We start from the raw sequence: 70557 nt of genomic DNA, 5'->3' as shown, positions 1-70557 counted from the left end.
CTTGAAATCACACCCTCCTTATTCACCTACTTTTCTCAACATTCGTCCTCTGTTGGCTTTCTGGCTCTGCCTCCTCCCACTGCCCTCTAAATGTATTTTTCTTGAATTTCAGTCCCTCTCTGGCTCCCTCTGCTTTTCTCATTCATGTTTTGTCTTTCTAGTCTCCACACAGCAGGTCAGTGGCCTGCAAGCTCTCAAGCCCAGTCAAGAGCCCTTGCAATGGACTGAGTTTGTTTGTATATATTTTTTAAGTGATGTGTTTTTTTTTGTTTGTTTGTTTTTGAGACAGGGTCTCGCTCTGTCACCCAGGCTGGAGTGCAGTGGCACAATCTCGGCTCACTGCAGCCTCCACCTCCTGGGTTCAAGTGATTCTCGTGCCTCAGCCTCTGGAGTAGCTGGGATTACAGCCACATGCCATTGTGCCTGGCTAATTTTTGTGTTTTTTGGTAAAGATGGGGTTTCACCTTGTTGGCCAGGCTGATCTCGAACTCCTGACCTCAAGTGATCCGCCCACCTTGGCCTCCCAAAGTGCTAGAATTACAGGTGTGAGCCACCCGCCAGGCCATAAGCAAAGTAGTTTTTAAGGAGGGTGGGCAGACCTGTCATTTGCATGAATAACCAGAGCATTTCCCATTTGGGCTACTCCCAAAGTCAGCATGTCAAAGCTTTTGAACTGTGTTAACCATTTTGTTTGCAACTTATGCCCTTGAGTAAGGGCACCTGCTTGTCTTATAGTAGGTGCTATTGTCAAGGCTGATGCAGAGAAGGCAAGAGGAGGCAGAGAGGTGGGTAACTATTCTTTGAAGTTCTGTGACAAGAAACAGGGTAAAGAGACTCTGGACAAGTCCTGGTATGATGAGAAGAGGGAGCCATTATGCTCAGGGCTTTATTTTTAGACTGTTTTGATAAATACCATAAATCTCATTTGTTTACAGATCCATTACAAGACTTTTAGGAAAGTATAAAACCTGTGAAAATGATATACAAGAACGTCTGCTGATGGCCTGTGTTTTGGATTCAGTTGATCTACAAACTAAATCAATGAAAAAATAGTTTCTGGCTTTACAGGTTAAAGTTTTAAAATGTGGCTCTAAGAGGAGAAGAGGAGGTAAGGGGTCTGTGAGAGGAAAACATAGGGCAGGGAAAGGTGAGGAGAGAAGGAGGAGAAGGAACCTGACCTGTCATAGTCATTACTGTGGGATCAGCACTTTAAAAATGTCTTCTCTTTAATATTCATAAAATCTCTGTAAGGGTAGAATATTATGCCCATTTTACAGATAAGGAAATAGGAGCTCAGAACAGATAAAAACCCATCCTAAGCCACACTCAGGATGGTCTGATTCCAAAGCCTGTGTTCTTAACATCCCACCTCGCTGGAGGAGCTTGCGGTCATAGGATGCCATAACTTTATCTGTAATCAGCTTCAGTTTCCATCATCACCTTTGTGACATGGAGGGACATTGCTACAAGGTCATAACTAAACAAGATGTTCCAGAGTAACCTGGATTTGTTTATAACACAAGCCAATGGAAGTTTTACAGTAAATTCATAACTCCCCATCCCCTAATTCGCAACCATCTCCCCCTACCACACACACACCAGCCACACACTCCCAGTTCAGAAAACTTTCAGAGAGCTTCAGTTCTGTTGATTTTCATATTACCTATGGTTCAGCCCATTGTGGTCAAATGAATTGCACTTACATTCAATCTACCTTCTTAACTTAGAAAATTCCAAAGGTTGGGTCCGGGTTATAATATTTGGGTGCTAAGATAAAGCCTTGTGTTGGCCAACTTGTGGTATCCTTTAATCACATCTGCGTGAAAAATTCTTGCTTCCATGAACAGCCATATGAAATGATTTTTTTTAAATGCCTGATATGGTTTGGATCTGTGTCCCCACCCAAATCTTCTGTCGAATTGTAATCCCCAGTGTTGGAGGTGGGGCCTGGTGGGAGATGATTGGATCATTGTTGGGGGAAGGCCACAGTTCTCATGGCTTAACACCATCCCCCCTTGGTGCTGTTGTGATAGTTCTCACGAGATCTGATTGTTTAAAAGTGTATATCACTTCCCCCTTCTTTCTCTTCCTCCTGTTCCAACCATGTGACATGCCTGCTTTCCTTTCGCCTTCTGCCATGATTGTAAGTTTCCTGAGGCCTCCCCAGAAGCCAAGCAGATGCTGCCATGCTTCCTATAAAGCCTGCAGAATCGTGAGCCAATTCAACCTCTTTTCTTTACACGTTACCCAGTCTCAGGTATTTATTTATGGCAGTCAGAGAATGGACTAATAAAATGCCCTTTTATGATCACTGCAAAGATAGAAAAAGGGGAAATTATTTTGAACAATAGAGTTTAGAAAATAAATGAAGATGTTTCCTTTCTTCTGCACTTGATTGAAAAAAAAAACTTAGCTTTTGAAATTTGTTACCTGTGGTTTTGAAGAATAAAATTCCCAAGCTTACTTGTATGTTAGACTCGTGTGGGTCATCAATGATCGGAGCTCCTAGTATTGGCGGTTGAAAGTATTAAAAATATACAGCTGTCAAACAACCACCACCACCTCAGAACCGACATCTCAAAAGTGAAGCACCACTTGCCTCTTTGTGGTGTTGCAAGGAATGGTGCTGGGTTTCCCTGAATTTTAGATTTGAGAGGTCTTTCCAAGACACTTCTTGGTTACCTAGAGTCCAAGGGTTTCCTAAGGCCAAAGAAAGTCATTCTAGAAGACAGACTGTCAGCCAAAAGCATTAATTTTGCTTTCTCCCTTTGCTCCTGTTTGTGAAATATTTTCCAATTATTTTTCCATGTTCTTCTTAAGCAAGCAGTTCTTGGTGCTTTACTCCCTAGACTTTCTAAGTAAGGAGTTGAACCATTTGTTTCCAAAACAAAATGTTCACAGGATCCCCCCACCCCGCCCACTGTATGGGAATCTACTTGCAAGAATAAAGTTTGAATCCTGCCTCAGATTAAGAAACTCATTGGAATTTCTTGCAAGTGGTCCTGTCCAACCTGTGCCTTCCCCCCTTCTAAGTTCACACCCTTCTCAGGTTCTGATTTGAAAGCACTTAATTAGAAGGCTGATTAGAACCTAATCAGGTTGCTAATGAAGTAGTTGACAGCCCAGATCAATTAAAAAAGGAAAAAGCATCCCTGGCCTTTTGTTTGCAGCTTCTACAGGAGATGACATTCTCTGTTTAATTGCTTTGAAACAGGCTTTGCTGAACAAATCAGACTCTGTCATTCACGCTTGGCTCTCGGTCATGTTGCCTGAGCCAGCAAGAGGCTGCACTGCAGCCAGAGGAAAGCTTTTGGACTTTGGAAAGCAAGGTTTTTCTTTTTCCTGTGCTTGATGCTTGTACATCTTACACTTCTGAGGGATTGCTCTGCCCACCTATTCCCCCACCGAGCAACTGAGCTTCTGAGATAATCGCTATAAATCCCGACTAAGCCAAACTATTTAACCAGAACATCCCCATAGTATATATGTTTATCTCTCTGAAAAAGCAACAGTGACAATGGAAACCAGACAAATATTTTAAATAACGTTTCTTCCCTTTTTGGTGCCAACCTGGATGCTGGACTCTAGACACAGATCCCTAGTTTGGATTATAATTTCTATAGAAGTAACAATAGTGGGTGTATTCTGACGTCGTAGGCATTACTCAGTAGAAAATGAAATTGCTTTCTAAGTTTCATCATCACACAGTGTGTGAAGGTTATGTTGGAATCAGCAGGACACAAGGCCCTGGTGATAGGAACCAGACCACGGACTGAGGGAAAGAGGAGAATGGGAAGGGAGAGAGGTGGGGATCTGAGGGCAGCATTTGCTTACCGGTGCCAGGAAGAGCTATAGAAGTGGTTTAAAAAAATACTTCAAAGAATACAAATCGAGCACCTGTCGTGTGCTAGGCACCATGTTGAACACGGGTTAGAGAGCAGTGAAGAACATGGCTCTTTGAAAGACAGACAACAAACAAGTGATTGTAGATAAATAAGAGCGTGCGCAGTGCTGCAGAGCATAAATCGTGAGCACTGGAGGCCTGAACTATACGGACGCAGCAGACTTCCCCGAGGAATGTAGTGTAAGCTGAGAAGTGAAGGTCAAGTAAGAGATGGCTGGGCACGGGGCGGGGTTGGTGGGGGGAGGCGGGGGGTGCAGAGCGGAGTCCCGGCCAGCAGGAGTAGCACAGGGGCCTGCACAGGGAAGGGAGGCAGGGAAGCAGGGAGCAGGTATTGTGCTAGGAACTCGGTAAAGTCTCACATGCTGGAGGATTTCATGAGTTGGGGCTGGAGAGATGCCCAGTCTTTTGTAGCCCTTTAAGCCACTTGAAGGATTTTGGGCTGTAAAGGAATGGGAAGCCATTAAAAGGTTTTCAGGAGGGGATTCTTAGGATCAGATTTGTGTTCTTGAAATATCCCAGCAGTCGTGTGGAGAACAGATTAGGGGGAGTCCAGATGGGAGGTGAGGGATCATGGAGATTTTTATAGTTGTCCAAGTGAAAGTGGCCTGAACTAGGGTGCTGATGGTGGGGATGGGGAGAGGCAGGCAGATCTTAGAGAGCGTTAGAGGACAGAATGACCAATGGTTAATTGGATGTTGGGAGTGAGGAAGAGGAAGTAGTTAAGAGTGATTCGTAAAGATTTGGGTTGAGCTGGGTTATGGTGGGACCATTGTTGAGAGTAGAACTGGGGCTGCAGATGGGGCAGTTATGAGTTCAAGTCTTGGCTGTATTTAGTTTGAGGCATCAGGTGGTGATGTCATGGAGGGCAGTGGTGTGGGTGGATCTGGGACCTAGAGAGCTGGAGAGGTGGGCATCCTTGCCAAACAGGTGAACTGTAAATCTGGAGCTCCATAAGATACCCCTGGGGGAGAGGGTAGCCTGAGAAGAAGTTCAAATGCAGGCCAGAGCCCTGAAGAATCCCAGCATTTAATGGTCTCTTAGAAGAGGGCAAATTGGGAATCAGCCAAGGAAACTAAGAAGCTGCCATCAGAAACAAGAGGAGAAAACTGGAGAGAACCTTTTTCGTGATGCTTTTCATATTCTAGTTTCTGCGAGATCATTGTGAATTGACAACCACTTCAGGCCCGAGAGCACTGATTTCCAAAAGTGTTCCAGCAACGACATCCTCTTCTGTAGATGACAACTGGAAAGGCAGAAGGCTGGGACTGAAGGCCTGCTCACTTAGCCGTCCCCTCCTGTGTGCACTCCACCTCGCCCCTCTGAACCCCAAGGCTGTGAGGAAGGACGTTGGGACAGCCCTGCCCTAGAGGATGACTTTGGCCTAGTGAGTTTAGGGCCACTCAGAGTAGAATAACCTTGGATTCTGTTCCTAGACTGGGCACCACATTCCCCCATGAGTCAACCAAAGGCCTGGTTCCTTTGCAGCTGGAGAGCTTACATCTCTGGATTGCTCCAGGTTAGGAAGAAGCAAGGAGCCCTTTACCAGACACCCCAGCTCCCTCCCCAGTGAATGCCCCATGACCCTTAGTAACCCAGCTTAGACATCATTTATTCATCATTTATTTCATGAGCCTTCCTAGGCCCCCAGTTCAGGGGCCTCCCCAGCCCTGCTTCTTCCCTCAAACAGCCTTGTTGCACTCATCGCACCGATGACTTGGGTATTTCCTGACACACACTTCTCTCCTACTAGACTGAGTTCTCAAGGGCAGGGACTAAATCTTTACATCTTCAAGCCAAGATCATGCTTGACGCGGTGTGTGTCTTCAGTATATATTTGCTAAAATAAATTAAAAATTACATTGAGTTAAACTTGGAAGGGACTTGAGCTAGTAAATAGCCCTTCCTTCTTTTGTATGTGAAGGTGAGGATAAGCCCCAGCTGTAGCTGGCAGCCTCCTGATTTCCGGTCCAGTTTTCCTAGGATCCATTTTTCAGGGCTTAGAAACCCAAAAGAAGAGTTAACAGCACTAAATAAATCTGTACATGTTGGAGGAAAAAAAAAAAAAAAAACCCTAGTCTGCAAGCCGTAGGTGGCTCTTGCTGGTTTAAATGGTGCTATCTCAGTATCACCCACCAGGCCCACAGCATAAAGTGGCTTTCTTTGGAGTCACTTTTCATAAGTAGAAGTGTGACTGTGTCTCCTACTTGTCTTCACCACCTGTCATGGTCCTGGGTCCTTCACCGATTCCCTGTCACTTCTAATTCTTACCTTCAAAAAAGGCTCACTTCTCACATTTTCTGGTGGAAACGCTTTGTTTGTTTGTTTTTAATCTCCTCTTGCAGGATTTGCCCAGGGATGATTCCAATGTAAAGGCTCTGGGGCTTTCTCTGTGTGGAGAAGGGTTAGGAAATTCCTCTAGGGAAAAGGTAAAATTGGCCTCTCTTCCTTGGAGACAGAATAACGGTTTTTTTTTTTTCTTTTTTTTTTTTTCTTGAAGAGTTGAAGAGGGGCTCTAAAGAGCCATCCTTGAGTATAAATGCCACAAGCACTTGTCTTCCACCATCAGTGGTAGCAGGGATGTGACCCTTGATTTAGGAGGAATCAGCTGAAGGGCTGAGAGGCTGGCTATTCATGTCTGCCGTCCATTTATCCTATTCCCGGACCATTTATTTGTTTCCCTTTAGATCTCCTCTTCACAATCCACGCCACCTTCCAGCTACTGGGCAAGAATTTTTGTCAGCCTACCAATTTTGTTGAGGAAGTAGAGAGGGCAGAGGAAGAACCCAGGTCTTGATCCTGTGTTCAAACCCCAGCTCTGCCCAGTGTGCAATCTGTCTCTCTCTTTCTCTTTTTTTGAGACAAAGTCTCGCTCTTGTCCCCCAGGCTGGAGTGTGATGGCGCAATCTCGGCTCACTGCAACCTCCGACTCCCAGGTTCAAGCGATTCTCCTGCCTCGGCCCCCCGAGTAGCTGGGATTACAGGCACCTGCCATCACGCCCGGCTAATTTTTGTATTTTTAGTAGAGACGGGGTTTTACCATGTTGGCCAGGCTGGTCTCAAACTCCTGACCTCAGGTGATCCACCCAACTTGGCCTCCCAAAGTGCTGGGATTACAGGCGTGAGCCACCACACCCGGCCGCAATCCATCTTAACCTCTGTGAGCCTCAGTTCCCTCCTCTGTAAAATGAGACTAATGATGCCTCCCTAACGGGGCAGTTGTGAGGCTTGGTGAAAATGTATATAAGGCCCCCGGCAGAGTGCATGGCCCATGAAGCCACCTAATAAACATTTAGTGTTAATAAGCCCAAGTTTTTAGGTGAGATCATTACAATTTCACTTGCTTTAATCCTGGCTGTGCATCCAAAATGGTATGATTGATCGGTCTCTCCGCAGTTTTCATGGCGTGTCTAGTGCAATAAATGGTTTGCTGCCTTAATGATTGTTGTTGTCAGTATCACTATTGTGATGCCTATTGATGGGATGGTCTCTTTTAAAGATAGATTCTTGGGTGATAAGTAGTTACCTGCAGCTGAATGCATACAAAGAATGAAACCTGGGTTGTTTTATGTCTTTTGTCTGTTTTATGTTTGAAAAATATGAATTAATCTGTCAAAATAAAAAGACAAAATGTTTAACCAACATTTTTAACCAGCCAAGCCACATTTTAACCAAACACCATGTTTAACCAACTAAATGGGGGCACTTGGACTAATTGGGTCTGAATTCTGTGGCGACTCAGGGTATCCTTGGCAACTGTTTAGGAGAGAGCTGAGCTTCCCAGAGCTCTGCTTTCAGATGGAGGAGGCAGAAAGGTTAGACTTTCAAAGCTCTTTTTGTCTGTCAGCCAGTGTCTGTAGGCAATCTGTGCTTTTAGAGAGCCTGTCAAATTACAAGGAAGGTGTGGGCGGCCAGATTATTGCCCTTGAATAGAAATATTATACTTTTTCAATGAATGCTGGTCTTGATTAAATAGCTCTCTGGTTAAGAGGCAGCATAGAAAAGTATCTTAACCCTAGTTTAAGAGCAATCTTAAGGGTTACTGTTTCTTTGTATCTTTTCTACCAGAAACTGTCGCTTTGCTGTTCATAGGCCCTCCCTGAAAAAGCTCTGCTACTTGAATTGGGCCATTAGTAATATTGACTACGATGACTGGATTCTCTTTACCTTTTTTGCAGAATTGAGTATTTGCTGGAGACTATTTTAGTACAACCTAGTTGCACATCAAAGTATAGCCTAAGGAAATAATTAGAAACATCAAAAAAGCTAAAGAAATTCTCAGGATTACTCCTACTAGGAAAACTTTGGAAACACCCAAAATGTCCAGCAATGAGGACTCGTTAAGGAGATCAGAGTACACCATAAGACAGGAGTTTTATATAGCCATTACAATTTTCATGTAAGAGCGTTTTTTGTTTTTTTTTTGTTTTTTTCTTTTTTGAGACAGAGTCTTGCTCTTGGCACCCAGGCTGGAGTGCAGTGGCACAATCTCGGCTCACTGCAACCTCTGCCTCCTGGGCTCAAGCAATTCTCCTGCCTCAGCCTCCCAAGTTCAAGTGATTCTCCTGCCTCAGCCTCCCGAGTAGCTGGGATTACAGGCACCTGCCACCACACCCAGCTAATTTTTGTATTTTTAGTAGAGACAGGGTTTCACCATGTTAGATAGGCTGGTCTCGAACTCCTGACCTCAGGTGATCCACCCGCCTCAGCCTCCCAAAGTGTTGGGATTACAGGCATGAACTGCCGCACCCAGTCTATGAGTAGTTTTTAATGGCAACTGTTTACAATGCAATGTTAAAGTAAGACACAAAATTGTATGTTGAACCTGATCTTGACTTAAATCAATAAAGATATACAGATGAAAAGACTGTAAGGAAGTGTACTAAGCTGATAATTATACCAAAGTTGTCACTTGGGCACAGGACTGTAAGCAAATTTTCTTGTATTTTTTTATTTTTTCCCATATTTTCTAATTTTTCACTATAAATATAAATTACTTCAATTTAGGTTAAAGTGTTATTCAACAAAAGCAAAGACAAAATCTTGTAGTTTCAGGGAGGTAATGGTGGAACCTTTAAATTGGAAATTGGTAGTGAGTGGCAGCTGTTGGATGTTAATGTTTAGCACTTACATAACATTTTGCGAGAGGTTTTTAAGGTGTTTGATAGCACCTCAGCTCATTTGCATACCCTCCCTCTGTGGTAGGCAGCAGGGATTGTAATGATTTTATGGATGAAAGAAAGGCCGAGTGTGGTGGCTCACGCCTATAATCCCAGCACTTTGGGAGGCCGAGGCGGGTTGATTGCTTGGGCCCAAGAGTTCGAGACCAGCCTGGGCAATATGGCAAAACCCTGTCTCTACTAGAAATACAAAAGTTAGCCAGGTGTGGTGGCGTGTACCTGTAGTCCCAGCTACTTGGGAGGCTGAGGTGGGAGGATCGCTTGAGCCCAGGAGGCAGAGGTTACAGTGAGCAGAGATTGCGCAACTGCACTCCAGCCTGAGTGATAGAGCAAGACTTGGTCTCAAAAACAAACAAAGCGTAGAACAAGCACTGCATTTTCCTCTCATGAAGTCTAAGCTGTGAAAGCAGGGCCTACATGAAGACATGGTGCCACCATCCCTTATTCACAGAAACATAGATGATTGATTAGGATTGGCAGGGACCTTATAAACGATGTGTAGTCCATTACCTCACCAAGAGGAAACTGAGGCAAAACAGTGCATTAGCCTAGTATTTGAGAAGATAATTTCCATGCCTTGTTATTTAGGATGAAGGATGTTCTAGAGGAGCTTTTTGGTTTAATAGATAGCATGATTCCTGCTAAGGACCTCAGTGAAAAGTGGGGGAACCTTGAATTCTTACAGATTAGACTGGAGACAGGGTAGACAGAAAGAATATTGGCAGCCAGAGACTCTCATGCTTCCTGAATTCCCTGACTGATCAGTGCATCTGATGCTCTCCTTGGCCCCTTGTATTACAACAGCCAGACTATCCTAGCCCTCTTCTGTGAGACCTCTCCTTCACCCCCTTCCCACTTCTGCTTCCTGGGCTCTAGCATACTAGCATATTAGCATACTAGCTAGTATATAGACTCTAGTCTCTAGCATACTAGCCCATCTATGATCACTTTCACATTTAGGTTTCAGGGTATACTCCCCTCAACGTGGTACAAGAATTCTAAGCTTCACTCTCTCCCATTTCTCTGATGTTGTTTGTCAAGGCGGTCACAATCCAGATTCAGAGGAGCCAAATACTCCTAGTCTCCAACGGTTACCATCACTGATATATAAATTTTTTAACCAGTGCTTAACTGAGGAATAATTTTTTCCATAGCACCCAAGAGTTTGCAGGGATTCAAGAAAAGGCAAGCATGAATGTGACGATGCTACTTTTAGAGTGAAATAGATAGCTGGATTTGTTTTTTGTTTTTTGTTTTAGAAATGGCATCTTGCTTTGTTGCCCAGGCTGGAGTGCAGTGGTGTGATCACATCTCATTACAATCTCAAACTCCTGGGCTCAAATTATCCTCCCACCTCAGCCTCCCAAGTAGCTGGGACTGCAGGCCCACACCAACATGCCCAGCTAATTTGTTTTACTTTTTTATAGAGATGGAGTCTCACTATGTTGTCCAGGCTTGTCTTGAACTCCTGGCCTCAAGTGATCCTCCCACCTTAGCCTCCAAAAGTGCTGGGACTGCACCTGGCCCATAGCTGAGTTTGAATGGAGGTGCTCCCTTTGGCTAGTTAAACCTTTGCTTCTTTAAGTGTAAAAAGAAGGTAATAAGAACCACATAGACTGGGCACAGTGGCTCACACCTGTGATCTCAGCACTTTGGGAGGCTGAGGAGAGGATGGCTTGAGCCCAGGAGTTTGAGACCAGCCTGGGCAACATAGCAGGACTCCATCTCCACAAATAAAATAAAATAATAAGAATATTGGCCAGGCATGGTGGCACACACCTGTGGTCCCACCTACTCAGGAGGCTGAGGTGGGAGGGGATTACTTGAGCCCAGGAGTTTGGGGCTGCAGTGAGCTGTGATCATGCCACTGCACTACAGCCTGCATGGCAGAGGAGCCAGACCTTGCCTCAAAAAAAAAAAAAAAGAACATAATAGCCGTGGGCCAGGAGAGAAAGAAAGGAGATGCTACCTCAGCTCCACTACATACAGACAGGTGAACAAGAAACTACAGGAGAGAGAACTTCTAAAGGGCTAAACAGAGACACCCAGAGGACACCCAGAGGAGTGCAGAAAGGGCAATTTGTATCCAATATCTGTGCTAGTCAGGGCTAGGGCTAGGGTATACTATGCTGCAGAAACAAGTAAGTCTGGAAACATCAGGAGCTTAGTACAGCAAAAATCAATTTTTTGCTCAAGCAAAATCTGATGTGCATCACCGGGGCCCTGCCCCATCTGGGGACCCCGGGATGCAGTTATCTTCCATCTGGTGTTGCCACCAACAGGCAGCTTCAAGGGTCACTGAGGCAGGGAAGAGAGCACTAAAAAGGCCATGCACTGGCTGTTAAACATTGTGTCCAGACATGACACATGTCACCTCCACTCATATTTCATTGACTAAAACCAGCCACATGGCTTTGCCTAACTCCTAGGAGATTGGAAGTTTAGAAGAGCGCATGGGCTATGGGTGACCATTAAAAGTCTCTGCCACTGTACTAATGTTAATTGAGCCCTCCCTATGTGCCAGGCACTGTTCTCAACACTGTATATGGCTGATCTCATTTAATCCTCAACCTTATGAGGTAGTTACTAATATCTGTATTATATTGTACAGACAATGCACTGAGACCCAGAGAGTTTAGGTAACTTGCTGGTGTCTCATAGCTAGTAGGTAGTGGGGTCAGGATCAAAGCCAAATAGACTCTAGGGCCTGAGTTCTTAACCTCTGCACCTGCTCCCTCTCTAATGCCATCTCTCCTGGAGGGATTTCTGTAAAATTATAGGCAATGTAAATAAAGCACCTCATATGCAGTGTCTGACATGTAATAGTTCTTCACATATGGCAACTGTTTCTATTATTATTGTTGTCGTTATTGGCTACCTAAGTCCCTCTGACTCAAGGCAGGGTATAAATAGATGACTGTGTGATAAAGCTTCATTAAAATGTACCTCTTTTGTCCTGGAATCTGGGGTTGCATGGAATATTTTAATATAACATTGCAGAGAAGTATCAAGTAAATGCCATCAACAGGAAGGATTTTAGCAAGTCGTGCCCATGCTGACCTGGTAATGGCATGAAAGCAAAGTCTGCATTTTAATTACCGCCCTGCCATGTCTCGTTACTGGTATCTGCAAGGCTTCTCTGAGCAAAATTGAAGGATACAATAGTCGTTTATTTTGTATTTGTTTTCATTAAACATTAGCACTGATCTTGACTTGTTCTGTAGGTACTTAAAGCACAAATACTGTGTTGTAAAGTGATTTCTGAACCTCTTTGTGCAGCAAAAAATATATCTGGTCTTGAAGTGACTCCCCTGTCTCTTTAATTGACATCACTCCTGCTTCTTCTCAGGAAGGCTCAGCACCTAGAGGCTTCCTGATGTGTGGGTGGGTGAGCAGGTAGCACTACCCTGGAAAAAGGAGCTGTTCTGGATCCTCTAGATTTTCATAGACCAGTGAAGGATATCATTGAGTTTGTGGAAGGACTGGGGCAGTTAATGGTGTGCATAAACCTGTGTGATTGTGGTGGTTGGTACCATAGCTTCTTGCCAGGTAGGAGTTGGAATGCAAATTCTTAGTACTTGAGAGATATTTCTCCTTCTTCTTTAACATTGGGAATTGGGGGATAATTCCTTCTTCTTTCTTACCTTCTTTCAAGGAGCCTGATTTCTGCCATAGGCTGTAGCCCATCGTTTCTGACAAAACAAGATGCACTCCTAGGGGTGTCTCATGGGGTGAACTCCGGGGTGGACAGTGCTGTGCTTAGCAGTGCGCCAGGAGAGAAAGATAGGAGATGCTACCCCAGCTCCACCACACACAGACAGGTGAATGAGAAATGACGGGAGAGAAAACTTCTAAAGTGCTAAACAGAGACACTCAGAGGAGTGCAGAGGGGGCAATTTTTATCCAATATCTGTTTCTGTTGCCCAAGTGTCAATACATAATCCAAAGATCCTTCAGAACAACATTCACTTAAAAGCCAAAACGATACTGGAGGGTCGAGTCAAGGGTGGCTGAATCACATATGTGGACGCCTCTTTTATTCTGTTCAGAACCCACAGCTATTACTGTGTCTGAGAACTAAGTAGGTCACGTTAGGTAATGAAATTCCCCAGTATCATTTTGGCTTTTAACTGAACATCCTTCTGAAGGATCTTTGAATTAGGTATTGACACTTTGGCATTGGCAATATACCGGATAAAAATTTGGCAAGTCTTTAAAAAGAAGTATCCTGTAAAATAACATATACTCTATGATTACAACTATATAAAAATACCTGTATATGTGGCCAGCCTCCAGACAGAACTATACATAGTGAAGGAAGTTATAGTATAGTGGTGAGATTATACAAGAATTTTTTATAAATGTTTTTGATATTGTATTGCCCCTATTTTAATGAAGGAAGAACAAATTATTATTCTGTCATAGCCAAAATATGACATTTTAACAAATCAATGGGAAAAGCATCAGTGGTGAAGTTCAGAGAGAGAATCTTTAAAATAACTAAAGAATAGTCACATTGCAAGGAAATGCTGACCTTTGGGCAGAGAACTTGAAAGGGGGAAAATTTTAGGAAAATACAGGAGGCTTTTTAGAAGTCAGTAGATCCTAGTCATTAGGGATTTGCTATTGATATTTTTCAAAAGTCAGAGCAAAGCTAAGAGCATTCTAAATTTTTTTTATTGAGATGGAGTTCTGCTCTTGTTGCCCAGGCTGGAGTGCAATGGCGCTATCTCGGCTCCTTGCAACCTCCGCCTCCCAGGTTCAAGCAGTTCTCTCCTGCCTCAGCCTCCTGAGTAGCTGGGATTACAAGCGCACGCCACCACGCCCGAATAATTTTTTTGTATTTTTAGTAGAGACGGGTTTTCTGCATGTTGGTCAGGCTGGTCTTGAACTCCCTACCTCAAGTGATCCGCCTGCCTCAGCCTCCCAAAGTGCTGGGATTACAGGCGTGAGCCACCACTCCCGGCCAAACATTCTAAATTTAAGAAGAAAAAAATTATCCATAATCACAGAAATGCCACAAACTAAACCATCTTCCATCTTTCTATTTGTTCCTTATACTCTAGCATTTGCCCGTCTATATCCAAATATTTCACGTAGCTTTAGATACCTTTTATTCAGTTCCACCCCCCACCCCGCCCCACGCTACAGAAGACATAAGTATTTTTACCCGATACTTTATTAATTTAAGTATTCAAAAAAAGCATTACTGATTACATTTTAAAACACTGTTATTCTTGAACATTTGTTGACTTGAACTATCTGACCTTCTCTAAAAAAAAAAAAAAGATTATCCAGATGATAGCTAAAAGGAAAGGGATGTCAGGCTTGTCATCTTCCACTTGAACAGAGATGAGGAAAGGTGATGGTCACAGTGACCTGGACGCCACCCCTCTGGGATGCCTTGGCCAGAATCTGCAGCGGAGGGCACTGGCCCTAAAGTCCCTTCTAATGCTTCAAGTGTTTGGTTCTACATTCTAGAATTTTTAGAGGCTGACATTCTAGAAAGGTGAGCTGCAGATGAAGACCCAGCACAGAGCCTGCGCCAGAATCTTCTGGTGGCCTGTGCTGGGGAAACAGGGTGCCCGTATGGGGTTCAGAGCCCAGGAACCTGGCTTCAGGAACCTGCCTTCAGGAACCTGCCTGGCCTGTGCAATCCTAAGCTTTGCGCTTTTAAAACCAAATTGCTTTTTGCAGTTTAAGCTCCTGGCCATTTCCTGTTTTGCCCTGATTCAACCTGCAGAGCCGGATTGCACCCTCTTGGCCGGGTCCTAGGAGAGCAGCCGCCTCCAGCGCCTCAGCTGTGCTCGGCCAAGTGGAACCCCTGAACAAATGCCCTCGGTAGCGCTCCCGGCCTGGCCAGCTGCAGTTGGAGACATAGCGCCATCTAGTGGAAGAAAGAAAACAGCCCCCAGTTGCTTTTTTTTTTTTTTTTTTTAAATTAGTGGAGAAACCTTGAAATGGACTGAGAATCAACCGTCCTCGTTTGATACCAAAGGAGCTTGAGGCCAAAGCAAATCCAGAGAAGGAAATGGATTTCCTGAATGTCACACAGCCAGCCAGTGGCAGCTTTGACGCTACAGAATCTCATCATTTGAGACACAGTTCAGCAGTCTTGGCACCATTCCACGGTGAGGAAACCAGAAGGTGAAAAAGCTAATTTCGGTTGAGTGGCATTTCAGAGCTCGCTGAGGTGGAGGTGAACATATGCTGGGGGCTGATGTCTAAAGAGAAGTTGTCAGTTATTTACTGTTCTACAGAATGCCTTGGCTGAACTCTCGGTGATGGGTGCAGGGCTAGAGAGAATTCAGTTGTCTGCCTTGCCCCTTACACTCCAGTTGGCCCTGAAACTCACACAGGATAAGATCATGTGAATTACACTGGGTTAGGGAGCAAGAGAGGCCACAGAGGGTCACTTGTGCCCTGAAGGTAGAGAAGGGAACGAGAGTTTATGGAATGTTGGCCCCAGCGTTTCTTTTCCCCTTTTCCCTGATAAGGAGAAATTTGAGCCTCTGATCTCAGTTCTACCTCCTTCTCCTGCTTCTTAGAAACTCCAGCAACTCTGGGTTTCTGGTCTTGAGATTCCAGACAAGGGGTGGGGCCAGCACCCTTGTTTTCTGCTCTCTGGAGACTGCCGTGACCTGGATGAAACAGGACTGCCATGAGGAACTGGGCAGTACTTGGACTTTTCAGCCAATCTACAGCTAAAAGGCATATCCACGCAGTAGACTGTTGCCCACGATTGTGGAGGGGGAAATGCTAGCTGCATTATTCAGTGTCAGTTTCAGGGGTGGAGGGAAAGGTTAAAACCAATGCCTAACTTCATTCCTTCAAAAGAAAATCCTAAATGTTGACTTGAAACATATGGCTATGCTTTGGGATACATCGTAGTCTAGTTTCTCATGGCTATCCTAAAACAGCAAAAGGATCTCTCGGTTGCATTCTCTTCCTTCAGAGCCTGGGCACTTCCCTTAACTCCTAGACCATCATCCCAGCAGGAAGGACCAACCCCATCTTGCCTTAAACCGAAGGTTGCTGGCAGAGTTTCAAGCTGTACATGTGAGTATGAAGGGTGTGCAGTTAACCTTTAAACTCACTCCTTTGATTTCATTTTTTAAAAAGCTGATTTGAGTAAGGGAAACTTTGAATGCCCTTTTCTCTTGTAGCCTAGGGAATCTCACTCAGAGACCTTTGTGGACTGGAATGTCCTGAACTGGCCAAGACTTGACAAACCCTCAGGTGCCCAGGGCACTGGCTGAGTCACAGTGCAGCATACATGGCCTGGTTTGCCCCAGGTTTGCCCCAAGCTGCCCCTACACAGAGAGCTGGCCCCTCTCCAGGGCCTGCTCCACCTGGTTCTATCTCCTCTCCAGGGTCACTGTCCTGCCCTCCAAAATGCTTCTCCTCCAATGCACTTGGTTACAACTGGGCTTTGTTTCAGTGCCCGGGAGCCTGTTGAGATGTAGACTCATAGACAGTTCGGTTTTCCAGGCCAACACATCCTGGAAAAGGGGTTGTAAAGAATATCTTCATGATGCAGATCATATTTTCCCACAGAAACACCGTCATAACTGGGGGGTGCTTCTAAGCAGAGACCTGGCTCCAAATGCATCCCAGTGATATCCCCAGCATAGTCTAAAAGCCAGTGTATCCTGAAAGCTCTGTGATCATTTATCAGAAGAACTCTCAGACAAGCCTTTCGCCCTTGACACTGGCAGGGCCCTCAGCGTGTGACTCAGTGCCCTGCACTGAGCCTGTCCCTCCCCAACCACACATGCCAGAGCCCCTTTCCTTCCTCTCCTGGCCTTGATCTTGAGACTGTTAGCCTGCTAGTTGTTCCGCATTGGCTGGGTCTTCTCTTTTCCTTACTGAATTCCTTTCACTAAAAGACTTTTGAACAATTCACAATTTCATATGCCTTTCCATCCCTGCAACTCCCACATGACAGAATCCACCCTGTGATGAGCCCCAGACTGTCATAACAGCAACCGTTCACAGATGACTAAGCCTAAGGGAACCCCCATGTAACACAGGTCAGAGCCCTCACACAGCCTGAAGATACCTCAAATCCTCTATGCCTTAAGGTGAAAGGGTAGCTAAGTAGGACATTCCTTTTCCCAAAAGATGTTTACTGAGTTCTCTCCATGTGTCAGTACTTTCCAAGGCTCTCGGGAGACAGCTACGAATAAAATGGACAGGCCAGCTGTGGTAGCTCACACCTGTAATCCCAGCACTTTGGGAGGTCAAGGTGGGAGGATCACTTGAGCTTAGGAGTTCGAGACCAGTCTGGGCACATAGGGAGACCCATTTCTACTAAAAAAAAAAAAAAAAAAAAAAAAAATTAGCCAAGTATGGTGGTGTGCACCTGTAGTCCCAGCTACTCAGGAGGCTGAGGTGGGAGGATCCCTTGAGCCCAGGAGGTTGAGGCTGCAATGAGCCATTATCATACCACTGCACTCCAGCTGAGTGACCGAGTGAGACCCTGTCTCAAAAAACAAACAAAAGCAAAAACAGATGAAAAAGTTTTGCTTATATGGAGCTCTCAGGGGAAGGTATAAATGACATTTGTCCAATGAGCAGAAAGGCTTGGGAGTCAGGAAGTCTGAGGAGCTAGTCTAGATGCCTCCACTCAGAGTGGAGGCTAAGTCACTCCCTCTCTGATACAATCTCCTCATCTGGAGAATGAAAAGATCAGACTTGGTCACATGGAAGGGCTCTCAACTGTGACCCGCTGAGGGCGCTTCGATTCGTGACCCTATAGACTTTTTGGCTTGTACTAGATAGACTCTTAGGTTTCTCAGCCAAGAAACTAGAGCTCCCCTGTGTCTCCTTCAGTGGAACATTTGAGCCAACTTCCCTCTCTGCCCCCACAATTCTTTTTCCGCTTTGCTCATTCTTTGGCCTTAAGAAAGAAAGAAGAGAGAACACATCTCCATCACGTTCACCTGCCTGCCTTCCCCTCTTATTCCCCTTGTACCCCCGCCTTCTCCATTTTTATGTGGTCACAAACATTTTTCAAGGACAGCTTTAAGTGACCCCCTTCTTCAAAGATGGCTTTTGTGGGTGGAATGCCTCTTTGGGGTCACTGTGATGCCTTTGGGGGTATCTGTCCCCTTAAGCATGCCCAAGGAAGCAGTGGATAGATCCCGGGGAGGGATTCAGTGCAGTTGGTGCAACAGAACCACTGGAAACCAATTAACAGGCCGAACACCAGAGTAAGGACGGTGGCCAAAGAACAGGCACCCTGTGGTAAACAATTACCAGTGTGGGTAGGAACGGCAATGTAGGTCAGCTCTCAGCCAGGAAAACGTTTCACAAGTGCAAAATGCGAATCCTTCTGGAAGTGGAATTTAGGGAAAGAGTTGTTTTGTTTTCTGTATTTGGGAGGATGACCACCTGGTCACTCTGCACCTCCCCTTGGTTTCTAAGACAGCTGGTCTTGGCATCCACCTCCCTCCAAAAGAAAGTGGCTCAGAGGCCTTTCTAACTTTGACCTTCCGGCTGATAATCCTGATAGGCGAGGCCAGTTCCTGCTTTATGGACCAGGTCTGGGCTCCAGGTAGTGTGCAGGCGTTGTACGTCCACGTTTTGGGAGACACTGGATATGTTTCGGCATGGAAGTATTCGATTCTTTCTTGTTATTTTATCTTTTGAGAATACACAACTTTTAGCATCTAGAGTACTTGTAAAGATTTGACGTTTTATCTGAGTGTCTAGGGAACCTGAAATTAAGGTCAATGTCCGGGCTTTAAGGACTATTCTGTAAGGGATTTGGTCAGCAGAAATAGGAGACTTTGGGGCTCAGATCTGGTCTAGAGGCTCAGGTCCATATGAGCCACTGTGACATTTAACCTCCTAACTTGGCGTGGGCACAGGCTCTTTGAGTTTACAAAGTGTTTCCATGTTTCTTCTCTCTCTGTTCCTCAGAACCGTTTTGGAAAGCAGGCAGGGCAGGTGTTAACATCTTTGCATGTTGCATAAGGTTCAAAAAGGCTAACGCTTTTTTAAAAAAAGTAGAGATGAGGTCTTGCTATGTTGCCCAGGCTGGTCTTGAACTCCTGGTCTAGAGCAATCCTCCCACCTCAGCCTCCCAAAGTGCTGGGATAACAGGCGTGAGCCACACCTGGCCAAGAAAGGCTAAAGCTTGTAAATGGCAGTCAAGACTGGAGTAAGATCTCCTAGTATGGAGGCCAGGAGTCTTTTCCCCAGACAATAGTGTAATTAGGCGGTCTTCTGAGAGAACCCTGCTCAGACAGGGCAGTTGTACTAGTGAAAACATATTTCTGGTATCTAGCTGTTAACCTTATTCTAGGAAATACTTGGATTTAATAATAACTCAAGGGAGGTTGGGCCCGCCACATTGCTTGCTATCAGCATGTGGCCCACTGGATACCACCTTCCCTAGAAGGCCCAAGCCACAGAACTCTGACATGCATTTTCCTGGGTGGTTCCTGATTCTGCTTCAAGAAGACCAGAGGAGAAACTGCATCTTCTAAATATCTGTGGCTCCCTAGGGAAGCGAGAATTGCCATTTCAAACGGCTTCAGAGGCTCCGCTCTCTGCTCTCTGACCTCACTCCAGTGCGTCTTTCCCCTGAGTCTGCATTCCCTACTGGCACACTTTGACCTCTGGATTATGGGGGAGTACTGACCGAACCCCACTATCTTCACCTTCTCAGGCGCTGCATGGGACATATCTTTGGCATACGGCCCTAATGATGGCAGAACTTTCTGCTAGCCTTTTCTTTTCTTTTGGACGTGGGGTCTCACTCTGTCATCTAGGCTGGAGTGCAGTGAGGCAATCATGGTTCACTGCAGCCTTGAGCTCCCAAGCTCAAGCGATCCTTCCGCCTCAGCCTCTTGAGTAGCTGGGACTACAGGTGTGCACTATTGCACCTGGCTAATTTTTTTTTAAATCTTTTTGTAGAGACAGAGTCCCACTGTGTTGCCCAGGCTGGTTTGCTGGCCTTTTCATAAAAGAACAAAGAACTGTCATCCTTAACTTAGCAACGTAAACCTCCATCCATGAAAAGCACCTGCTGACAGCTAGTCATTTTTAAGAAATATAGCATTTCTTAAAATGGCACATGAGAAAGTTTGCAGAAGCAATTGTCTAGAACCCTTCTGGTCTTGCTTCACACTGCCAGCTGAGTTATCTTCCTAAGTGAATCACAGTAGAATCCTGCTTTGACGCATTTCTAACCAGTTGGACCAGCTGCAGCTCATACTGCCCTCATCTCCCCAAATAGCATTCCATGCAGTAAATAGTAGGTTGGTCCAAAAGTAATTGTGGTTTTTGCCATTACTTTTAAATGGCAAAAACCGCGATTACTTTTGCACCAACCTGATACTTGTCATGAAACAGCTTCCAAGGCACTCTCTAGAGCCTCATTGTAGAGGGGTCAATGTTAGGGGCAAAGGAATTCATTGTGCACCTGTAGGAGTTTAATGTCTTTTTTTTAAGCCAGGAATTGAGAAGTGTAACTAATGAGCACGCCGTGAAAGCCACAGACCACCTCATTAAATGTCAGAGCCATTTCCCAGCTTGGGGAGAAATGAACATCCTCAAAGAAAACTCACCTCATCAATTAATGAAGACTTTTTTAATGTGGTAAATATTCAACAGACATTTCTAATAGACAAAGAGCATTCACCAGAGGACTTAAAGAAGAAAAGCCCCAGATTTCTGGTGGGATGTGGAGGGAGGAGGGTGGTGAGAAGGAAGAGCCTTCTCTATATGGTGTACTCCATTGTCAAGAAGCAGCTGGTTTGTGGTTTCAGGATTCAGATGATTTTCAGTGGCTCTCCCTTCCTTTCAAGGACCCTCTGTCATTGTAGGTATTGCTAACTCTTCTAGAGCCACCATTAGGATTGTTGTGTGGTTAAAGGAGAGAATCCAGGCCGGGCACGGTGGCTCAAGCCTGGATCTCAGCACTTTGGGAGGCCAAGGCGGACAGATCGCCTGAGGTCAGGAGTTCCTAGACCAGCCTGGCCAACATGGTGAAACCCCGTTTCTATTAAAATAAAAAAAAAATTAGCTGGGCATGGTGGCCTATGCCTGTAATCCCAGCTACTCAGGAGACTGAGGTAGGAGAATTGCTTGAACCCAGGAGGCAGAGGTTGCAATGAGCTGAAATCACGCCACTGCACTCCAGCCTGAGTGGCAGAGCAAGACTCCGTCTCAAAAAAAAAAAAAAGAGAGAGAGAGAGAGAGAATCCACCAGGTACAGTGGTGCACACCTGTAGTCCCAGCTACTTTGGAGGTTGAGAGGCAGGAGGATTACTTGGGCCCAGGACTTTGAGGCTGCAGTGAGCTATGGTCTTGCCACTGCACTCCAGCCTGGGTAGCAGAGCAAGACCTTCTCTCAAAAACAAAAAAAAAAAGTTTTTTTAAAAATGTAATATGTGTACAGCTTCACCTACCCTTTACTGAACAGCATGTGTTGTTCTTACTTGTGAAACACTATGAACAGCAATTCTTAGGTTCCACTGCGAGGATGAGACAAACTTAAGGCTGCCTACGTATGTTTAAAGCAAAAGAAAAACAGAATTCGTTTAAAAAAAAATTTTAAAAGCTAGGCACAGTAGTGCACGCCTGTAATCCCAGCTACCTGGGAGACTAAGGTGGGAGGACCCCTTGAGCCCAGGAGTTCAAGGCCAGCCTGGTCAACATAGCGAGACCCTGTCTCAAACAAAACAAAAGAAAACAATCACAACAAAAGAGAATCCACAAAAAGCTTATGCTTCAGTGCCTGACACACAGCAAGCGTTCGGGAGTATTTGCTGCCTTACGTTATTTAAGATACCATTATTGGGGGAGGACAGTATGCCTTTGTCTGAAAGGGGAAATAGAGGCAGAAGTCAAGGAGAACTGGTGGCCTTGGCCACTGCAGAAGGTCCCATCTGCTCTTGGGCATACCTGTCACAGGCCAAGCTGTGAAAGTGACAGTGACAATGACAGTGTTGGAGAAAGTGTTGGAAGAAGCCCAGACTGCATGTCCACGGGCACTGGTCAGGCACCAACAGCAGCCCTCCAGGGTATGTTGGCGGTCTGGGTTATGTGAAGACAGCAGTGGGGTTGCAAATACAAAGGCTCCAGGCTGTCCTTTATCCAAGAGCCTTATTCATTGCCTGGTGCCTTGCAGCAAGGCCCTGCTTACACTGCACCAGCCTCAGCGTAGGCCTCCAAACGGACCTCCATGCCTCCCGTCGGTCTCACCCTTGGCTGCCCTGCATGCAGCCGCCAGAGAGGCCCTTCTAAGATGAGCTTCTGACTTGGGTCCTGATACAGCCCTGGATTAAAATCGCCACTGGCTCTCTTTTGCCTACAGGTCAAATCCACACACCCTGGCGTGGTCTTCAGGGACCTTTGCAATCCCCTTGCCTAACTATCTCTCTGGAAGCGTTGGCACTAGCCACTCTGAACTCGCCACGTGCTGGGAGGGCAGGCCCTTTCTCCTTCCAAGCTCAGGACATGCCCTTTCCCCTGCCCGGAAGGCCCTTCCCTACCCCCTTCTCTGCCCAGCAAGCTCCTGTTTCACCAATCAAAACTCAGAGGCAGGGTGGCCTGCCTGTGTGGCCTTTGCTGACTTCTTCCAACAAGGGCCTTCCTGCGGCTACCTGGTAGGGCAACCCTCATACACCAGCTAAAACTCTTGTGCCTCCCTTATAAACGATGACCTCTTCCAGGGCAGGTCTGTGTCCCCGAGGCCTCGCCAGAACCTGATGTTTAACAGACATTAGGTGTTTGATGAATGCAGTGCCCTCTGTATGCAATGCCAGGGTTTACAGCAATTTTCTAAAAGTCTGACTTGATGGGTAAGACGCAGTGTTTGAATTGAGTAAAGGAATTTCTTTCTTTTTTTTTTTTTTTGAGACGGAGTCTTGCTCTGCCACCCAGGCTGGAGTGCAGTGGTATGACCTTGGCTCACTGCAAGCTCCGCCTCCCAGGTTCACGCCATTCTCCGGCCTCAGCCTCCCGAGTAGCTGGGACTACAGGTGCCCACCACCACGCCCGGCTTATTTTTTGTATTTTTAGTAGAGACAGGGTTTCACTGTGTTAGCCAAGATGGTCTCGGTCTCCTGACCTCGTGATCCACCTCGGCCTCCCAAAGTGCTGGGATTACAGGCGTGAGCCACCGCGCCAGGCCGAGTAAAGGAATTTCTTTTTTGTCTGTAGCCTAAGAAATAAAAACCTGTCTGATGGGCAGGAGGCGGGGGTTGGGGAGTTTCTCTTCTCCATCTTCTGTTGCCCCCTCAGACTCAGTTGCACCCCAGCTCTGAAAGGGACCCCCGGGAGTGTCTGCTATGGCTACTTTCCATCTCTGCCTTCGCACACTGTTTTGTGAAGGAACCTTCTGCTCGCCCGATATGTTTCCTGCTATTTGAGAGGTGGCCGCCCTTGCTGACCCCACTGCCACTTTCTGCATGGGGCTTGGGTATTGCAGAACAATGTAGCCTGGCCTTGGATAACACTCTTTGGGACTTGCCATATGTGGTCTCTTTCAGCCTCCTTCAAAGGCACAGTGTGAACATTTACACCAGAAATTGTCCTAGACATGAAAGTTGTGTCATTAATGATTAAAGGATGGTAAACACCATGTAATCACCTCCTCATTTTTGTACTAACAAAATGCCAAAGCACTAGGGCCTGGACTTGAAATGTCCTCTGAACTCTGTAGCAGGGGCTCTCATCTTGGGTTGGGGGGGTCAAAGTATTTCAGAACCACCCGCCGGTTTTTCCTGCACAGATGGGCTGGCTGATCCTGGTGCCCCTTCCCCCCTGCCCCCCCAGATTCTAAATGCCCCTCCTCACCCCTTTGCCTCCTCTGTCCTACCGCAGTCACTGAGCAGGATTTCGCCACTAGAGACACTGGGCCTGAATTCCAGCCCTCTGCTCAGTGGCTGTGCCACCTTGGCCAAGTTGCTCTTCCTCTCTGAGTCCCATTTCCTCCTCTGTAGAATGGAGGTAAGACGTTTGTCTCAGGGGAACACCCTGAAGATCAAACGAGAGTCTATGAAGTTCTTAGTAGACACCAAAAACAAGTTCGTTCCATTCTCCTTATCCCTCCCTTGTTTGAGCTAGAAATTCACCCCAGGTTCCACTGAAGAAACAGCACCCCAGATGGCCAGGTAGGAAGTTCTCTGGGCACTTTCACTGTCTGGACAGTGCAGCTTCGACACAGAAAGAGTGAGGCCTTGGGCAAAACAGAGGCCATCTTCTTCTTCTTTCTACTGCCTGGGGAAAGCTCTACACACAGACCAGGCACTTCATGGCAAGGGGTTCCACAGATTTGAACTCATGTCTGGGCCAGCAGAGGTGGGGGGCATTGTGGTGCATTTCCATGGGGGGTGGTGAAAGGTAGTAAGCTCTCTAGGAGGTATGCCAGGTAGCGCTGTAGAGTGACCAAACGGCCTGGCTGTGAGAGAGGGACCAAGAAGAAGCACCTGGGGAGAGGGTGAAAGCTGACTGATGAGGCAGGGCCATAGCAGGGCTATGTTGGCAGTGGACAGAGAGCCCTTGGTGGCCCACCAGCCATTTGACTCCCTGCTCAGGGCTACTCCTCTTACTTTAAGGCTGCATTTGAGCACACTGCAAGCATGTCCACCCATGTTCTTGAGCTCACTGTTTTTAAAATGGAGACAAGTCCCTAGCTTACAAAGTGGTTGGCAAGGATGGTGACAATGATGCTGTCCAGGTGTCATGTTGGATGCTGAGAGCTTCATGTGTATCCACACGTTTAATTTCCACAACCCTGGGAGGTAAGTACACTAACAACCCGTGTTTTCAACACTGGGAACTAAGGCACAGAGAGGCTAACTAACTGCCCAAGGTGGCCTGATGGGTAGGTGGGAGACCTGGAATTGAGCCCTGGTGATCTGGGCCCGTGGAGCTTGCACTTCACCACCCATCATGCTATAGAAAGAGCTCTTTTTGCCTTTGCAACTTAAATGACTTTTTGTGGCTCAGGTTGTCCTCCGGTAGTTGAGGTTAAGTCAGCAGCACTGGCTTAGAGAAGATACATCTAGGAATCTGGAGATTCCTCTTCCTCTTAGATAATGAACCTTTAGGTTGCCATTTTCCAAAGGCCCCGAACCAATGCAAGAGGGGTGTGCTCTTGAGTTCATGGGACGCTCATTTATTATTCAATATGTGCTTACCAGCCAGGCACTGGGTGCCCGGGGCACAGACAGGCAAGGCCCCTGCTCTCATGAACCTTATATTGGGGTTGGGGAAACAGGTGATAAATAAAAAAGCCAACAAATAAGATAATTTCAGGTAATCATAAAAAAATGAAGAAAAGCAAAGGCAGGTTAATGGGGTACAGACTGAACAGTAGTTGGAGAAGGGGGAGGAGAATGGGGAAATGACACGCTGGTACAACAGGCAGGTTGTTCTGTAGGAATTTTGAACTCAACATTCCCTAATTCTGTGATCTCCTTCAGGCAGAGAAAATGTCATTTGACTTGTACAGCAACCTCTACACACACCCACTTGCCCAACCACCCTATCCTGACATAAGGTATGTCAGTTTAGGCATAGGCTAAGCATTAAATAAGGGAAGATGTTCTCCAAACGCCAGAGCTTCTGGAGCTCAGCTAGGCTGTGAGCCTCCTTGTTCACCTGGCCCCCAGTGTAAATGCTTCAGAAACATAGTCCCCTGCAGGCTGGCTACTGGCTGGGTCAGAGGGCTGATAGCAATTGTTGAATCTCAGATCTGAGCATTTTGCAGAAAAAAGCCTGTTTGCACTCACAACTTTGCACCCTTGCAACTTAAATGACTTTTTGTGCCTCAGGTTGTCCTCCGGTAGTTGAGGCTAAGTCAGCAGCACTAGCTTAGAGAAGATACATCTAGGAATCTGGAGATTCCTCTTCCTCTTAGATAATGTACCTTTAGGTTGCATTCCAAAGGCCCCGAACCAATGCACCAGGGGTGTGCTCAAGGCTGGGAGCTCCTGGAGGGCAGTGGGCACGTCTTCCTTTTTGTATCCCCAGTGCTTGGCACAAAGCAGGTGCTCAGCAAGTGTCTGTGGAGCAAACAAAGAGAGAAATGACAATAGAAGATGGATAGTTGCTAAAATAAAAATGAACATTTGTACCTATTTTTACAGGTGTCAAAGCATTCTCCATGCACATTATTTTGAAATTTATTCCCAAAATAAATATTTCCCAAAATGTATTCACCCAATGTCCTCTGGGTTACAGCTCCACCTTGGATCTGGACTCGGAACTGAGGCCACGGTGTTTTCCTTCAGAAGTGTGGTCCCTGAAAGGGACTCCAGCAAGGGCCATTTGAGTATTTGATTGCTTATGCGACACTGTCTCACTTGTAGGCTGGGCTTCCGTTCTTGTGAAAATGTGAACTATTTAGAAAACAGGAACCTACCTGTCTTCATGGTCCCTTGCTGCAAATAATATATTATCCTGATTAAGGTAATGAGAAACCTGCTCTGAAATATGTGGATGAGGACCAAAGCAGACGGGCTGAATTAATCTGTGTTTGCCAGCTCTACACAGAGTGCTGCAAGGAACTTTGGAAATCATGCCAGGCTCTTTGGGGATGGCATCATTGTGAGACAAGTCACTGTGAACTGGCTGAAGGGCTTGGGTGACTCAGATGACCTAAGTTAGTTTTGTGCCTATGATGCTGAATTGCTTTTTGTTTTTTAAAGCAGGATCTTTAACAGTTTCACTTCTGAGAGGTTGACACCTATTAACTACAGTGCCCACTGCTAGGCACCAAGAGGCACAGCAATGAATTAGCCACAAGCTGATCTTGCAGGGCTTTAAAGCCTTGTGGAAGAGGCCAGATGTGCACTGGTTCTTTCCTACTCAGCCCTTCGACCCTCAGCTCCTATGTTACTTTCCAGAGGCCTCCCCCATCCTCAATCTGTGATTCCATAATACCCTTGAATTGATTCATCATTCCACACTCACTGAGCAACTGCCCTGTGCCAGGCACTGTTTTAGGCACTGGGGATGCATCGGTGAAGAAAATTGACAATTGTGCTAATCTCATGATAGATACGATAGCTTTCTGTGTACCTCTCTGCTTCCCTGCACTGGGCTGGGAGCTCCTGGAGGGCAGTGGGCACATCTTTCTTTTTGTATCCCCAGTGCTTCGCATAAAGCAGGTGCTCAGCAAGTGTCTGTGGAGCAAATAAAGAGAGAAATGACCACAATAGAAGATGGGTAGTTGCTAAAATAAAAATGAGCATTTGTACCTATTTTTACAGGTGTCAAAAGCATTCTCCATGCACGTTATTTCATCTGACTCTTCACAACAACCCCTCACAGAGCACTTGTTTCCATTTGTGGGTGGGAAGATGGAGGCTTGGAGAAACAATGACCTACCCAGACGAAGAGCATGGGACACTTGATTCCGAATCCTCTGCTCTTTCTACACCACATCGGAGTGTTTTATAAAATGATTTGAGGGAGATAATGAGCTGGAGAAACTCAAGAGAGGGAGAGGTCTCTTCTGGCCAAGCTTCAGGGAAATCAGGGCTGAAGCTGACACGGAAAGGTGGCCTCCTGGCAAGTGGTGCTGGGGTCGAGGAAGAGGAAGCCTGAGCAAAGATATGAGAACAGGGCAGCCCTGGAGACTCACAAACCATAGGTGTTGGAAGGGACCTTGAAATGACCTCATCCAGCCCAGAAGTTCTTAGCCCAGCTGAGCCTTAGCATTCCCTGGGGAGTTTCTAAAAGAGTGGTTCCCAGAATCCAGCTCCAGAGACATTAATTCAGTTGATCTGGGGCAGATCTTTTTTAAAAGTTCCAGTCTTTTGGATGTGGAGTCCCCCTTTTAAAAATCCATTATTCTATTTTTGCCCATTAGACAGTCTTAGAATTCAAAAGCCATTTGGGAGGCGTTGCTGGCTACACTGAGTGGGGGTTACCCATCCCAATCTGTAGAAAGCGTGCTGTCTGGGATTTGCTGGTGACTTTCTGCATTTCCCCTAATGCTTGCAGCCTGGCCTTTGTCTGCCAGCCACACCCCCGTTTATACACTGGTCTTCCAGTTCCTCTGCCTGAATGTGAAGGGACAGCCTCTTGGGTGGACTGTGAATGTGCATGTGAGTTTCTCTCTTGAGCAGGTGTCTGTGACTCACACCTTGGACTTCTTGGAGGATGGGACTGAGGACTCTAGACAGGTTGATGCCAGATGCCATGGCTGGCAGGCCTGGTGGGGAATGATCTTAGCAGGGTAGTGTAGCCTGAACAGGCAAGACCAAGTGCAAGAGCATTTTCAGTAAGACCCACGAATGTCTCCTCAGTGGCAGTGGGGACAAGCGCTGTCTGCAGAGTGAACTGATTTCCTGTGCTCCCCGACTGGCCTTTGCCTCAACCTGCCTCTGACACCTCCTCCATTTTTTTTTTTTTAAATCCAAATTAAAAGGCATTGGAAAACCGTGGCTTGGTAGCCCTGGTCCTCAGACTGAATGCTAAAGGCTCTGACCAGGCTGCTGCGAAGTGGAGCAATCAGACATCCTTCCAGAGACTGTTTATTGTAGATGAAGAGGACTATTTCCTGCCACTGTTGTGCTAGTCAATATCTCACTTGACTATGGACAAATGAGATAAAAGGCTAGTATTGTTCTTACCATATATGCCCGTTTGAAATTCACATGGCTCTTCCCACTAGATTGGAAGTTCCTCGAGAGCAGAGACCAGTCTGGTTCATGGTCATGGTCATGTCCCATGTCTGTTGCATGTACATGTTCCATTTGTTGGCTCAACAAAAAGATATGTATTTAAATAAGATTTGATTCATTAAAATCTTGCATGCGTTTTCAAGACCATGTTCAAGACCATACATATTTTGAGAGGTGTAATGCTTCATGTAAATATGAATAGTAAGAACAAAGACATTTCTCTCTCAGCCCCCAGCAGTCCTACTTTCCTTGGCTTTAATTGGAATAGAGTGTCTGGATTATGACAACAAGGTAACTGTGCCCTCATGTTTTCATTTTAGTATTAAAAGCGTATTGAGAGGCACGGGAAATGTTAATACTTAATAGTAATCAGCAGCATGGGAAGTTTTTGAAGTTTAGTTTCCATTTTCAATCAACAAAATTAGGGAAAATTTTAAAAAGCAGTAACCACAAAACTGAAGACGCTACAATGAAGTTGTTACATGCTTTGCTATATAATGCGTTGAAAAGTAAAAGCAAAATCCATATAAATTTTCATATAATTTGACCTACCAATCCTATTCCTGGACATTTGTCCTAAAGAAGTAATTCAAAAGATGTAAAAGCTACCTAAATGAAGATTTCAGCATAGACTTCTATAGCAAAAAAAAAAAAAAAAATTGGAAACACATAGATGTTCCTTCCATAAAGGGAAAGTAGTTTAATAAATTATGGTACATCAACATGTTGAAGTATTACTCAGTCTTAAAATAATTATGAAGGCTGTAGATATTTGGAGAAAGAATATTTAACTGTGTTTGCTAAGATTACAAATGTTAAAAATATGCATGTGTGCCTACTGGCAAGAAAGTAATGTGCAACATAAATTTAGTCATTAAGAATGAAAAAAATATATGCAAAATATTAACAACAGTTATCTCTGACCAAAAGGATTATGGATGATTTTTATTTTCCTCTTTAATCTTCTCTATATTTCCCAAGTTTTCCATTTTTCAAAAAAAGCATGAGTTTTTGTTTTTGGCGAAGAATATAATGGCTTCTGTAAGAATGAGCCTTTTGTGCCTGGAAAAATAACGTATAACGATGATGTACATTATGGGTTAGCATTTACTTCAATGCTACTTTTACAATAAAATTATCACTTTTTAAAAAATAAATAGATTCTATACCCAGAAGCTGCCCACTTCTCATGACACCTGTGGGGACCACTCTGGTCATCATCTGTCACTTAGATTATGCTAATAGCTTCTACTTGGTCTTCTGCCTTTGCCTCATCTCAACTCGGCAGCCAAGAGCAGATTTGAAGGCACTCATCGGGCACCACTCCTCTGCTCAGCTGCCTGCGGTGGCTCTGCATCGGACTCAGAGTGACACTGTGTGTCTCCTGCCCCCATCTCTGACTGCTCTACCCACCTGGCTCCAGCCACACCCATTGCTGGTCCTTCCCCTAACAGGCTAGACGTGCTCTGTCCTGAGGACCTTTGCACCCCCCTCTTCCAGGAGCACTCTTCCCCCACCTGTCTACAGGCCAACAACCTTGTTTCCTTCTGATTCTTCACTTGGGTGTTCCTTGACCATCCGTGCCAATTCCCTGCCCCGCCCATGCTCTCCAGATCCCCACAGCCTGCTCTTCCTTCTTTCTTTCCTTTCCTTCCCTCCCTCCCTCCCTCCCTCCCTCCCTTCCTTCCTTCCTTCCTTCCTTTTTATTTTTTTGAGACAGAGTCTCAATCTGTTGCCCAGGCTGGAGTGCAGTGGCGCGATCTCAGCTCAATGCAACCTCTACCTCCCAGGTTCAAGCGATTCTCCTGCCTCAGCTTCCTGAGTAGCTGAGATTACAGGCACATGCCACCATGCCTGGCTAATTTTTGTATTTTTAGTAGAGACAGGGTTTCACCATGTTGGTCAGGCTGGTCTCGTGTACCTCCCTCCTTGGCCTCCCAAAGTGCTGGGATTACAGGCCTGAGCCACTGCGCCCAGCCTCTACTTTCTCTTTTCCATGGCATGTATCCTCTTCTACCATTCTATATTAATTATGTATATTCATTTTCTGTCTCCTCCCATTAGTATGGGGGAGGAGGGAGTTTTGGCCTGTTCTGTTCACTGATGAGCCTGATATGTGCCTGCCATCTAGGTGCTTAATATATATTTGTTGGATAAATTTGTTACGGATTATTTGAATCAGATGACAGCCTGCTGGGAACTCCATTAAGAACAAAAAAAGCACTGGGCGCAATGGCTCGAGCCTGTAATCCTAGCACTTTGGGAGGCTGAGGTGGGCTGACTGCCTGAGCTCAGGAGTTTGAGACCACCCTGAACAACATGGTGAGACCCCATCTCTACTAAAATACAAAAAATTAACTGGGCATGGTGGTGCGCAGCTGTAGTCCCAGCTACTCGGGAGTCTGAGGTGGGAGAATCGCTTGCACCCGGGATGCTGAGGTTGCAGTGAGCCGAGATTGCGCCACTGCACTCCAGCCTGGGTGACAGAGTGAGACTCCATCTAAAAACAAGAAAAGAAGAAGGAAAAGAGCGAGCTGAGGTCCAGGCCTCAGCTGGGGAAATCCTCTACAGAGTGGCCAAGAGTCCAGATCCAGAGTCTTCAGGACCTGCTATGCTTATGTCTGGTCTGGGCTGATATCCTCAGGATCCCAGGGTTGTATGCAGGTGGTGGGGTGGGGGCAGCAGTTTCCAGAGAATATGTCCCAGCTGGCAGGGTGGGCACCCCCGCCATTCTCCCAGGGTTCGTCTGCAGGTGGCTGGCCATTCTTGTTAACGGTGGCTAGAGCTAGAGCAGACCCAGGCTGTCTGCTGGAGGTGCTCACCAGCCAGAGTGGACCCATGACACCTACATCTCCCATCAAAGAGAACAAATGTCAGAGAGACGCAGCTCTTAGCCAGCCACAAAAGGGACCAAGGCCCCACTGCACAGATCCCCTCATATAAACATGAGGTGAGCATGAAAACTATGAAACTAGGAGCTTTATTAATTAAGCCCCAGAATGATGGCTTTGTTTGCCTTCCCAAGAAGAAATGCATCCCCAGTCAGCTGCTGGACTGGAATAAATGGAGGGAAGGGTGGCAAGAAAGGGAGGGATGAAGGACAGGAGATAGAGATAAACAATGTATTTAACTAGAACAAGGATTTCTTCTTAAGTAACCTTGGTCAGCAGTCATATCATAGACCTAGAGTTAGATGATACTTTTAACTTACATCTAAACATTAAGTGAAACAGTGACCTTAGTTTTATCTCTTAATTAAAGCAATGAATAGCTTTGATTTTCTCTGTACACTTTGTCCAAAAACACCCATGCATTTCCTTGATAGGAGTGTTCCTGCTGGTCAGTGTCTTTCCCCTGCCTGCCATGTGCTTTGCTGCATGGTGGTTGTTTGCTTGTTTGTTTTTGCGGAAACAATCCACGTTGGCGATATTGGTCAAGCTAAGTCCACCTGGGTAAATCCCAACTTGTCAAATACCCTCCTTTTTTTTCCTCCTTAAGAAAATGGATTATATGTCCAGAATCTGGCCACCTCTCATGACATCTCTGGCTACCACCCTGGCCCGAGCCACCATCACCTCTCTCTGGGGTCACCTTCATATCTCCAGCACTCCGTCTTCTATCTTCCACCCCAGCCCCTCAACACGGCAGCCAGAGGGCGCCTCTGAGCAGGACAGTCTGAAAGAGCCTTGCTCAGTTTTACCCGTGGGCATTTGTCACCACAGTCGTTCAGCCTCTTGGGATTGGATTTAAGTGTGTCCAAAAATACCTCCAGAGATTTGTGCTTCCGCGTCGACTGTTAGGAGGGCTGCTGCTTCCTAAACTGTTTGAACATAAAGGCACACAGATGAACGTCAGGGCTGGGAGAAGCTTCCCTAATCAGGAAAGGAAAGTGGCACGCCACCCGTGTAGACAGAAAATAAAACACCCAATTTTAGTTTTATGAGTGTTGTGTGTTGGTAACTGAGTCACCAAAAGTCTGTTCTCCTTTGATTGCTAACTCCTCCGAAGTGACCTCGGGCCTTCCCTGTTATATGGTGGGGTTTGCTTGGTTCTGGTTTCTGGATGAGAGTCAATAGGCTCATGAACTTTTAACTTTATTGTGGGGTGTTGCCTTAATGGACTAAGAAAACAGATGTTCCTGCTTAATTCTCAGAATGACTTCTAAACTAACACTAAAGCAAACTAATACAGCTTTCTTCATTATTCCGTTTAAAAGGTAGAAAAGTAGATCCTCTTACCATGTAAAAGGCTCTTTTATCCGAACTTCTTATGAGGACTTTATTTTAAAAACTAAGTAAAGAGAATCATCTTTGTCCCAAGAGGCAGGGTGGCTTTATTTGACATTAGAAACCCATTTAAAATGGCAGGTAAGAGCATGAACAAAAGCAAAGTTTGGTTCCTCGAATGCCTGCTTTTGTAACGCGGGTGGATCTGGCTCTAGTCTTTAAGGTTATGAATTGGAATGAGTGCCCCAAGGCTGCTCTTAGTTTCTCTGTCTGTGAAGCATTTTATATGGGAGCTCTGGGGTGACTCTGGGTCCACAGTCGTGTTCTCAAGCCATCTCTTCCGCAGGAGTGCCCTGGCTTGATGGCTGTTGGCTGGGTCCCCAGATACTCTCAGGGCAAGAACTGTTGTTATAACCACCTGCCATCTGCTGGTGCAAATTTTCTGGATTCTAGATGATGAATCACTTACTTCTCCTGCTGTTCCTTCTGCTGCCAAGACTAATTTACCTATTGGACTTTATGAGGGAATATACTGGAGTAATCTATCGTGAAGGTTTGTCCTATGCAAAGTTCCCACGCCATCACTAGAAAAGGTGGGGAAGAGTTTCCTTAGCATCTCCAGAAGGTGGGGAGAAGAGCCAGTAGTAACGATGTGGGATCCTCACTCTGGGGTCCTTTGCAGATAAAGCTATAGCCACTGACTTCAGTAAGGTTTGAGTTGAGTCCAATGGTGGGTTCATGTTTTCTTGCCAACACTTTCTTTTCAGGACACCCATACTTGTCTCAAAGTGTGGCACCGGGTAAGCCCTCAATGGCCATTGGTTAAATGAATAACTGAGGTCTATGACCCCAAATTTGGCAAGGCTGACCCACCCAAAGCCACCAAGAGGAGTGTGCTCGGCCACTTGAGCCCATTTAGGACAGGGGGCCTCAGCTGCAATGCAACATGTGGGGCCATCAGGAGGAACTCTGAATTCTGATTTAGTTTGTTCTTGCCAATCCTCAAAATCAGAGTACTTGGAATGATGTTTAGGAAAAACTCAGGTGACTCTTATCCAGACAAGCTAAGTGCTGTGGCAGAAGCTGAGGGCAGGAGCCCCGGAACTTCTGCAGTGGGCATCGGAAGTGTCTGGGGAGGAGGACTTGGTTCTAACAGTGGAACAAGTGCTTTCCCAATGAGAAAACTGAAGATCAGGCTAACACACCCCTCTGTCCAGTCGTGTGTGGGAGCTGAAGTCTTAGGTTAAAATACGAGATGCACTTCTCCACTGACTCAGTTTCACACAAGTTGGTTTTTATTGTTAGTATCATCTTTTGTCCAAAAAAAAAAAGTTTATTATGATGGTTTGAGTCTAGCTTTATTCACATATCCTAAAATATCCTAAAATATTTCTATGCTTATGCCTTCCACTTTTTCCCAACCCTAAAATTCTAAGCTCACCAGCAGCAGCAAACCCTAAGCGCAGAAGATTCTAACTCCTTCAAGCTTGCTCCATTTCACTCAAGTTTTTCTAAAGCTTTCCTGTCTGGAGAAATTACCAAGTCCCAGGTGGGTGGGATTTTATTCTTACCACAGAGTAGGTGTGATTTTATGGGAGGCTCTTCCCCCAGCCTCCTAGATCAGACACAGAGTTATGTGCTGGAGTCCTGGTGGGAAGTGAAATTCCTGTACTTTTAGGTGCTGGGCTCAAGTTCTGTCTGCTGTGGTCATTAACAGGAAGAGGTGGCCAGTTGTGTGGGCCTGCCCGAGGCACCACTGGCCCCAGCTGATCTTTCCAATCAAAGGAATGGCTGACCAAACCAGGATGGTATTAAGAAATTCTGTAAAACATTCAGAAATGACCTATTCTAGAGTGATCTGGGCAGGGTGGGATGCAGTTAGGACAAGACCAGCCTTCTTCTGAGCAAATGGCAGCGGTGCCCATCTCCACTGCTAAGCCTCAGTGTGCGAGAAAAAACACTCCCAACCATGCACCTTATCTGAGCACAAGATGCGCTTGTTGCTTGGGTAGCCACATTTATATGCTTCTGGAACTCCTGATTCCCGCCTTCTCTCTGTATACCCAGGAGGCGGGGGCACACACCAGAACTCAGGACTTTGTGTTGACCATGCTCTGGGGGAACATGCACAGAATGCCTGAGTGTTCCCTACTCTGAAGGATGATTTGGCCATAAAAGGGATCAGATGAGTCATGGAGTCTGGCTGAACTTGCAATAGAAGAGAACACTGGCAAATTGTCCACATCACCACTTCAAAGTTGGAAACACAAGACCCCGTGGTCTTCAAAGCAGCTCAGGCTAAGACAGGCTGATGTATTTCATGCCGGTCAACCAGATGCTTGGGCACATGGTCTCCCAGCACAGGCACAGCAAAGTAACACGAGACCAAGGCACCCCCCCACCCAGAGGTTCTAAGTCAGAACAGGCACCTCTGTCGCAGGTCCAAAGGACACACCATGTTTGAAGTGGGCAACACACTGAAACTGGGGAATAAAACAATTGCTCTACCCCCACATAAGCCAAGGAGGTTGTCAGTACAAACCTGTTTAGACTTATAGGTTTGTACATTTTAAAAACAAAAGATTCCATTACTGACAAAAGCAAAAGAAATCAGATTGCACTGGCTTTTCTCAGTTTTGGAAGAATTCAGCCCACAGAGTAGCTACCGGAAGTTGTAAACCTACTCAGTCTCTATTAAAAAGTAGCTACTGGGTAATCCATGCTCATGGAAGCAACTTACTTTCAAGCTTTAGGACTGTTTTAGAAATGCTGATGTTTTGGGGAAGAAAACCCATTCTTTCCTTAGATGCCACCTCACACAAATAGTAAATCCCTAAGAAACTGAGCATGCATGGCAAAGGGCTACTTCCAAAGACGGGGTCAACAGCCTGTTTAAAATACTCGCAAGAAACACAAATGCCAGTTAGATAGTTCCTACACCGTGGTTATTTACCAGACTAGAATCCTCTCTGGGAAACGTTTAATCCTGCATCAAATACAGACAGGAAAACATTGGCTTCAAGAGAATCACAGTTCACTGTAAAGGCAAGCTGGTGTTCCAAAAGGACCGTCAGTTTAGAAGGACCGTCAGTTTAGAAGGAAAGGAGAAGTCGTGATCACCGCTGTTTCAGGAGCAGCCTTGGTAACTTGCCAGTTACGCTGGTGGTGGAGAGAATGGAACAGCTGGAAGGGAGACTTCTTAGCACACTCGGTGCAGGCAGACTTCACTGCTTCAGAGGACACACAGTGGAGACGAGAGTCCCAAGCTTCCCAGCTGCACCAGGTCCACATGGCACTTGAAATAGGCTGCCTGGGAGGCCACGACACCCAAGCATGCTCCTTTGCTCAGAGACCCAGGACCTCAGCTGGGTGGCTGTGAACTCAGGGCCACCCTTCCCCATCTTCCAGTGAGATGCCCAGCACAGACTTGTGGGGGATTCTGCACTCTTGCAGAGATTTGGTGAGGTCAGAAAATCGCCTCCTGGGCACCTCCATTGTTTCAATGCTGCAGTGTCGGTAGGAGGTTTTGTTTTTCTGTTCAGCCACAGCAACGATGGTTTGCAAATCATCAGTTGGCCGGAAATGGTGTACAAACCTTTGGCCTGTTGGTGATCTGACAGCAAGCAGCAACCTTGGTTCTTGGTCCGATGGTTCCTCCAGATTTCCAGCCCTGGAAGAGCCCTGTTTCTTGGTTCGGACGATGAATTTCCTCTCCACGGCACAAGCTCGAGCTCTGGAATCTTCTTCACTTGTCTTCATGGTGCCCGTCTCCTCTTGGTAAAGAGCCCGGATGCTGCTCAGTTGCAGTGAGCTGGCCTTTTTGGCAACGGTTTCCACAGCCTCCTCCTCCAGGTTCTTTCTGTTGATGGAGGGAAGGACTGGATACTTATTGAGAGAAGAGGAAGCCCCAATGGGTACTTGCTGCAGCAGCTCAGGGATCTCATCAGAAGCTCCCTGGTTTGGAGATGTGGGTGCACAGGCTCCTGGTTTTTGGCTGCTTGGCGACTCATAGGGAATGGCTGGAGGCAGAGATGGTATATGATGAGCGCACACCTCCGTGCCCGGGGATTTTTGCAGACTCGGTCTTGCCCGTCGCTTGGCGGACTTGGGCCGTATCATGTGCATATTTAGTGAATTTGGCTGCCAAATGAGGTTGTCAACTGCTGTGCTGACAACAGTGCTACACTCAGGTGGTGCTATATTCACAGGGGCTTCTGTGGCCATTGCTTCTCGAGACCCCTAAGGAAGCAGGAAAAAAACAGGAGACCGTGGGTTAAACTTCCGGGGACTCCTAGATCCAAGCCATTCCCTCCCTGAGTGCCCAGAATAAGCACAAATTTCTGGCATCTAGTAAGGGGCACCAGCTGCAATTTATTCATTCAGGCATGCATTCATTTATTTTAGGCACTTTGTGAGAGATCAGCAAAACGAAGTCCTTGCAACGTAAATTATTGTAGTGAGGAAAGACAGGGGTTAAAACCCACAATTAAGTAGACATTTTCAAAGAGTAACAACCGCTATGAAGAAAATAAAAAGTATTGCACCAGAGCGTGATTAAGGTGGGGGACTAATTCTTATTCTTTTAGGAGGGGGGACGTTTCTGGTAAAAAACAGAAAACCTGCTGTGTTTCAATAAAACTTCATTTTTGGACTCTGAAATTTGAATTTCAGATAATTTTCATGTGTCACAAAATACTCTCTTTTGATTCTTTTTCAATGATTTAAAAATGTGAAAGCTATTCTTAGTTCATGAGCCACACAAAATAGGTGACGGGCCAGATTTGGGCTGTGGGCCATCATTTGTTGGTCCCTGTCCTACAGCAACTCTGGGCGCATGCTAATTCTACAGATGTATGAGCCAGAAAGGTAGTGATTTCCCGATGGTCACACAGCCAGCTGGTGGCAGAGCTGGAGATAGGACCCAGGTCTTGTGACACCCGGTCCTGTGTCTTCTGTACCCATACAAGCTGCTTCCTGAGCCCAGCACATCACATTCTGTATGTCTGCTAGCTGCTCACATTTCTTTTTCACTTTTTTCTTTTTTCTTTTTTTTTTTTTTTGAGACAGAGTCTCACTCCATCACTCAGGCTGCAATGCAGTGGCACCATCTCAGCTCATTGCAATCTCCACCTCCCAGGTTCAAGCAATTCTTGTGCTTCAGCCTCCTGAGCTGTTCAGACTTCTGTCTTCCCAGCTACCTGATAGGCACCCTGGGGCCTCTGTATTTGGATCTCCCACCAAAAGTCTGTGTGAGTGCTGGTTAAATCCACCGGAAGCAATGAACTGAAGCATGGTGGGAGGCGTGAACATTTCTCTGTGCAGACCCGGAATTGCTAAACCATGACACCTCCTCTTTCATTGCCATCTTGGTGGCCACTTCACTAACACTACTACCAGCACCTCCTCCTCCCAATCTCCAGTTCCATCTTCCCCTAAACATTGCAGACATCTTATTGGGCTCCCTGCCTCCCTCTGAATCCTGACCACCACTGTGACTCCTGCCTTCTCTGCTCGAAAGCTGACCTGGCCTCTCCTACCCTTCTAAAGACCTTCTGGTGACTTTCCAGTGACTCATGGTCCCCAAGAAACAGCATATTTGGGAGCAAACGGCAGAGGACCGGGTGTCACAAGGTGTGGGTTCAATTTCGGCTTCTCTGCCACTGGCTAGCTACCTGATCAAGGGGCAATCACTCTACCTGTCTGGCACAAAACTTTCCTCATCTATCAAATTAGCTAAATGATCTTAGAGGTATTACTGAAATACCTCAGAACATCAGTCTTTGTGTCTGTAACATGAGGATAATAACATGAAATAATGTAGGTAAGGTGGGAAGCACTAGGCTTAGTGCATGGTAGAAACTTAATTAAATGTTAAGCGCTTTTTGTTGCTGTTGTTGTTTGCTTTGGGTTGTCTGTTTAGTGCTTTCTATGTGCTAAGTTCAAAAGCCTTCCTTGTTTTGCTCTAGAACTTTTCCCCTTGTGTCCTCGGTGATTCTACTCCTAGTCAACTAGCCGGGTGAGTCCTGAAACTCATGCCTGCCCTGTCCACTGCACAGAAATGCAGGGAGGTGGACGGCAATGAGCTACCACCTATGCAGTTGCCTCAAAAACATGTGAAAAAAAAATCCTGAGTTGATCACTTCTCTTCTAATTGCACATTTTACTTACCTCAAATTCACTTCCCGCAGAATGATTTGCACTTCCTGCAAATTCACTCCTTTCATCACAAAATCTTGAACAACGTAATCTGAGCCTCTCAGGGTTTGTATTCTAACCTTACCATTCTGCACATGTAACCACTGCTGCCTAATTTTAGGGAGTATCTGCTTCCTCTCCACTCAAACCAGGACCAAACACAACACAATATCCCTGTATCTTCCTGATGTCCTGCTCAATTCAAAATCTTGGACAAAGCTACCCTCTTTTAAAGGCCTCTATGTCTGCTGCATTCTACTCACAGCCTGAGTCTCTCTCCGCTCCCGTTTTCCACTTCTCCCTCGTCTTTCACACCCAGTCTGGCTGCTAGTAGCTCAGGAGCCTTCCCCTTAGCAAAGTTTTGGCATCAAAAAAGACTGCCCATCTCCTTGTTAATTTCATCTATTTTCTGATCAACTGTGAAAAATGTGTTTTTCCCCCTTTAGTCTCGTTCTCAAGTCTTTCTCTGGCAATTAGCAGCTCTGCACTTTCACTCAGGATGGCAGGAGAAGGTCATAACTGTCCAACTGTTCTGCCAAAGATAAGCTCCACAGGCAAACCCACGCCCCTCTCGGCCCACCCTCCCCACTTGTGGAATGGCTATTAATTTGCCACAGCTTCTACAGAATTATCACAGGCTTGGCTTCCAACACCCACACATGCCTCAGGAAGGTTTAACTGTCAGTGAGTTTGGTAACTTAGAAACCTCTTCCTTAACAACTTTGATGAGGAGAGTCATGTGTTCTCACAGGCTCTCTGCGGGATTATTTTTAACAGTAAAACTTGAGTATGTGCATGCACTTTCTATACCTTTTGGTTCTATATAATTATCCATGTTCAGGGGGTGTCATATTCAAGACACCCTGGTCATAAGATAACATGACTGTGAGCTATCTCAGAGAAAAACCTCAATTATGACTAATTCCTAGGAGCCCACTCATGGTTATTTAGAGACTAACACCTCCTTCAGGTAAAACCATTATATCCAACCTGCTTTCATAACCCACTGCCTCCTCCCGAGCACAGGGACCATCTGTTACACGGAGGGAACACCAGCTCTCCCCAGCATCCATCACATAGGGATGGGGCGGTGGGGAAACAGGTGTTTGGGGATCTGGGCCAACTGTGCTTTTATATTCACACCTCGGGTCCTGAACCCTGCCCACCACCCTTAGTCCAGGAAGGCTCCTAGCAGCAGCCGTGATTATCCCTGCTCAGTTCATTTCACCACCTCTAGGCCTGGCAGCCGCTCAACCACAAACTGATTTGACAAGATCTAGGCGTAGGCATCTATCAAGCTGCCAAGCTGAATAGGCGAGTGGCCTGTTTACTTAAACACAATAGCTGCACCCCAGCGGCCTGCTAGGAGTCAGGAAGCAAACACTGCCAACTGTTTCCAAGAAGTTGCCAGAAGGGCAGGTGCCCATTCCTTAAGATTCATCACCAAATCAACTGGAAAGAAGGAAATGTGGATGGGAGAAGCTAAAGCAGGGCTCCTGCTTTCTAAGGGTGCCCACCACCCACCACAGGGTCAGACCACCCTATTTCACTCACAACCCAAATCTAAGCCTACAGTATATGCAGTAAAATATAACCACCTACACACCATCTGCTGGTATATACCAAGATACATACATTTGAATTGGTCTTTTAAAACTGTATCAGTTAATCCTATCCGTTGCCATCCCGCCCCCCCCAACCCACACCCCCACCGGGCTTTCAGGATAAAAATGCTCTGAAGAACCAACAGGAGATGGTGATTGGCCTGAGAATGAAAAAACTCTGGTACCATTCCCAGTTCTACCCCAAACTAGTGATTAGAATACACTGTCCTATGCAGAGTGCCACACTGAACCACAAGCCACCAAGTGATCAAATGTTTGGATAGAGAATTGGGGATGATTCCAGCGTCAGAAGGGCAGGGAGGTGGTGGGGATAACTCAATTATGTCCAAGTTCCTGCGCCCTAGAAGGCAACAGGCTTAAGGGGCAGAGGAGGGATCTGGGGGAGGGGCGAGAAAGAGCGTTTAGAAAGCGTGAATTGACTTCAGTGAAAGAGCACAGGACTGGGGGTGGGTCCATCTGGTTCCGGTCTCTGCCCTGCCGGAGACTGGGACATCCTTTTCTCTCCCTGGGTCTGTGTCCCCGTCGCTACATCCCAGCCTGGAGGGCACGGCCAAGCGGTTGCATAGGTCCCTCGGTTTCTGCAGAGCCCGGGAGTCACCCTATTTTGGTAAAGGTGAGCTCTGGCCAGGCTTGCTTTGCCTCCGGAGCAGACTTCTCTCCAGGCTCCTCGCCCGTCTCCCGGGGTTCGCGTCCCCGGGGTTGGGTCTGGGGAGGCCCTCCCTGGTGATGTGCTGGGGGCTCGGGGACTGGCCTCCCCCGGCCCCTTCCAGGCCAGGCGGAGGCCAGGGGCGGGATCGGGCAGCCGCGCTCACCTAGCCGTTCCGCTCCATCCGCCGCCTGCGCCCGGCTCTGTCCTGCTGGTAAACAGCCCCGGTCTCCGCGCAACGCCGCGGGGTGGGGGGCCACGTGCTTCCGGCGTGACCGGAACCGGCCTGGGTCGGGTGGGGTCGGGTGGGGGCCGCTAGGCCAGGAGGGCGGAGGCCGTGAGCTCCAGGTCGGTGGATTGCGAGCCTGGAGTGGATTGCCCGGCCTGGAGGCGACAGGGACCCGCGGCCTCCTTCTCTTCTCCTCTTCCTGCCTCTGTTTCTCTCTGGGGGAGAGCGTCTGGGAGAGGGAGAGCCCTGGCCGGGGCATGGAGGAGCGGGGAGCAGCACCACTAGTCTCAAAACCCGTTTCTCACCCTGGGTCAGGCCCTGACCCTCTCAGTGTCCCTCGTTTTAAAATGAGGCCGTGGGACTGATGGATTCTCGGAACCCTAGACTCTTGAGTGGATGCTTCTAGGGTATCTGAGTTGCGGGGAGCAGGGCCCCCATCCTCAGTACCGCCCTTTCAGCACCAGTTCCCTGACCTCTTTTCACGTCAGCCTCCCACTCCGGGCCCACACTGGGACTCTTATCAACAGCATCTGCACCTCCTTTGATGTCCCCAGCCACAATCTCTTCCACTATCAGCCACTTGAGTCACTTCCGCCGTATCTGTTTTTCACCATCTTTGGGTTTCCTGTCCATTGCTGTCTCCGCTTTCCCCCTCGCTATCAATCTGTTTATTCCCTATCCTGGCCCATTACGTCGGCATTCTCAACAGGATCCTCCCTGCCCGAGTCCTGCTCTCCTTCCATCTGATGAAACCTCAAGCCAAATCAGTCCACCTATACAGGGTACTGAAGAAGTCTTGGCTAGCCACACACCTTGGTGTAACAGAAACACAAGGTCTCTAACCTCAATTAGACCCTCAGCCCTGTACTTCCATCCCCAGCCGACCACTGGGTTCTGCCTCCTTTCCTCTTTTTCTTCCTTTTTTTTTTTTTTTTTTGAAGGGGAGACAGGGTCTCACCCCTTCACCCAGGCTGGAGTGCAGTGGTGCAATCACAGCTCACTGCAGCCTGGACCTCCTCAGCTCAGCCTCCCTTGTAGCCGTGACTACAGGCGTGCACCACCATGCCTGGCTAATTTTTATTATTTTTTGTAGAATGGGGTTCTGCCATGTTGCTGAGGTTGGTCTTGAAGTCTTGGGCTCAAGTGATCCTCCCGCCTCAGCCTCCCAAAGTGCTGGGATTACAGACATGAGCCACCTCTCCCAGCCTCTCCTTTCTTCTCAATGGCTATTTCAAAACGTTGTTTTGCTTGCGAAACCTCCCACCTCTCCCTCTCCCACCTCCCTCCCTCCTCCCTCTTAGAAGATACCTTTACTGCCCTCTTCAGAGAGAAAATAGAAGCCATCACATGGAAACTTCCTCAGCCTTCTGCCATCAGACCTGCAAACTTGCCTGCCTACGCTTCCTTGCTTTCCTCCCTCCCTCCAGTTCTAATGTCTTCTGATTCTCTCCAAGGTGAGTTGCTCCTCCATGGGTGCTTGGAAGCCCGTTTCTGGCCACACAGCCACACATGTACACACCCTCACACTCCCTCTGACCGTAGAAGATTCCTCCCGACCCTCCCTCATCTGCCTAATTCCCACTCACCCTTCAGGTCCCAACCTCTTGGATGAAGCCTTTCTTCCAAGATGGAATTAAGATTTCTTCGAAAGAAGTCTTAACTGGACTATTGTCTGCCAAGCTCTGTTCTAGACTGATGGGATACGCAGATTAATAATTTACTGACAGTATCATTAGAAGATAATCTTAGTAGACATACAAGAACCATAGATTCAGGCCAAACGCGGTGGCTCACGTCTGTAATCCCAGCACTTTGACAGACTGAGGTGGGAGGATCGCTTGAAGCCGGGAGTTTGAGACCAACCATGGGCAATATGGCGAGGTGCTATCTTTCCAAAAACAAACAAAAAAAGAACCAAAGATTCATTATCTAGCATGTGGCAAAATATTTGCTATCTGTTCTGTCCCAGACATGTGGACACAGGATTGCGACAGGAGCACAATTCTAACTATCTTTCAAGACGTTCAGAGTCTGGTTGAGAGAATGCATTTCACACGATAAAGAGTTACAAATCAGATTATTTTCAATACAGTTCGAGCCCAGGGTAGAATAGCAGGCATAGGCTGGACACGATTAGGTGCCAAGTGATTGGCACAGACAAGGCAGTTATTTGGGGACCGTGAAGATCATGTCAGTCGTGGTGTTTCTGCTCATCTCAGATGGGAAGTCCGTGACCCGTGGGAGTTGCTAAGGAGGGCTTGGGCTGGGCCAGGCCTCTTGTTTGGGTTACCCCCTCACACACTCTGGTCATCCAGGAAGCCTCTGTGGCCCTCGGAATGTGTAAAAGATGGTGATTTTAGGAGCTGCTGGTTTTGCAGCTGAGTGCTGGCGGCTTATTTCTTGTTAATGATTCTGTCAAAAGTGTCTTAGCGATGCTCTTCAGCCCTTCAGCGCCCACCCAAAAAAGATTAAAGTGGATTCTTCATCAGCTATTTTAAAATCACCTAAGAATTATGCAATCCTTTGGAGAATCAAATTGGCTTCTCACCCCGTGTGTGTGTGTGTGTGTGTGTGTGTGCGCACGCGCGCGCGTGTGCGCGCCTTTGCCAGTGCACAGTGTGCAGTGAAATGGCGGTCTGTTTAATGTCAGCAGTACATGCCTTTTGCTCTCCAGTGTTGTGTAATGCCCAGCCCCAGGGAGAGGCAGGAGAGGAGGAAAGGAAGGCACCAGTCCATTGCTGTGCCTCTGCTGCCTTTGTCCCCAACCTTCTATAAAGAGGGTATCTTCAAAGGATGGGCCCGATAATGCCTGGTGTCTGGCACACACCCAGAGTAGATCTCAGTAAACATGGGCAGAGGTCACTGCCCTGCCAGCTGAAATGTGGACTCACCTTCCTTTCCAGCCATGTCCCGATCTACTCTCCAGCTCTCTCCTTGGGCTGCAGCTAGCTTGCTCCCCAGATGGGCCCCAGCTTTTTCATCTCCAGTGTCTTTGCTCATGCCTGCCCCACCCTGCTCCCTTCCTTGAAGTTAAGCCAAACTGACTGATCCTTCAAGGCCCATCTTAAAAGCCACCTCTTCCGTGAAGCCCTTTCCTGACCACAGCCTCCCCACAAAAGCTCATGTGCTCCCTCTGGTCGCCTTTGGTCCAGTGGAACATGCCCAAGATGGCGCTGTGCACCCTCCCTAGGTCGGCTCCTTTCATCTTCACAACGCTCCTTCATGGAGACATCATAGCCCTCCTTTGCTTTAGAAAACAATGGAGCCTCAGGGTTCCCCCTGGTGAATGAGCAGCAGAGCAATTTTAAAACCTGCATCCAGCTGTTTCCAAAGCCCACCCTGGACCCCAGAGTCCCACCCCCAAGCTCCTCACCTGCTTGTTCCCCTACTGCCCTTATCTGTACTGTCTGTCGCACTGGTTGTAGGAACTGCAGGCATTGCCTCTGACACCAAAGCTTGAGTTTGAATCGTGGCTCCACCACTTGGCAGCTGAAGCCATTAGGTAAATGATTTACCTTTGCTGGATGTCAGTTTCCACATCTCTAGAATGGAAATGATAAGCACAGGATTGTTTTGCGGCTGAAATGAGATAACACACGTGCCAAGTGCTTAGTAAGGGCTAACTCTCATCGCATCATCTTCACTTACAGTGTACATCTCCTTCAGTAGGTTATGAGCTCCTTGAAGGCAGGAACTTGCCTGTCTCGGAATCCCCTGCCTTGTCCACACAATGCTTACTTTGTGATACGTGCTCAGCAGTGATGATGGTGGTGCTGATTCCAAGGCTAGCGTTTCCACTGAGCGATCCAGCAAGCTGCTAATTGGTATCCTCCCCAACCATATTTGGCTTGGGGTCCAAATGACCTCCCCAGGGGCTGGCTGAAGGCGGGAGCCCCGGTTTCTTAGCGGCTTGTCCCCACAGAGTGTTTGGCCCCATTTTGAATTAGTGACTTCTAGATTTCAGAGTCCATAGCCAGTGTCCTGCTCTGCCTGTCCTTGGTCTCATTAGACATGTGGATTGAGATCATGGGTAACCTTTAAGCAGAAGGTGAACCAGGTGGATATTCTAGTAGCAAGGCCAAGAGGCTGGCAGTTAGTCATGGCTCCTGTGATCAGCTTCCTGAGGGGATCTGCAAGAGGGAAGTTTCTGGATGATGAAACTTAACCCTTGAAGTACAGTCATGGGTCACTTAACCATGGGGATACATGCTGAGAACTTCATTGCTAGGCGATTTTGTCATTGTGCAAACATTGTGGAGTGTGCTTACCCAAACCTAGATGGTCTAGCCTACTACACACCTAGGTTATATGGTATAGCCTGTTGCTCCTAGGCCACAAATCTGTACAGCTTGTTACTATTCTAAATACTGTAACACAATGGCAATTGTAATGCAATAGTAAGTATTTGTGTATCCAAACAGATCTAAACATAGAAGAGGTACAATTTAAAATATGGTATAAAAGATTTTTAAAAATGCTATGCCTATATAGCGCAGCTACCTTATAATCTTATGGGACCACTGTTCATATGTGTGGTCTGTCATTGGACCAAAATGTCATTATATGGTGCATGACTGTACCACATCTTTTTATTATTTTCCCCATATTGTTGGAAAATATCAAAAAATGTATAGCCTACTTTCCAGTCTTGTTAAACAGAACACATCAAACACTGTAACTCACCTTGGCTACTGTTGACCAAGCGTTTTCACCTTCAAGAGCTTGTGGAATCTTGCCGGCATTCTGTGGGGGCCCAGAATCATTGTCTCCACCTCCCTGGTGGAGGAAGCTGAGGTTCAGATAGTTTAAATCTGTCAGGAAGTGGCGGAACAGCTCCAACCCTCTTCTTTGACATAGGCTCCTGAGTTAGTTGCTCTCCACCCTTGCAGTCTCTTGCACAATGCTACCTTTCCTTGGCAACTTGCAGTCAATAATTGTGCTCCAGGTGCACTAGTTTGATGTGAATGGAGTCAGCTGCCCAAACACACAGTGACCCAGGCTCCTGGGCTTTGTTGATTATCGCTTTAATCACCCCTCTCTTACCTTCCTATTAAGAGAAGCTGCTCTAACTCCATTCCTGTCCAGCTGCTGGGCCTGAGAAATGAAGCTGAGCAGCTTGTTAGAATTGCATCTAAAACAAGAGTCTAAGAGTGTTGTGACACCTGCTTCGCTGCTTGGGCTGTTTTGGGTTTTGCCTTCTTGGTGGTGTTTTGGATAGGCATGGAAGCAGGAGAGCTTTCAAGGATTAGGAGTGCCAGCTTTGGAGTTGGACACACCTGGGGTTAAGTCTGGGACCTGTCAGTTTGCAGGGCAAATGACTTGACCTGTGCCAGCTTCAATTACCCTTACTGGTAAACTGGAATTAATCGTATATGCCTCATCGGGAGGATTCAGGATTCAAGGAGAATCCTAATTCACATCCTGTGCTTAGCCTCCTGTTGGTACTTGAGGGGTTGCAGTTATTGTTTTTATTTCTGTAACTTGAAGTATGATAAGACTCTTATCACTCATTCACTCATTCATTCATGCCTCAAATATTTATTTCCTGCCCATCTCTCCATCCCTAGTTTCCTTATCTGCAAAATGAGGGTAATAATGGCACTTACCTAGCTAGGGGATATAAAGATTTAGTGAGTAAATATATGTAAAGTGTCAGAACCCCTGCAAGGCATAAATGTGATATCTATGTTAGCCACCATCATGAGTAGTATTAGTTTGTGCCAGGCACTGTGCTAAGAAGGCACTAGGGATAAAGAGGTGAACAAAACAGACATGACCTCTGTCCTTAATGAGCTTGCAGGCTCCATCCATCTTAATTTCTCTATGGGAAGGAAAGCCAACCAGTGTTTCATCACTGTTGATAAAAGCTGAATTGATGGGTCCAGCAAAGCACCCAGATGGTGGCTCCTAGGGACCCCGCAACTTACTGGCTGCTGTCCTAGGGGCTGGCGTGGGAGGCAATGCCATGCTTTCTACATTCTTGCCCCTTATCAAGCCTCGGGCCCTCTGGTCCTGTGCTCTTGCTTTAGCCTCAGCACAATCCTAGGCAGCCCCAAATGACTCGTCAAATGGAGAGAACCATGCCTGAGTCATAGCTGTGAAGGTCAGTGCATGAAAATGCCCTCAAACCTTCAAAATGCCCATGAACAAGAGATCTAGGTAGGGAAACTGGCAAGGAGGAAGAGCACTGGATTTGGAGAAAGGGACCAGAGTTTAAGTCCTGGCCTGCTTCATAGCTCTGTGGATTTTTCAGGTTACTTCCACTCTCTGAGACTTGGTCTCCTCCTCTGTCAAATGTGAATGTGATAGAATCTGCCTGGTAGGGTTGTAGTGAGGAGTAAACAGGAGCAGAGCATAAACTTAAGGGGAATTTAAGGCCTTCTCAAATACCCATCTCTCCTGGGAAGATTTCTGTGACCTTCCCAAGAGAGTTCACTGCTCCCTCCTCTGAGCTCAGAGGCATTTATTTATACAGCCACTGGAGCAGTGCTCATCACTCCACATGGATGCAGACTGAGCTCCCTAGAAACAGACTCTGACACAAAAAAGTGTGTTGATGGGAGGCTCCAGGAGATACAGCTGTCGGGAAGTGAGCAAGGGAAGAATGGGGAGAGGGAGAAGCTGACATGCAAGGGAGAAGCTGACATAGAGGGAGAAGCTAACACACAAGGGAGAAGCTGGAACAGAGGGAGAAGCTGACACACAATGGAGAAGCTGGCACAGAGGGAGAAGCATACACACAAGGGAGAAGCTGACACAGAGAGAAGCTAACACACAGACAGAAGCTGACATACAAGGGAGAAGCTGACACAGAGGGAGAAGGTGACATACAAAGAAGGGAAAAGCTGACACACAGAGAGAAGCTGACATAGCAGGAGAAGCTGACATGCAAGGAAGAAGTTGACACAGAAGGAGAAGCTAACACACACACACACACACACACAGAAGCCAACATAGAGGGAGAAGCTGACACAGAGGGACAAGCTAACACATACACACACACAAACTGACATAGAGGGAGAAACTGACATAGAGGGAGAAGCTGACACACAAGGGAGAAGCTGACACACACAGATAAACTGACATAGAGGGAGAAGCTGACACAGAGGGACAAGCTAACACACACACAGAAACTGACATAGAGGGAGAAGCTGACATACACAGAGGAGCCAACATAGAGGGAGAAGCTGACACACAAGGGAGAAGCTGACACACACAGAAACTGACATAGAGGGAGAAGCTGACACAGAGGGACAAGCTAACACACACACACACACACACACACACACACACACACACACACACACACAGAAACTGACATAGAGGGAGAAGTTGACACACGGAGGCAGTTGCTGAGGCCAGAGGGAGCTCTGGGGCTGGGACTGCCTTTCAGAGCTATCCTGAAAAAGACAAGGGATGGCCCTTTAAACTATCACCCCAGCCAGGGATTGGCTAGAGACTCCTTCTCCTGTCTTCCCTGGGAGGGGCCATAACCTTGGGCCACGTGGTACCTGCAGCAGAGGGTGGTTCGCAGTGAGGGAGAGCGTCAGCAGCAGCTGGTACCCCAGCTCTGAAGAGGGGGCCTGCCAGGACTGTGTGAAGCATTCGGGAACTAATGGAGAACTAAACAGAATTGCTGCCCGCATGGGGCTTTGGGGCTATATTTGGTCTCTGTTTACCTATTTGGTCTCTCCAGCCAGCTTGGCAGCTTCCTTGGGCCAGAATGTTCTCATTAGAAGACCTCATAGTTGTGCTTAATAAGAGTCTATGGGATTTCATGACCAGTAATGCACCCAGGTTCCTTCCTTTGTCTCTCTAAAGTGTCATCACCTGCTCGTTCAAAAGAACTGAGCCCCTTTTTCGTGGGCTAAACCTGCACATGATTTTTTTTTAGACTCAAAAGGGAAAAAGGAGGCAAGCCTGTAGAGACAGAACCTAATTAAAAAACATCCCGCACAGCAGTTGAAGTGAAGGTTGGCTGGGACCAGGCCTGGTCAGGGCCTGGCCTCACAGCATCCACCAGAATGTTGCCAAAGGGGGAAGATAGCAAAGACACCCTGATTAACTCTCCCAGGGATCTGCAGCAGGATGGTCATTTTGAAGTTTTCCTGGGAAGCTTTGCCACCAGGTATAAATCTAGCCCCAGCTCTGCACCTGCCAAATTCTCTAGGCTCAACCGAGCTATAGTTTCACACTCCAAGTCCTGACATTACCAGATTTAGCCTGTTTTATGATGGGGGCTATAAAGACCACTGGTATGTAAAGAAAGCCGTTGACTGATCCCTGGCAGCTCCATGGCAGGGCTGCAACCCACATTCTCCTCTACTGTTCTAATACGGGTATCATTACCCATACTAATCGGAATATGAATTCTGTGTCTACCTGTGACTGCATCTGAAAGTACAGTTTTACTTTCATTATTCCAGCAGGTCCCACAATGGGGCTGTGAAGTAGACAGCTATGTGATCATGAGGAATTTGTTCAACCTCTCTGTGTCTCAGTTTACCCATCTTCAAAATGATAATAGAACCTCAGGAGTTGTAAGGGTTAAACCATATAATACCCGTGAAGCCTTTAAAATAAAGGCTTGAAATTATTGACAGGAATTTCTAGTATCACTCTACAGGAGAAGAAACCAAGGTGCAGAGAGGTAAAGTTAATGAATAAGATGTCTGGGTATCAAGGAAGGAAGGCACTGTGGGACTAGATGCAAACCTGTGTGGGATTTCTATTATGAACAACATAGATGCCTTTCCAACTTGGGAACAGAGGAAATACAGACTCCTCAGAAGAAAAAAAGAAGAGATGAAGGGATGATGTTGCCAAAGAAAGAAATTTGGAAAAAAACAAACAAACCAACATTTGCACTTTTAAAACCATGGAACCCTTCTTATTTTTATATTTTCAGGTCTGAATGCCAGAAAGGCTACCATATTCAAAGGGAATGAGATTTGAAAATGATTTCTTTGAGTCCTCTGCTGAGGTCTTTCTAAGGCACTGCAATTAGGGTTTTGCACCCAAATACCCTTGCCTCATTTTGGTCATTTTGTCCAAGAATAGAGGTTCGACTGGGAGACCCCTCACACACAGGTGAAGGCGTGGCCATAGAACCTCAGACCCCCTGGTCTCCTCAGGAATGAAGGTCATTGCCGTCCTCATCCTCCTCCTCTCCTGCTGTAAGTAGAGAGCTTGCTGGGACAGCACCAAGCTTCTGTCTTCTTGTTTATGTCAGTGGGAGGGGGGACTCTCCAGGTGGCACCAGGTGAGGGAAGTCACAAGTCCTGCAGAAAAGAATCAGGAATGGAACGGGCTCCCACCAACGTCCTCTTGCTTCTGTTTCTGCTATAAAATGGGCTGATCCCAGTGTTGGGATCTTATAAAGTGTCTAGGAAATCAGAGGTTGCCAACCATTTGCTAGAAAGGGAGTTTGACTACTGTTTTACCCCCCTCATCCCCAAGAGTCTTTTTTCCTTTGGATGCTAGTAGCCTTTATTTAAGGCCATTTGGATTCAGAACAAAAATACAGACATATATCCAGCTAATTTAAGAATAATTAATGCTTATCAGAAAGACATTTTTATGGTGACTTATGGGATAATTGGTAGTTATAAGATTGCTGCCGGGAGATCCGATTGCTTACCTCTGCAAAGTGAAGAAAGACCTACTGGGAAACAGTTTGGAGTCTTTTGGAGACTGATAGACTCTTTTGCTGGATTCGTTGAGTGGAGGTTTGTCCAGATCCATTTTCCTGTCTCTTTCAATTGAGTCACAGTAACTTTTGAGTCCCTAAGTCAAAGATGTCAAAAACAGACTTCCTTTCCCCGCAGTGAGTGGTGGCATTTACACTTTGCGAGGTGATAGTGCAGGAGGATACCCGTATGCAGGGATGACCGCCTCTGTAGCCTCTCAGTGTGTCCTGAAGATCAGCCCCTCAGTGCGGCTCCAGGGACTGCTTGGGCAGCAGTGACCACCCCTGGGCTTCTTCCCTCACACCCCCGTTTAGACTGAACATGATAGTGAGATGGAAGGCACCTGAGAAAACTTCCCCAAACTCTATTTCTGTTTCTCTTCTTCAAGTTCATGTCTTTATTGTATTTTTATTGCAAATTTACTACATGCTTATAATTAAAAAGTAAAATAAATGAGTATATAGCAACAAGGTAAAGCTCCTCCTCATCCTCCCCAGACCCCAGTTTTTTCCCTACTGCCAGATGTGACCACTCTTAAGAGTTTGATATACATCCTCTATACAGCTTTTACACACACACATTCAAAACACCATAATAGACAGGAAACACATGCTGGGCCGGGCGTGGTGGCTCATGCCTATAATCCCAGCACTTTGGGAGGCCGAGGCAGGCAGATCACCTGAGGTCAGAAGTTCGAGACCAGCCTGGCCAGCTGCCAAGATGGTGAAACCCCGTCTCTACTAAAAATACAAAAAATTAGTCAGGCGTGGCGGCGGGCACCTGTAATCCCAGCTACTCAGGAGGCTGAGGCAGGAGAATTGCTTGAACCTGGGAGGTGGAGGCTGCAGTGAGCCAAGATCACACCATTGCACTCCAGCCTGGGCAACAACAGCAAAACTCCATCTCAAAAAAAAAAAAGAAGGAAAGGAACATAAGCTTATTGTGAAAAGACATGAGACAGCAGAGACGTGTATAAAATGAATGTTGCCTGTTTCTTTCTCTTCAATCCCAATCTCCTAGAGATAGTGGTATCAAATGTAGTTTATTTTTGAGACACACAGTTTTGTTATTATCCGCCTGTCGGTGGACATGTGGGTGGTTTCCAGTTTTTTGATATCACAGATAATGCTTCAGCAAACCATTTTGTGTGTGCATTTGTGCCCTCTCTCACAAGCATCTTGTAGAAGCAAAAACAGCTGAGTTCATGTGTACTTGCCATTTAAAAAAATAACAATTGAGGATACCTTTCCTGCCTCTTAAGTATTTTGTTTCTCCTGTGAGATAGTAAAGGCCTGATGACATCTGGAGGGACTGGCATTTCTGGCTTTGAACTTTTCCCATTCATGTTGCATCAGACCCCAGGGTGTTCTGCCTAGGACTGTGGTTTCTTGCTTTGAGGGGGAAGACTATGGTTGACGGGAGAGCCTTGTTCTGAACCTCATGGAAACTGGGTATTCATCTGGGTTAGCAAAAAACTAGCTGTGTTACAGGGGCAAATCTGAACCTATTTTCTTTCCCAGGAAAGGGGCTGATGATTCCAGCCATGCCCCTTGCACTTCGCTTTGGGGATCTGGTGATATTTCGAATGCTCAGCATTCTAGTAAGGGGAGGGGACATCAAGGCAGCATCGTGCTCATTGCAACTTCCTTCTTCCTTTTTTTCTCATCGGTGGTGGCAGCCCCCAACCACAGCAGTTTCTAGCAGTTTCAGAGGATGGTCAAACACATCACAGGGTGGAGTGCCTTCTTCTCATATTACGGATATGGCTGCTACTGTGGGCTTGGGGGCAAAGGGATCCCTGTAGATGACACTGACAGGTGGGTGCAGAGGCTCTAAGGCCACCTATCATTTGTTTTGCATTAAAGTTCATGCTTGAAGCCAGAGAGAGGGTGTTAGGATTCTTGCATGGCAAGTAACAGAAAACAACTCAGGCTAATGGAAGGAAGAACTGAACAGGATTCGGAGGATGGGTCTTGAGAAACCCAGGGTTGGGGCCAGCTTCCTGAGTGTGTCACCTGTGAAGTTTCACAGGGCCCGGCACTCATAAGGGCCTAAACGTGGTTTACTGCTCTGCTGCCGCCACCTTGAAATTCTTAATAAAGGGCCCCACGTTTTCATTTTGCTTTGGCCTCTGCAATTATGCAGTCGGTCCTGCCCAGAGCTCTAGAAGCTGTTTTATCCTCATAGTAAAAGTCCTCTGCTTTCAGCTCTCCAGCTTTTAGGACTATAGGCACAGCACAACTGACTCACTAGTCCTAATTCCATATTCTAGGAGAGGGAATCCAAGTGGCCCAGTTTGGAGAAGTTGTCCATCTGGGTGAGGTTGCATGGCACAAACCTGGCTTCCAGGCCTCCTCCAAAGGATGGGGGTGGGGGAGTGTGAGTTCCTAGAAAAAGTAGAGGTGGGTGTCATCTGGTGAGTGTATGTGTGGGGAGGTAAGAAACGGGACAGTTTGCATGTCATTTCACTTAAAGACATAAGAAAGCAAAATGTTCCTTGCCACATTTAACCTAGTATGGAGAAACATGTCCCCACAGTGGGGCCTTAAATATCACTCCTGGAGCTTGAGTCTTGTGGGTGGGGCTCATGGAACTATGGGAGGACCTCAGAGCCTTGGAAGGGCAACTGACACTTATGAAATGCCCTTACGTGCCAAGCACTGGGACTGGCGATTGGCACACAAACCTAATTTAATTCTCTCAGGGAATGCACAAGACAATGATACCAGCCCATTTAACAGGTGAGGACAGTGAGTTGCTAAACCACCTCCCAAAGGCAATGCAGCTTGTAAGTGGCAGAGTTGGGATTGAACGAGAATTTGCCTATTTCAAAGTTTGTCCCCTCTCCTTGATGGTCTGTGCCTCCCCTGTCAAAGTCCAAAGGCTGATTAGAAATTGAACATCATTAGCCAAAGCTGATCAACAGCAGAGCCCCCACTTGCAGATGGGAATGGTGAGAGGAAGACTGAAACATTTTTCTTGGCCTTTCAGGCCTTAGAATCTAAGCTTAAGCTTTTGCCTTCCTGTCCCTTGTGTAGTGGTTGAGGACATGGACTGAGACCATGCTCCAGATGTTATTTCTCCTCCAGTGCTCTCCCATCCAGCCCCTAGCCAACTCTGGGTGCCATGAATAGGACGACCCTGGCTTTTGCAGACAATTGTCTCCTCAGAGAATGTCACAGTGCCTGGCTCACAGTAGGTGCTCAGTAAAAAGTGTCAAATGAATGAATGGGCCTAGGTTTTTGTCCTGGGTCTATCATTTTCCAGCTGCCTAAGTTTGGGAAATTGGCCTCTTGGAATCTCAGTCCCTTCCCTACAAAAGGGCGACAATGATTGTACTTCACAGGTTTCTATGAGTGGCTAATGAGATAGCAACAGATACTAGAGAGGGCTCAGGAAATGCTACTGGTTGTTATTATTATTTTTTATTTTATTTTTTTTTTGGGAGACGGGATCTTGCTCTGTTGTCCAGGCTGGGGTGGAGAAGCTCAATCACAGCTCACTGCAGCCTCTGTCACCTGAGCTCAAGCAATCCACCCACCTCAGCCTCCTGAGTAGCTGGGACCACAGGCTGGTGCCACCATGCCTGGCTTTTTTTTTTTTTTTTTTTTTACTTAAAAAACATAGGAGACCTCCCTATGTTGCCCAGGGTGGTCTCAAACTCCTGGACTGAAGCGATCCTCCTGCCTCATCCTCACAAAGTGCTGGGATTGCAGGCATGAGCCACCACACCTGGCCTATTTTTAATATTATTGATAATTCACCTCCTCACCTTCAATGCCTTCTTGCCTAGAGGAGGAGGCAGGTGAGCCCTTTCTCCCCAGATAAGGTCCTCCAGCAGATTCCTGAGGGACCCACTTCCAGGCACAGCCCCTCATCTCCCTCTTGTCTCGCCCCAGATGCTGCCGGGCACATGACTGTTGCTACGAGAAGCTGAAGGAGTTCAGCCGCCAGCCTGTGTTGAACAGCTACGAGTTCCACATCGTCAATGGCACAGTGGTTTGTGAGTAGCCTTTTCTGTATGGAAATGTCTTTTAACCTGGGCCTTTCCTTAACATTCACCTCCTCTTTGACCCAGAGATCTTTTAGAAAATGAAATGCTTCCAAGTGCTTGGAAGGAGGTATTCCTGAGTTTTTTCCTGATGCTCCAGAGCTTCTCGGAGTGTCCGTGCTCATCCTGCCCTGGTCTCTCCCACCCATGAGTGCACCTCCTGAACTCTCCGGGAGCCCAGAGCCTGGCAGATAGTACATGCTCAATAAATACTTGTTCACTTGAGCTAATTTTGAAGCTTCCCTTGACAACTGTTACTGTTGAGAACATGTTTCCTTGTTTCTGTCATTTCGTTAACAAAACGGCTCAACTGTCTTCCAGTTGGACAAATATTTATTAAGAGCGACTGCATGCCAAGCACTAAGATAGGTGCCACCAAGGCCACAAAAGCAAATAGGTGGGAAGGGAAGGGGGACTCACATGTTATTGAGAGCATTCAAGGAGCCATGTGGGCAAGTGGATCAAGCGCCCTGCACATGGGGCATGGCCCTGGCATCTGGAGCGTGTTCTGCGGCTGGTAGGGTACGGGTATGTGCAGGGCAATCCTGGTCTAAACAGCAGGCACATTTGGAGGCACTGGGCAGTGGCCTTTGGTGAGCACCATCCTTCCCGGCATACCCAGGGTGGGTCCTGGGGTCCCGGGCTGGGAGGGTGAAGAGCCCCAAATAAAGAAGTGGCTTCTTATAGTGTGTGGCTCACTTCCTGCCTGGCCTCGTGGGATTGCATGAATCACTTTCCTTCCCAAGTGTATTTATTCACAGCTGTGAGTGCACCTTGGAGTTCCTCTGTTTCCTCCTGAGGTCAGGGAACTACCACCTCTCAGCCACTCATCCCCTAGGGCGGGAGATACGTCCTCCATCCCGTAGTGGGTTCCAGGGCTCAGAACCCTGGTCTCCTGAGCTCCCCCCACCCACCACTTCAGCTCAGCACACACCAATACCCAGAGTTAGGACTGTGAGGTCTCCCTGGCACCAGCCGTGTGGGTTGGGGGCTCAGACCCCTGCACTGGGAGGACCTGCCTCAGCTCTCGGCCTGCTTCTTGGCCTGCCCTGCCCACTGCCACGAGCACATGGTTGACAGGGAAGGAACCCCCTTTTGTTCCCCATGTGAGCTCAAGGAGACTTCCTGAGTTGGAGCTCTCTGGTGTGGTCCTTCTCAGGCCTAAAGCAAAGTGTCTCTTCTGTGACACCTCCAAGGCCATGTTCAGGAGAGGGGAAGGGATCAGGTCCTGGTGGGAGGGATGGGGAGAGGGGACTGGAGAAGGTGGCCTCCAGGGATCGAGTTTCCCATGGCCTCTTCCCACCTGTCTTTGCCACAGGGGCGGGGACACCTGGCTGGCCCAGCCCAAGCCTCCACCGTGGGCTCCTGTGGGCTGGCTGCACTCGCCAGGGCTGGCCTGGGCTCTCTGTACCCAGGGAAGCTTCTCTATTCAACGCTCTTCACCCTCCCAGCCCAGGACCCCAGGAGATGGGGAGAGTGGAGCAAAGGGTGAGGAGCAGAGGCTGGAGCCCCAGGCAGTGGCGCTGCTGGGCAATGGTGGGAGGTGCCGGCAGGGGCTGGGAGTTGAACCAGAAAGTACGTGGCCTGGGCTGTGCTCTCTTCCCACGTTGCCCCTGCAGAGCAGAAGCGGCCAGTTGCTCCTGCAGCCTTGACCGGGGCTCCCGAGTCCAGAGCCTTGCTCAGGGCACTAGCGTGGGAGGAGGCTTCCGAATCAGTCCCAGGGCATCAGCCCCCACCTCCTCGTTGACCCAGCCAGTGAGGACCAGGCCAGCCCCTGTCATCCCCACCCCCACCTTGCCAAGCCCCTGCTCCCAGAAGCAGGACTGAGAGCGAGGTGATCTGGGTTCTAATCCAGAGTCGGCTGCTGACATGTGCTGAGCCCCGGGTCCATTGGTTTACTTGCCCCAGTATTGAGTGAGCGTCCACTGGGTACCCGCCCAGTGCCGGTGCTGTGCCTGGGGCCAGGGGCACAGAATAAAGCAGACCCAGTCCCTGCTCTTCTGGCATTCACGGTCTTGTGGAAACTCCAGAGCTAAAGTGCCCTTAGAGATCGTCCAGATCAGCCCCTCATTGTAGCAATGAAGAGACTGAGACCCACAGAGGGGACGAGTTTGATCCAAGAAACAGACAAGATTAAGATGCATGTGCCTTGAACCTTTTCAGTGCTCTGGAACATACCGTCTGGCCTGAGTTGTCTGGGCTTTGGTTTTCTCATCCATAAAATGGGTACAATAACAACAGCTACAGTGTATGAGCCTCTGTGACAGATACTGTACACACAGCACCTGAACTCACATGATAAACCACTGAGGTGAGCATTATCTCCCATTATCAAGGAGGCCCCTGGGGCTCAGAGAGGTTAAGCACGATGGCCAAGGCCACACAGCCAGGGAAAGAAGAGTTGGAATTCAAACCCCGGGTGCCCTGTCTCACACCAGCCTCCCCTGTGGAGGGTGCTGGTGTGTGCATGATTGGAGGGCCTCACACAGTGTAAGTCTCAGGATCTGCAGCAAACTGGTCAGAATGCTCTGCCCTGGCCCAGGGAAGGAAAGAGGGGCAGATGGAGTTTGCTTCTCTTTAAGGCCCCACAGCTTTGTGTTCCTGCTGAGAAGCCTCAGAGTCAGGCAGCACTGGGTCTAATTCCAGCTCCACCCCTTGTATTAATAGCTGGGCCTTAATCTCCTCATCTGTGAAATGGAGAGAATCCCCTGTACTTCATAAGGCTGCTGGAAGGATTAGCTAAAGCAACCCAGCTACAAGGGCTGGCCTACAGTAGGTGCTTCGTTAATGGCCTTCCTTTTAGATGTGGAAATTCCTCTTTTTGTCCAAGTTTTCTTTTCCTCTTCGATTATAGCACTGGGATTTTCTTTGTTACTGTTTCTTTGAAGAGTCCGCTCTGTAGTTGTGCCCATCGGGCTATGGTCAGTAACCCCTTATGGAATAAAACCCCTTTCCTGGCTGGGCATGGTGGCTCATACCTGTAATCCCAGCACTTTGGGAGGCTGAGGCGGGAGGATCACTTGAGCCCAGGAGTTCGAGCTACTCGGAAGACTGAGATAGGAGGATCACCTGAGCCCAGGAGATGAGGCCACAGTGAGCTGTGATTGTACCACTGCACTCCAGCCTGGGCAACAGAGTGAGACTCTACCTCGAAAAAGAAAAACAACAATAAAAAAACCTATTTCCCTATCCTAACTGCACCTCCGCTCAAAGAGCTGCCCCTGCAAGAGTTAACCAACTCCCTAGCCACCCATGAGTTCTGAAATCCTGCACCCAGGCCTGGTCCCAGGTTGCCTAGCAACGAGGGGCTGCTCTGGGATGCAGTAGGTAAGCAGGGGAGGGAGAGGAAGCAAACAACTTGGTCTGTCCACGACTCTAAATGTCACTGAGAGATCAGTGCAGAGAAAGGCCTGTCACCAGAGCCCAGGGCCCAATTTGCCTGGTGGTGGGGACAGCTGCCCCCAGGCCACCTGGGAGGTGGTTATCCCTCCTTTGAGTGGGCTTACATAAGTACTTGGCATTTTTGCAAGGGACTTTAAGCTCACTCAGCAGTGACACCCCCTCCACCCACATGCACATACATGTGTGGTACAGGGAGGACCCGGTGTGGGAGGCAGAGATGGGGTTCCAGCCAACTGAACCTCCATCATCTGCATCTCCCGGCCTCTGACTGCCTCTCTCTGCCAAAGCGGGAAGATGAAAATGGTAACTGCTGGAATTTGTATTTTGCAAAGACTTTTCTCATTTACCACTGAATATATTCCTCATCTCAGCCTCCACTCGCTGACATGCTACCCACTGTCTCTCCAGCATTCATCTCTACCTGAAATGATCTTGTTTACTTCTCTGTGTCTGTGTGCATCGACTCTCCCTCCTGACTAGAAAGTTCATGAGAGCAAGGAGCAAGCCTGTCTTGTTTGAGGGCACTGGTTCTCATAGAGCCCACAGGGAATGGTGCCCCTGGACTAAGCAGTGTGGGGTCTGCTGGCTTGCACCTGTGCCCCCAGCTCCCAGCCAAAGACGAGACACATGTTGGGAGCTCAATACTTGTTTGTTTAATGAGTAGATGGACACAAGCACTCATGAATAGGCAGTGCACGTATCTTTATCACCATTTGAAAGCTGAGGAAACAGGCTTGGAGAGGGAAGCAACTTGCCTGACACCCCAAAGCACAGAAGCAGCATATCTGGCCCAAGAACCTGGGTTCCTGTCTCCTAGGGGTCAGCTGCTGGCATTGGCCTGTAGGCCATGTGAGTGTGGCCAGTAGGGTGGTCAGCAAGGAGCCTTTACTGCATATTAGGGTCAGGAGATCAGCAATGAGGAGGACAAAGTCCTTGCCTGGAAGGAGCTTGTGTTCCAAAAAAAACAAGAGACCATAGCATATTCATTAATAAAGACACATTCAAACAGGGCCAAGTGCTCTAAAGCACCTCAGACGAAGTGACAGGCTGCAAAATGACAGAGGTTGGGGGTCAGGAAACAGAAGGGTGCCTGCTTTAGGTGGTCAAATAAGGCCTCTCTGGGGAGGTGGCATTTGGTCTGAGACCTCAGGGCCGGTGTGCTAGGAGCAGAGGAGCCTTGGGGAAGAATGGAGATGAGGTTGGACAGGACGAGACACATGCCTTCTATGTCCATGGCAAGGGAGTCATTGGAGCATGTGAAGCAGAGGATACTCTACTTTTGCCCCAGAAAGATCACTCTGGCTACAGTGCAGAGAAAGAAGAGAGTGAGGGAGGAAAGAAGAGCCCCATTAGGGGACTGTTGCAAAGCACTGGGAGGCACAACCACAGCTGAGATCAGCATGGTGACAGTGGGGATGGGAAGTGTCAGATGCCGGGAATGCTGTGCAGGTAGGGTCAGGGCCGACAGGACCTGCTGATGGGTTCAGTGTAGGATGTGAAAGGAACAGAGGCTGCACCCCAGGCTCCTGGCCTGAGTGGCTGCAGATAGTGGCACCAAATACTGAGCTCTTGAAGGTGGGGGGAGAGCTGATGATGAAGACAACAAGAGTTTGGTGTGAGTCACCTTGAGTTTGAGATACTCAAGGTGTAAGGGGAAGGCAGGTGGACACATGCTTATTGAAGTCCGGAGCCCAAGGGAGAGGTGCGGGCTGCAGCGGAGAAGTTGGGAGTATTCAGAGTTCTGACACTGACCAAGAACACCCCTGAGGGAATTCAGAGACAACCAGGGCTGAGGTGAGGGGCTCAGACTGGGGCCTGGGCCAGCCACAGGCAGGAATGCAGACTTGCTGCCCCTTCTGATTTGTGGAGATGTAGTTCATGCACAAGAAAGTCATTCCAAAGCCCTCCTTTCCTTTCTTCATGCCTCGGTTTCTCCATTAGCACATTAAAAGATGCAAGGTCTGGAGTTAAGCTTGCTTTTAAAAGGTGGCCTCCAAAGATGGTTTTTCTTGGCCTGGGGCTGTCTCATCATCCAGGTCACGACAGGCCCAGTCCATGGTTGAGGAATGCCACAGAAGTGACAGTCCACTGCAAAAGACTGCTGCTCCAGATGAGTTCTGGAAGGCCGGGGGATGGGGCAGGCCATTGAAGTAGAACTGGATGTCAGATGCACGTGTTAGAAAGGACAGGAAGACCATTCGAGAAAGGGAGAGGGGGCAGGGAGAAAGGAAGGAGGGCTAGAGACTCGAGGCAAAGGAAACAAGAGATGGAATAGAAGAAGAGAGAGGACCAGAAGACAGTGAGATCAACAGAAAGAAGGACAAGAAAGAAGGTGGCTGAGGAAGGTGAGAAAAGTGTTTCCAGGGTGACAGCAACTGGACCAGGCCCTCTGGTTGGACAGTGAGGCTGGCTGGGGGGCCTGAGCTCAAGTAGCCCTCGCCCCCTGAGAGAGTGGGGGCTACCTGGGGAGCTGGGCTTGATGCATCTGGAAGGATCTTCACAGAAGCAGGAGGGGGAGTGGGAGGGCAGAGGGCACTCAGGCGCTGGAACAGTGGGAGTGGCGGGAGCCGCAAAACCGGAGAGCCAGAGGAGTGAACATCCCTGGCAGATTCCCTGCGGGCGAGCAGGGGGGGCAGGAAGCTCGGTGGTGTTGGCACAACGTGAGAAGTTCCAGGGAGGCGTGGGAGGATGGCTTCTGCAGGACGCAGACTTTGCAGAGGGAGAGAGGCAAACAGACTGACTGCAGGCAGCTCGGCCGGCTCCACAGGGCGCTGCTTTTTCTCCACGTGGAGCTGGAGTGCATCACCCTGAGAACAGCAGCAAGTGCCCACAGGGTACCTTCTGCGTGCCAGGCACATCCAGACCACTCGTCGGTAGACACCAGTGATCCTCACCACCACCCCAGGAATGGGACACTGCCATGTGTTTCTGAAATGACTAGGTTTTAGTACCATTTCATAGATGAGGAAGCTGAAGCTAACTTGCCCAAGGTCATAAACCAGGGCGTCTGGCGGCCTCCCCTCCTCACTACCAACCCTGAGAGTGGACTAGGGTGGAGTTATCTGGAAAGAGGAAGCTGTACCTCAGAGCCCTAAACACACACGTGCACACACACATACACACATACATGCACACATGCATAATGCACACACACACATGCGCACGCACGCACATGCACACATGGACACATACCTGCACACACACGCATACACATGCACACAGGCACACGCATGCACACAGTGCTACAGCTCTGATTAGTAGGTAAATAAAAGGTCCCCATCTAGTGGTCACTCGGCCAAAGTGCATACACTGAACCCCAAAGGCCCATAAAGGCTTCATTCATCCCTTCTCTTATTCTTCATTCATGGATTCTATTGAGCATCTGTTGTGTGCAGCATCTGTCCTGGATGCTGGGGACACTGTGATGACCTAGACAAGGTCCCAGCCGCACACAGCTTATGTTTCTTTGAGCGGAGGCAGACACAAGCCAGGAAACCAGTAAGAGAAGTTAAGTAAAAAGCACGGTGAGTGAGACAAACAGGTATGGAGGGCGTGGCCAGAGAGAGCTTTAACTCAGGTGGTCAGGGAGCGCCTCTGAGAAGGTGAAATTTGACCAAGCCTCAAACAGTGGCAGGGATCCCAGGGTTTGCAGATCCTGGGGAGAAGCATTTTAGACAAAAAGAACAGCAAGTCCAAAGGCCCAGAGACAAGACAGAGCAAGACCTGTGACATGAAACAGGGGGGTGTGCCAGGAGCAGGGAGGCTGGGAGAGTGGAGGGGGAGGGCGATGAGGGTGGAGAGGCTGGTGAGGGTGGCATCCCGGCAAGTGTGCCTGGCCACGGAGGCCACGGAAGGATTCAGCATGTCTTTCCCGAATAGGAAACCACACTGGGGCTGTAAGCCAGAGAGTGAACGTAACTCAGATTACAGTTTGAGACAGTCCCTGCTTATTTCCTTCCATGAAGGAGGAAGAGCTGCTCATGACAGGGATTTGGGCAGTGGCCAAAGACATGGAGAGAAGAGGGCAGAGCATGGGCTATTTTAAACACAGAGAAGATTAGCGGGACCTGCTGGCAGACCGGATGTGAAATGTGGAAGGAGCGGGGGCAGCAAGGTCGGCTCCTAGTTTCTTGAGAATGTGGCTGAATCACGGGCTCACAGGCAGAGGGAACACTAGGACATCAAGGGTTCCCTTGTGAATGCCTCAAGTTGGAGATGCCTGAGACATCCAAGTGAGATGTCAAGCAGGCAGCTGGAAATAGGAGATGAGCTCTGGGAAAATGCTCCCATCACCCTGGCCTGTGTGCTGCCTGGGTGCACCCATTCAGGGCCCCTCCACGCAGCCCACGCCCCCCTCCTCCTGATTCCTTCTAGGCTTCTCCAGCACTCGTGGGATGCCCAGATGTGATCAGGGAAGGGCTTGAGGATGCAGGGGAGCTATGGCTGAGAGCCCTAAACACACGCACACGCACACACACATACACAGGCACATGCACACACGAGCAGACACACGCACAAATGCACGCACATGCACACAAATGCATATGCACACACACACATGCACACACATGCATACATGTATCCCTTTCAGTGGCTTTCCTTTCTGTCCTCAACCCTTGGCCCCTTACAGTGAGCTCCCCGCTCTCCCCAGCCTTAGAACCAAACCCTGGGGCTGGGCTGGGAGTCCCCAGTGACCCTCTGTGTCTCTGCAGGTGGATGCACCCTTGGTCCTGGTGCCAGCTGCCACTGCGGGCTGAAGGCCTGCGAGTGTGACAAGCAATCCGTGCACTGCTTCAAAGAGAGCCTGCCCACCTATGAGAAAAACTTCAAGCGGTTCTCCGGCCAGCCCAGGTGTGGCAGACATAAGCCCCGGTGCTAGGGACACCACAGGGTCCCCCTCGTCATCCAGCATCCGCTCTAGTGTTGCTCTTCCAGGAAGCCTTCTCAGATCCCCAACAAGCCCCTGTTCTTCCACTGGGAGGGAGGACAAAATGTCTTCCGCAGGGCAGCTCACCCTTCAGCATTCTGACCAAGGGGACTCCCTGTCGTTCAGCATCAGAGGACTGAAGAGCAGAAATGGGAAAGACGAGATGCTGCCCTGCAGGAGCTGGCATTCTGTGGAGTGGGGAGGACTACAAATGCATGGATATAGAAGTAAGAGACACATTAGACCGTAGTAAGTGCTATGATGCAGTAAAACAAAGGGACGGGATAGAGATGCACCCAACCCCACATCCCAGGGTTTCCAGGAGGGGAGAAGCCCCAGGATCTACCCCAAACTCTCTCTTCACCCCCACTGCAAACCAGGACACAGAGCAGACTTGAGCACCAGGCCCACACGCAGCTCTAGCTGGGAACAAAGCCACCACTTTCCTTGCCCCTCTGTGTCCTCACTTTTTATGATGTCATTCTTAGCTTTTCTTATCAAGAGGCAGAATCTGTTTTCCCCACCCCATGAATCTGAACCGGTCTTGTGGCTTAGTTTGGTCAATAGAATTTGTGGGAGGGATGGTTTACCAGTTTTGAGCTAGGCCTCAGGAGGTCTAGGGCATGTCTACTCTCTCTTAGGACAGTTGCCCCCATCCTGCGAAAAAGCCCGGGCTAGCCTGCTGGAGGATGAGAGCCCACCTGAATCAGTTGTCTCAGCTGATTTCAGACACGTGAGAGGGAGCTCAGCGAGACTCAGCTTGTAGCTGACTACAGATGCGTGAGGGAACCTGGCTGAAACCAAAACAACTGTCCAGCTGAGCCCAGGCTAAACTGCCAACAAGCAGAATTGTGAGCTAAATAAAGGCTGCTGTTCTAAGTCACTGGGTTTTGGTATGGTTTGTTAGGCAGCCCTAACTAACAGGTGTAATTGGTCCTTATTCCCTTATTCACTGAGAGTGATGGGTTCTCAGCCCTGAGCTGGACTTGGAGGCCATGGAAATGTAGTGGACGTGGCCTTTGTTCCCTACCTTGAAGGTGTGGAAGGAGGTCAAGTTCATGGAATAATGGAGAACACATAACTGTAATAGTTTGCTTGTTCAGGCACCACACATTTATTGAGCACTTGCTATGTGCCAGGCACAGTGCCAGGCAGTAGGGATTCAGAGATTTAAAGAAAACAAACAAAAGTCAGGTCTAAAACACCTGGGGAGAATGCTGAGAGTGATACAAGCTTTTAGGAATTCAGACACAATATCTGGATTGAAAAATGGACAGATGTGAAGACAGAAAAAGATACCAGATGTGGAGGGTCAGTGGAGGGCCTGGGGGCCCAGGCTCCTGCACTTTGGCTGGCTCAGCTTGTACTATCATGTGGGTGACTGGTCTGCTCTTCTCTCCCACACACATGGGTGGAAATTGCAACTGCAGATGGGCAGTTTGAGGTTTACGAACATCAGGGAGACTGTAAGCCGGCCATAAGGGAAGCAGCTGTAGAAAGGTGGGCATGGAACCAAGGTGGCCAGGCCCAAGCCAGCAGGCACCCCCCCACCTCAGGGATCCTGACCACTGCAGAGACCAGCTCCAGACTGTGAAGGTGCCTGGCTGACCGACACAATGGAGGAAGAGGGGTGAGGGCCAGGCTTAGCATGGGGGACAGGGTTCCCGTGTGAGATCCAGGTCATCTTTTTTTAAAAAATTTTTGAGACAGAGTCTCACTCTGTCATCTAGGATGGAGGGCCGTGGCATGATCGTGGCTCACCGCAACCTCCACCTCCTGGGTGCAAGCGATTCTCCTGCCTCAGCCTCCTGAGTAGCTGGGATTACAGGCGCCCGCCACCACGCCTGGCTAATTTTTGTATTTCTAGTAGAGACAGGGTTTCATCATGTTGGCCAGGCTGGTCTGGAACTCCTGACCTCAATTGATCCACCCACCTCGGCCTCCCAAAGTGCTGAGATTACAGGCATGAGCCACTGCACCCGGCCCCAGGCCATCTTTTTCACTCCCTCCTGCCTTCCATCCCCTAAATCTATAAGATAGAAATGACGGGCCCTTGATGGTATGCAAGCCGCATTTGTTTGGCACTGATGCCCTGATTCTCGGAGAGCTGAGATGGGAGTGTAGAAGGATAGGCAGACTCTCTCTGGGAAAGTCTGCTGTCCTCAAAGGGAAATCACCCATTCCATGAGCACATGTTACTGAAGACCTACTCCAAGCCAGGCCTTCTGCACCAGACTCCACGGAGCTTTCAGACCAAAGGGAAAACAGGTAAGCAGGGGATTGCAGAACAAGCTGGGGGTGCTAGGATTGGGGTGGGCTTAGGGAGCAATGCCCACCTCCTGGAAGGTGAGGGAAGCTTTCCTGAGGACTGCTGGGGGTCTGACATCTCATCTGAGACTTGAAGATGAGGAGGAGTTAGGAGGGCCAGTGGGGCCATGCAGAGCCTCCCAGGTTGAGGTTTGGAGAAAAGCAGCATATGCCTATGCAAGCTCCTTGTCCACCTGCCTTGCCCATCTCTGCCGAGGGCTCTTCATTGTTGGTCCCTGCAGCCCAAAAACCTGGATGTTGAATTATCATATTCCACATCCTACACCCAATCTGTTGGCACTACCTTCAAAATGCATCTAGATTCTGTATTTATAAAATGCTTCCATCAAATGTTTACATGGAAAAAAAAAAAGAGAGAGAGGGGAAAAAAATCTAGAAGCCAGCCACTTCTTACGACTTTCACTGCCACCTTCTTGGGTGGGAGCCACCATCACTGGTGCCTGGGTCACTGCAGCTGCTCGCTGCTGTTCTCTCTGCACCCACCCTCGGCCCCTCCATCCCTTCCTCACACAGCAGTCAGCTGGCAGTGACTGAGCCTGGCACTCTCTGCTCAGACCCTCAGTGGCTCCCACTGGGCTGTCTTTACAGTACCACCCCTTCAAATCTGGGCTGGAATTGCACCTTCTTGATGAGGCTTATGCTGACCACCCTATTCAGTCCTGCCCTCTCCCACCGGCATTGCCCATCCTCTCTGTCCTGCCCCTTATTCATCTGATGAAACCTGGGGACCGGGGGGGGAAGTGTGGACTAGTGACTTGTTGCAGGTCACCAGCTAGTGCCCAGCAGGGCTGGAATGTGAACCCCTGTCTTCTGATTCACAATCTCTTACTTCCCACCCACTTTCTCAAAATGAGGAAGTTGGATCTGATGTCCTCTGAGTCTCAGGCTCTGGAGCTGGAGTTCAAATCCTGTGTTTGTTGCATGATCTTGAGTCATTTACTTGGCTCCTCTGGGCCTCCGTTTCCTCCCTGCAGAAGCAAAGCTATGAATAGTCCCCACTGTAGCAGGATGAGCCATGGACAAAACCTCTCAGACACCGGGTTAAGGAAGGATCTGGCTTTATTCGGCCAGGAGTTTCGGCAGACTTGCATCTCAACAGCTGGGAGCTTTGGCAGACTCATGTCTCAAGAACCGAGCTCCCTGAAGACAGAGTTCCTGGCCCTTTTACGGGCTGACAACTCTAAGGGGTTCCACGTGAAAGGGTCACGATAGATTGAGAGCACATGTGGTTAGAGTGGGGGGGCGGTTAATCTTTTAACCACAGGCCTGGTCATCAGTGGCACTGGCTGGTCTTGCCACTGACTTCATTCCTGTTGTTTTTCAACTTTTACTTCCTCCTCCTCTTCAGAGACAGGAGACAGTAAGAGAAATGGCCTCTCTCCTCACCCACCTCCTAGGGCTGCTGAGAGGGTTAAATGAGAGGACACATGCAAAGCTCTCCGCACAGTGATCAACGCGCTCTGCTTTTCTTAGGTCCTGACATCCTGAGATCCCAGACCCCCTTCCTTGGCAGAGCATGGGTGTTTTAGACGGGTTGACTTTGCCAGGGCAATATGTCTTTTTTTTTTTTTTTTCTGAGACGGAGTCTCGCTTTGTCGCCCGGGCTGGAGTGCAGTGGTGCGATCTTGGCTCACTGCAAGCTCCGCCTCCCGGGTTCATGCCATTCTCCTGCCTCAGTCTCCCGAGTAGCTGGGACTACAGGTGCCCCCCACCATGCCCGGCTAATTTTGTTTGTTTGTTTGTTTAGTAGAGACGGGGTTTCACCATATTAGCCAGGATGGTCTCAATCTCCTGACCTCATGATCCGCCTGCCTCAGCCTCCCAAAGTGCTGGGATTACAGGGGTGAGCCACCGCGCCTGGCCTATGTCTTTTTAAAAAAAAAAACAAAACTGTGCACCCCTGTCTCCTGTTGTTAGGAGCCTTGGTGTTTTTCTCCAGAACTTTCCTTGTTGTCACAGTTGGTGGCATCAGCTGCTTGTCAGGAAGCCACAGCTGGGGAAGCCAACAGCTAATGTTACTGTGCCAGCCTCTGGAGGAAGGGCTGGCTCTCTGCATTCATAGTCAGGGCCGGGCCGAGGAAGTGGCGGCTCTCAGGCCCAGCTGGGGGCAGGGTCAGTCAAGGCCCCGGGTGCCTGGCTATGGCTTAGGGGCAGCAAGGGTCCACAGACCGTTCCCTTCTGCATCCTCTCACTCCTCCTCCCACCCGCTCCCTTTCCTCCTCACACTCACAGGCAGGGAGCCAGATTTTCTTGCTAAATAACAGCTTTGCTTCTGCCAATTTTCTGTTTGGGGAAGAATGTCACAGGCAGTCCACTTCCATCAGCAACACCTTCTTCTACCTGCCGCTGTCTGCCACCCAACCTGAAGGTCTTTTGCCCAGGGCACCAGTCACCCACTCTAGACAATTTCCCTTCTCCACAACAGGCGCTGTGCTAGGGGCATTCTCATCTCTGACCTCATGTCATCCTCAAACCCTATGGGGTGTGCTTCATTATCAACCACATTTTACAGAAGGGGGAAACTGAGGCTGAGAAGGGTGAAGCGACTTGCCACACCTACACTGCCCGCTAGGGACGGGGCCAGGGTGCCACCCAGCCTGTGCTGTTTGCTTTAAGGGCAGCAGTTCTTGAGAGGCGGTGATGACAACAATGAGAGGATGATGGAGGCCATACTGACGGCTTCCTGTGCTCTCCTGGGCACTGTGGGCCTGGGGCAGGCCCTCAACAGATTCCACTCTGGGTCCAGGGCAGAGGGGCGGGAGGGGTGGAGTGGAGCACCGGTTGTGACCCGTGATGTCCACTAGGTGTCGCCCGCGTTCTGGAAAGGCTGTCAGCGACGCCCCACAGGTCCGAGGAACCAGGAAAGGGGCCGGGAGGGGCATGGGTCTCCCGAGGGGGTAGGCGGACCTAGGTCTGGGCAGAGATGGCAGCCCCAGGACAGGGAGGAGCACTGACAGCCCCCTCCTCACGCTTTAGCGTGGAAGACCTCAGTCCCCCGGATGGAGTCTTCATGGGTCCCCAGGGGAGGAGATCCCCAGGCGGTAGAAGAGGCCCCTTCTCACAAAATGTGACCCCCTGCTCCTCCTCTCCACTCCCGGGAGACCCCAGCTGCAACACCCCAGCTGCATCCATCCTCTTTTGGCACCTCTCGGACTGCCACACAGACCTGGGTCCTCACTCCTGTGCTCCCGGCCACGCCACTTGGCACCGCGTGTCAAGGTTAGGAGCTCAGCGTCTGCCTCCCGCCTGGGCTGCAGGCTTCTCGGGGCCGGAGAGGGGGGCGGGGGGAGGAGCGGGCAGAGGCTGGAAGCCCAGCACCACAGCTGGCACACAGGGGACTCTCATGCAGGGCCGCTGAGTGAACGAACCCGTGGGTGAGCTTGTCCAGGGATTTTCAAACTTTTTAAATATTGAGCTGAGGAATCCCTCTTCTTACAGGGTCGCCTGTGAAAGCTTCCCCACGTAAGACAGGGGTACCCGCTGATGTCCCCAGGGAAGCCCACGGCTTTGCGGAGCATGAAAAACCGCCGTTCTGGGCGGGGCGCGGTGGCTCACACCTGTAATCCCAGCACTTTGGGAGGCCGAGGCAGGTGGATCACGAGGTCAGGAGATCGAGACCATCCTGGCTAACACAATGAAACCCCGTCTCTACCAAAAATACAAAAAATTAGCCGGGCGTGGTGGCGGGCGCCTGTAGTCCCAGCTACTCGGGAGGCTGAGGCAGGAGAGTGGCGTGAACCTGGGAGGCGGAGCTTGCAGTGGGCCGAGATTGCACCACTGCACTCCAGCCTGGGCGACAGAGCAAGACTCCGTCTCAAAAGAAAAAAAAAAAAGAAACAGCAGCTCTTGTCCCTGCAGGGGAGGCAACGGATGCTCATACAGGAAGGAGCATGAGTCGGGAAGGGGCCAGGACCCAGCTGCCCTGCGGGACCCTCATGGCCCCACCGTCACTCACTTTCACTCTGAAGAAATATCCAGCCTCCATACTAACGATCTCGACTGTAATAATCTCCTGCTTTCCCCTCCCCACCCCACTCAGCTCACAAAGGCCTTTCCTCCCCGCTATCTCAGTGGCTGTCACAAGCCTGGGACCCTTCACTGCAGAAATGTAGTCCCATTTCACAGATGGGCCCACCAAGCCTCAACAGATGTCAGTGGCAGAGCTGGAAGGAGAACTCGATGGGCTGGCATCAGGACCTTGGTCTCTCCTCCCACTGCCCCAGGTGCCTACATCATCATTCAGGAGCTGCAAGGAGCAGGGATTAAAAGTCAGATGCAGCCAGGAGTGGTGGCTCACACCTGTAATTCCAGCACTTTGGGAGGCTGAGGCGGGCGGAGCACTTGAGGTCAGGAGTTCAAGACTAGCCTGGCCAACATGGTGGAACCCTATTTCTAATAAAAATACAAAAATTAGCTGGGCGTGGTGGTGTGTGCCTCTAATCCCAGCTACTCAGGAGGCTGAGGCAGGAGAATTGCTTGAATCCAGGAGGCGGAGGTTGCAGC

The 70557-nt window shown here is 48.4% G+C and overlaps 2 protein-coding genes and 1 long non-coding RNA gene across 5 annotated transcripts; 2 read left to right on the top strand and 1 right to left on the bottom strand.

Moving 5' to 3' along the window:
• Positions 1-15035: 15035 nt before the first annotated feature.
• LOC131384289 (uncharacterized) lies at positions 15036-20756 on the top strand. Of its 2 annotated transcripts, none has more exons than XR_009214985.1 (3): positions 15036-15212; positions 16037-16140; positions 20549-20756. It is a non-coding gene; the product is annotated as an uncharacterized LOC131384289 (long non-coding RNA). The 2 variants fall into 2 exon arrangements; XR_009214984.1 differs by having other exon boundaries at positions 20545-20756.
• A 5290-nt stretch (positions 20757-26046) lies between these two features.
• UBXN10 (UBX domain protein 10) lies at positions 26047-41649 on the bottom strand. 2 transcript variants are annotated; one of them, XR_009214982.1, is made up of 3 exons: positions 41595-41649; positions 27127-27230; positions 26047-26108 (listed from the first exon to the last, which is right to left on the bottom strand). XR_009214982.1 is itself a non-coding variant. In XM_032760995.2 (2 exons), exon 2 carries the CDS (start codon positions 37184-37186, stop codon positions 36344-36346), a length of 843 nt encoding a protein of 280 aa, XP_032616886.1. In that variant the 5' UTR covers positions 37187-37201; positions 41595-41649; the 3' UTR covers positions 35891-36343. The 2 variants fall into 2 exon arrangements, 1 of the variants encoding a protein (XP_032616886.1); XM_032760995.2 differs by lacking the exons at positions 26047-26108; positions 27127-27230 and adding an exon at positions 35891-37201.
• A 75-nt stretch (positions 41650-41724) lies between these two features.
• On the top strand, positions 41725-64609 carry PLA2G2C (phospholipase A2 group IIC). The gene is given in 9 exon segments (XM_032760994.2): positions 41725-41776; positions 42367-42491; positions 42984-43111; positions 50713-50833; positions 53025-53163; positions 55217-55231; positions 55267-55349; positions 63512-63650; positions 64368-64609. Coding segments are annotated over 6 exon segments (453 nt in total). The 5' UTR covers positions 41725-41776; positions 42367-42491; positions 42984-43111; positions 50713-50793; the 3' UTR covers positions 64405-64609.
• Positions 64610-70557: the final 5948 nt, after the last annotated feature.

The sequence above is a fragment of the Hylobates moloch genome, unplaced genomic scaffold (assembly GCF_009828535.3).
Source record: "Hylobates moloch isolate HMO894 unplaced genomic scaffold, HMol_V3 SCAFFOLD_9, whole genome shotgun sequence".
Lineage (NCBI taxonomy): Eukaryota > Metazoa > Chordata > Mammalia > Primates > Hylobatidae > Hylobates > Hylobates moloch.
This window is presented reverse-complemented; position numbering and strand designations above follow the sequence as displayed.

Coding starts and splice junctions, on each gene's coding strand:
- UBXN10 (XM_032760995.2), bottom strand. CDS start 37,186: ATGGCCACAGAAGCCCCTGTGAATATAGCACCACCTGAGTGTAGCACT.